Source organism: Podarcis raffonei, chromosome 10 (assembly GCF_027172205.1).
Source record: "Podarcis raffonei isolate rPodRaf1 chromosome 10, rPodRaf1.pri, whole genome shotgun sequence".
NCBI classification, from domain to species: domain Eukaryota; kingdom Metazoa; phylum Chordata; class Lepidosauria; order Squamata; family Lacertidae; genus Podarcis; species Podarcis raffonei.
In genome coordinates this window covers 14,761,026-14,833,114 of record NC_070611.1, presented here as the reverse complement: position 1 = coordinate 14,833,114, position 72,089 = coordinate 14,761,026, and positions in this window count along the sequence as shown.

The following is a 72,089-nucleotide window of genomic DNA, read 5'->3' as shown; positions in this document are numbered from 1 at the left end:
ATTTATTATAGAATGCAAGGGGGGAAAGGTAGAAAGAAATATAAAGAAGTCGAATTGCTGTGGAGGGAAGTAGGGGGTGGGGGGTGGGTTTTATAATTAAGTGTATAATTATGCAGATGTTGTAATTTAGATATTATATTTTATGTGAGGGAATCATTGGGAATTTTGGTAATTATGTATATATGTTAAGTTTCAATAAAGATCTTTGAAAAAAGAAAGAAAGAAATGTAGTAGATACCGTATTTTTCGCTCTATAAGACGCACCAGACCATAAGACGCACCTAGTTTTTGGAGGAAGAAAACAAGAAAAAAAATATTCTGAATCCCAGAAGCCAGAACAGCAAGAGGGATCACTGCGCAGCGAAAGCAGCAATCCCTCTTGCTGTTCTGGCTTCTGGGATAGCTGCGCAGCCTGCATTCGCTCCATAAGACGCACACACATTTCCCCTTACTTTTTAGGAGGGAAAAAGTGAGTATTATAGAGCAAAAATTACAGTAAATACAGTGGTACCTCGGTTTACATACGCTTCAGGTTACATACGCTTCAGGTTACAGACTCCGCTAACCCAGAAATAGTGCTTCAGGTTAAGAACTTTGCTTCAGGATGAGAAATCGTGCTCCGGTGGCGTGGCGGCAGCAGGAGGCCCCATTAGCTAAAGTGGTGCTTCAGGTTAAGAACAGTTTCAGGTTAAGTACGGACCTCCGGAACGAATTAAATACTTAACTCGAGGTACCACTGTAGTTGAGCTACGTGCTCCTTCAGTTATTCACATGTAACATTCAATGAGTGTACAGTCTGTGTACCCATGTGGACAATAGTTGAGCTGTACAAATCAATGGGTGGAGACTCTTTCACGCATACCTATGTAGACACAGCTTGCACCTGTGTTTAGTGTCGTGTGAGAATCAGCCTATTGTGGATTTTCATTCCTAATATACAATAGAAGACAAAGTGCAGACAAGGTGCAGTGTACCAAGGTGTTTGCAAAACTTACTCGGGAGTAAGGGAAATCAGACAAATGCTATAGGGGAAGCAAGATTGATGCAGTGATGAAAGTTTGACAGAAGAAGCACCCTCATCTGTCAAGTCAAGTCATAAAACAGGGGTACAGCCCTTGACAGGCTGCTTAAGGTTCTTGGACATGAAAGAGTGTTCTCCCTCATGGAGAGCGCGTGTTGCGGTGGGGTCCACCAGGCCACCCCTCTGTTGCCAGGTAGGATTACTAAGGAAGCCTGTGGCAACGATTGGATGGCTGGGTTGCTGGGCTAAATCCTATGTTGCAGTTTGGTGGGAGGGATCAGATGTTTTAAATCCTGTGAACGCAGTTTGGAGCTTTCTCTTTCGCTGTGTGCAACGGATCACCCGCCCACCCGTCCTAATTTTGTGGGTTTTGCATTGACTTTGCTATGCCTGTCATGGGGTCGTCTGCCATTGGGGCAGGGGCCTGGTAGGAATTTTGTCCATCCGGCTGATTGGCTGGTGCCATTTGGTTTTTGCCTACTGCGTAGCAAATCGTCACAACTTGTAAGGTTGCGGTTAGGCATTGGTTATCAATTGGTGGGAGGAGGGGCAAGGATTGGCAGTGCCTGCCCCTCCAAGGTTGCTGCAGAAAGGGGCTTGCCATCTTTTCGTCCGAATCCCTGGAATGGGGCTAGGGTCGGCAAGCCTCAGGGAGCATGCGGGGAGAGGTGAGGGTCTGTGACTCAGCTCCATTTCTCCCCAATATTGTTTTCCCTTACTGGCTTTTGGTGGTGCCCGGAAGTCAGTTCTGTCCCCAGGCAGGGGGACAGATAGTCTTAACCAATGCCTAAACAACCACTCACATTTATGTATTTCAATAAAGTTGTGGCCAAAATTATGCCAAAAACCTTAAACAAAATTTATGTGTGTGTTGTGAGTTATTTGAGGGGTGGCTTGGGGACCTCGACACGCAACTACTTCCCCCTTTGATCTAGTGAAGTCCTTGAACGTAGGCCAATTGAGTCAGCTGACTTCAATTGGATTAAAACCACGTACCTCCTTTTACCTTGCAGCTCTTTCCAGAATCAAGTTCTGTCAATGCCGAGCCGCTTAAATTCACATAATTTTCTTTCTCTGGGTTAGGTTGTGGGTAAGATCAGTTTTACCTCCAACCTTGAATAGCCAAAAATGGAAAGCAAAATGGAAGCTCTAGGGCTATGTCATAAAAGAAAATGTGACTTTTTAGCCATCCTAGACTGGTTCTTATGTCCCAGGGATACCAAGCAGTATATTCCAATTTTCAACTCCAGGTAACAATCACCCACCCTTTTCTATTCTGTCTCTTCCCCAAGAGGGATAATCTCAAAAGGCAAGAGGACTTCATTTCATTTTACTACTGACTCAGAGGCATTCTGAATCTCTTTCCGATAGCATAACTGTAATGACATTACTCCCCAAGCTCCATAAGATAATGTCCAACATGAAGACAATTCCAAGGAGATATTTCCCCCCTCTCCGATACAAGCACGGATCGTTGCTAATCCTGTTAACCAGATGATTAAAATGACAAGAACATCTGTAAATCAAATTTGCAAGCAGCCTTGCAGTGCCTGGCAAACTTTTCTTTTTTTATGGATTCAATGGCACAGTGATTATTTGGCAAATTAGTGTTCTTCAATGGATGTGTGCAGATTCTTCAATAATCATTCTTTTGCTACTTTATTATTTTCAGTTCAACTAAGTGCAAGTTACTTCATCATTACCTGATAGGGTAATTCCAAAATGGTACACCTTTGGTACAACTGGGTTAGGCTGATTCCAACTTCCTTGCATTTAGCTCTTGAAATAAGTACAAACTCTTTTTTTTTTTTTAAAGATTTTTATTAAAGTTTCAAAAATTATATAAAAACAAAACAAAACACAAATACAAACAGACAAAAGTAAAAACAAGTATACTTTCAATCCCTTATTTTCTTATAACTTACTTCCCCGACTTCCTCATACCTCCCCTTTCTGTATTCCAATTTCTAATTTATTGATTCAGCAAATCCTTTCCCTTAATTTTCATTTAATTTTTGACCTTTCTTTTCTTTTTGCTTATCCATTACAGCTGTAAACCACGTAAATTCTAAACCAGCGTCATTCTAACATTCATTAATTTTGCAATGTTTCTTAAGATAGTCCTTAAATTTCTTCCAATCTTCTTCCGCTGTCTCTCTCCCCTGGTCTCGGATTCTGCCAGTCATTTCTGCCAGTCCCTATCACCTTCATCTGCCATTCTTCCAGGGTGGGTAGGTCTTGTGTCTTCCAATACTTCGCGATAAGTATTCTTGCTGCTGTTGTAGCGTACATAAAGAATGTTCTATCCTTCTTTGGCACCAATTGGCCGACAATACCCAAGAGAAAGGCCTCTGGTTTCTTCAGAAAGGTATATTTAAATACCTTTTTCAGTTCATTATATATCATTTCCCAGAACGCCTTAATCTTTGGGCACGTCCACCAAAGGTGAAAGAATGTACCTTCATTTTCTTTACATTTCCAACATTTATTATCAGGCAAGTGGTAAATTTTTGCAAGCTTGACTGGGGTCATGTACCACCTATAAATTATTTTCATAATATTCTCTCTTAGGGCATTACATGCCGTAAATTTCATACCGGTGGTCCACAACTTTTCCCAGTCAGCAAACATAATGTTATGACCAATATCTTGTGCCCACTTAATCATGGCTGACTTCACCGTTTCATCCTGCGTATTCCATTTCAACAGCAAGTTATACATTTTTGACAAATTTTTAGTATTGGATTCTAACAGTTCTGTTTCCAATTTTTATTTTTCCACCTGGAAGCCAATTTTCCTGTCCAATTTGTAAACCTCCATTATTTGATAATAATGAAGCCAGTCTCGCACTTTATCTTTTAATTTCTCAAAGCTCTGCAATTTCAGTTTGTCCCCTTCTTGTTCCAAAATTTCCCAATATTTCGGCCATTTGGACTCCATATTGAGCCTTTTCACAGCCTTTGCCTCCATTGGCGACAACCACCTAGGAGTTTTATTTTCCAGCAAATCTTTATATCTAATCCAGAGATTATATAATGCTTTCCTGACAATATGATTTTTAAAGGCTTTGTGAGCTTTAACCTTGTCATACCACAAATATGCATGCCATCCAAAAATATTGTTAAAACCTTCTAAGTCCAAAATGTCTGTGTTCTCAAGAAGCAGCCAGTCCTTCAACCAGCAGAAAGCTGCCGATTCATAGTATAGTTTAAAGTCTGGCAGGGCAAATCCCCCCCTTTCCTTTGCATCAGTTAAAATCTTAAATTTTATTTTGGGTTTCTTGCCCTGCCAGACAAATTTAGAAATATCTTTCTGCCACTTCTTGAAACAGTCCATCTTGTCCACAATTTGCAATGTTTGGAACAAAAACAACATTCTAGGCAATACATTCATCTTTATAACTGCAATTCGACCCAACAAGGAAAGCTTCAAATTTGACCAAATTTCTAAATCTTTTTTCACTTCAGCCCAACATTTCTCATAATTATCTTTAAATAAGTTCACATTTTTAGCTGTCATATTAATCCCCAAGTATTTCACTTTCTTAACCACAGTTAAACCTGTCTCATTCTGAAACCTCTCTTTTTCAATAACTGTTAAGTTTTTCTCTAATACCTTAGTTTTTAACTTATTCAATTTAAATCCTGCTACTTGACCAAACTCTTGGATTAATTCTAAAACCCTTTTAGTACTAGATTCTGGCTCTTGTAATGTAAGTACCAGATCATCTGCAAAAACTCTCAATTTGTATTGTTTAGCTCCGACCTGTACCCCTTTAACCAGCTGATCCCTTCTAATCATATTCAGCAAGACCTCCAGGACTGATATAAAAAGTAATGGAGAGATTGGGCACCCCTGACGTGTCCCTTTTTCTATCTTGAATTCTTCCGTAACCACATTGTTAACAATTAACTTTGCTTTTTGTTCAGAGTATATTGCACCTATACCATTTTCAAACCCTTGGCCTACCCCCATCCCCCGGAGATTCTTTCTCATAAAGCTCCAAGAAATATTGTCAAAGGCTTTCTCCGCATCCACGAATATCAAAACTGCTTTAGTGTTTATATTCACTTCTAATTTTTCCAAAATATCAATTATATTCCTTACATTATCTGACAAATGTCTTCTTGGGAGAAAGCCCGCTTGATCTCTATGAATCTCCTCCATCAAAACTTTTTTCAGTCTCTTAGCCAAAATGTCAGCAAAGATTTTGTAATCCACATTTAGTAAAGAAATAGGGCGGTAGTTCTTGTTAGGATATTTCCGTTCCACCTTAAAAGGGAGCAGGATGTTTGTATAACAGCCTGCGTAATTTCCTGTCTCACAGGATGTTTTCTGTTGTCTGTTCCTTTCGTTTTCTGCTGTTTTTGCCTAAGCAGTCAGAGCAGACGGTCATGTCTTCTTTGTTCTGACCAACGCTGAATAAAACTGTAAATATGCATGTTCTGCTCTCATGCTTGTGCAACTTTCTGCTGTGTGAATTCTGCTGTTAGAGTGTGCACTAAGCCTGAGGCTTAGTGTCGCTAAATTGCTAGATACTGCGTGACTACGGGAGGTCGATGGATCGTCCGGCACCGAGCTTGGGGGCTCAGATGGACTTTATCTCCCTGGCAGTATCCCAACAACAGGTTTCGGGCCCAGATTCACGGCACTTGCAGGAGAGTAAGACAGCGACAGACTGCTGAGAGGTATGTGCTGGGAAAGTGAAAGCAGAGGCTTTTCTGGATGCCGCGGAAAGGCCTTTGATGTCCAGCAAAGCTAATTGGCCTGGGAGCCGAGCCAGAGGCATCGTGATTTATGAGCTGCCGAGATAAGACGTCTTTAAAGGCTCACGGCTGAAGCAAATAGCTGAGATGGATCTTTTACAATCCTCTGAAGCTGCTCCGTGTCCACTAAAGCTAAATGGCCACAACTATCAGACCTGGGCAAGGTACTGTGAGGGCCAGATGAGAAGGCTTGGTGTGTGGAATACTATTTCTGAGGACCCCCCAGCCCCTGTGACAGATGAATGGAAGGCACAGGACTCGAGAGCCATGGGGATAATTTTGCTCTCAGTAGCTCCTGAAGAGTTAATCACCCTGGCTGGCAAGGCCAGTGCCCGTGCGATGTGGGACGGGCTTAGAGCCTGTCATCTCCGACAAGAGGCTGGGTCTGTGTTGCTTTATTTCAGAAAGCTGCACAGGAAGCGTTTGGAGCCAGGGGAAGACCTTAGAGCCCACGTTTTACATTTGCAGCATCTCCGACAGGAATTGACTCAGAGAGGTTTCAATATGCCTGAGTCACTGTTTGCAATTCTCATCCTGGACTCCCTGGATGAAAGCTATCATGCCGTGTCAAGTCAGCTGGCGACCCTCCCTGCGCAAGACCTCACTGCTACAAAGGTCTTGGCGACTTTGCAAAACGAATACGACAGGAGAAATGCAGCTGAATCGGCTTGTGCGCTTCAGGGGGAGCAATGTGGGACAGCATTCCAGCCTCCAGGGGGAGCCAAAGCGTTGGCAGCTGTGAAGTGCTGGAACTGTGGGAACCAAGGTCATACTCAGAAGTTTTGTCGAAAGACTGGAAATAAACAAAGGAAAAAGCCTGCAGATGGCCCGAAGCAGAAGGGGAGTGGAAGGCCAGGGAAAAACAAGGCTATGTTTGCTGGCACAGCTTCACCAAAGGCTAAAGGCACGTCTGATGGCCAGGAGCAGGGGGGCAAGCTGCAAAAGCCCACGCTGGTGGAAAACAAGGTTTTGTTTGCCAGCAAATCTGCTTCGAAGGGGAAGGCCAGGTTTATAGTCGACTCAGGTTGCACGCGCCATCTCACCAAAGACCGCCATCTGTTCATATCCTTCACACCTCAAGATGGAGAGGTCCAGCTGGCTGATGGAAGGACTTTGCAAGCTGCAGGAGTTGGGACTGTGAAACTTGCAAGTCTGCATACCACCATCAGAGATGTACTTTTTGTTCCAGGAGCTGCGGACAATTTGCTTAGTGTACCACAGCTGAATGGGCGTGGTTTTGAGGTTTCCTTCAAGAGGACTGTCTGTGTCATCAGAAAAGGCAAAGAGGACATGTGGCATGCAAAGTTGATGGATGGTTTGTTCTGTCTAACTTATGATGACAATGCTGTTATATCTAATGCTGATACTTGTTGTGTTGCACAAACTAACAAGGTTCTTCATGCAGGATGCATTCATGATGCACATCGCAGATTTTGTCACCTCTCTTGGCAAGCGCTAGCCAAGATGCCTGAGTTGGTTGAAGGTTTGGACATCAAACCTTGTAAATTTCACATGAAATGTGTATCTTGTGCAGAGAACAAGGTGAAGGTTGCTCCAAAAGGCAAGGAGTCTAGCAGGCAGGCTTCCAAACCCTACCAGCTAGTTCACGCAGACCTGGTAGGTCCTCTAGCGCCCTCTTTGGGAGAAGCAAGGTACTTCATGGTTCTAATCGATTCTTTTTCCAGGTACATTCATGTGTTTATGCTCGAGCAGAAATCGCAAGCATTTCCTAAGTTCAAGGCATTCTGTGCTTGGTTGGAGAATGCTCACAGTAAACGTATTGGTTGTCTGTTTACTGATCGAGGCGGGGAATTCACTTCTCAGCAGTTTGAAGCTTTCCTGACTGAGAAGGGAATCCAGCATGACATGTCAACACCTAGATCGCCATGGATGAATGGGCTTGCGGAGAGAGCAAATCAAACGTTGCTGCAAGGGATAAAAACCATGTTGCATGATGCCAACCTCCCTGAGAAGTTTTGGGGGGAGGCTCTCTCGAATTTTGTTTACACTTTTAATCGCAGACTGTCATCACCTATAGGCTGCACTCCCTATGAGAAGATGTTTGGTAAGAAACCTAACACCAAGCACTTGAGAATCTTTGGTTCTGACATGTGGGTACACACCCCACAAAGCAACAAGCTTGGGAAGCGTGGGGCACATGGTTTGTTCATGGGGTACGAAAAAGGTGCATACAGGGTATGGATGACTAACTCTAAATCCATAAAGTTCACAAGGAGTGTTGAGTACAATCCTAAGTGGGGGGAAAATGTGGGAATTTTCCAGAGTTACCCAGAGGAGGATGAAGGTGATGTGAAGAAAGCAGATCATGCTGAGAAAGCTGAGGAAACTGAGGATGATGATGATGATGATGATGATCAGAGTTCGGATTCCAGTTCAATGGGCGGCGCTGCTGCTGCTGTCAATGACAGTGATGACACAGCAGACTACAAGAGCGCAAAGGCCTCAGTCAGACCGTCTGATGAGTCTGACAATGAACTGGAAGAACCACTGTTCACCATTGGTCACTTTTCTCCTAAGAAGGAGGAGATGAGTCCAGAAGACTTGCGTCTGGTTCGCAGGTCTGAAAGGGCGACCAAAGGCAAACCTCCAAAGAGATTTGCTGATGAGTTTGCTAAGACGGCAACTGCTGTTCTTAGTAGCTCAGAGAAGGTGTGGGAACCTTCAAGCTTCAAAGAGGTTCAGGAGTTAACCTCTAAAGATGCTGAGCCTTGGCTTAATGCCATGAAGGCTGAAGTTGATTCCTTGAACAGGAACCAAACTTGGGAACTGGTACCGGTAGTCCCAGGGATGAGACTGGTTGGCAGCAAATGGGTCTTCAAGGCCAAGACAGACCAGAATGGCAAGGTTGTCAGACACAAAGCCAGATTGGTTGCCAGAGGTTTTTCACAGGTACCAGGACAGGATTACCACGAGACCTACTCGCCCACAGTCAAATATGAGAGCATTCGGCTGATGCTCAAGATCGCTGCGGAGGAGAAACTGCATGTTTCCCATCATGACATTAATACAGCTTTTTTGTACGGGATTTTGAACGAGCAGCTGTACATGCTTCCACCTGATGGAATGCAGATACAGAAGGGAATGGTCTGTAAACTGCAGAAATCCTTATATGGTCTCAAGCAGAGTGCCAGGTGTTGGAACACAAAACTCACTGAAACGTTGCTTTCTCTAGGTTTTCACCAGGGCAAAGCTGATCCGTGTGTGTTTGTCAAGGAGGAGGGGCAAAACAAACTGTATTGTTTATGTTTTGTTGATGATCTTCTGATGTTTTGGAAGAATCAGGCTTTTTACCAAAGCACCCTAGCTCAACTGAAGGAGCACTTTGACATGAAGGATCTTGGTGAGGTATCCAACTATCTTTCTCTGCAGGTGGAGAAGGACCAAGCAGGTAATTTTCTGGTACACCAAACACAGAAAATTGCTGATGTATTAACCAGGTTGAATTTGGTTGATGCAAACCCAGCAGACACACCAATGGTGACAGGTTACCAGGTAGACAGTACTGCTGAAGCGTTTTCTGACACAACGCTATACAGATGCATTCTAGGCAAGCTGAATTTCATTGCTAGATGTTCAAGACCTGACATTGCTGTAAGCACTAACCTGCTTAGTAGACATGCAAACAATCCTACTGTTCAGGATTGGAAAGCTCTGAAGCGCATAGCCCGGTATTTGAAAGGGACTATGCACTACAGGTTGAGGGTCACCAGTCAGAAGACTGGAGGTCTTGAAATCTTTGCAGATGCAAGTTTTGGAAGTGACACCACGGATGGTACAAGCACTTCTGGAGTATGCTACATGTACAACCACTGCCTGTTTGACTGGTTGTGCAAAAGGCAGACGACAGTTAGCCTAAGTTCCTGTGAAGCAGAACTCAATGCTCTGTCATTTTCACTCATGGATTGTGAATGGTTGATGCAACTGTTTAAGGACATTGGGGTTTCTGTGAAATGTCCTATACAAGTGTATCAAGACAATAGATCTTGTTTGGCTTTGCTGAACTCAGAGAGTTGCAAGCAAAGGACCAAGTACTTGCAGATTAAGCTACATCGTGCAAGAGAGTGTATTCAGAAAGGACTCATTCAGGTGTCCTACATGCCAGGAAATGAAATTCCTGCTGATCTGTTGTCTAAGGTTGTTAACAGAGAACAACTGAAGGTTTACGCACAAAGGTTGCAATTGGGTTGAACCACAGGTACTACAGGTTACACGGAAAGGGGGAGGATGTTAGGATATTTCCGTTCCACCTTAAAAGGGAGCAGGATGTTTGTATAACAGCCTGCGTAATTTCCTGTCTCACAGGATGTTTTCTGTTGTCTGTTCCTTTCGTTTTCTGCTGTTTTTGCCTAAGCAGTCAGAGCAGACGGTCATGTCTTCTTTGTTCTGACCAACGCTGAATAAAACTGTAAATATGCATGTTCTGCTCTCATGCTTGTGCAACTTTCTGCTGTGTGAATTCTGCTGTTAGAGTGTGCACTAAGCCTGAGGCTTAGTGTCGCTAAATTGCTAGATACTGCGTGACTACGGGAGGTCGATGGATCGTCCGGCACCGAGCTTGGGGGCTCAGATGGACTTTATCTCCCTGGCAGTATCCCAACAGTTCTTAGGTTGAGTCTTTTCAGTCTCTGTCTTCGGTATAAGTGTAATAAAAGCCTCTTTCCACGATTCTGGTGCCCTTTTCCCCTCCAAAATTTCATTGCAGACTTCCTTCAAAGGTTGTAATAACCACTCCTTCAAAGCTTTATAGTATCTGGAAGTCAGCCCATCCGGTCCCGGAGATTTACCCAATTGCATGTTTTGAATGGCACCTTCTATTTCCTGTTCAGTTATTTTCTGGTTCAAAACTATTTTACTTTCATGAGAGATTTTTTTTAATCCATTTTTCTCAAGGAATTGTTCTATGTCCAGTTCTTTCTGTGGCCCTTGTGAATATAGTTGTTTAAAATATCTCTGGAAGCAATTTCTAATCTCAATTGGGTTGTAAAGGTTCTTTCCTTCCACTTCTAAATTTGTCACCGTATTCAGTTTTTGTCTTTTCCTCATTTGCCAAGCCAACAATTTACCACATTTATCTGCTGATTCAAAAGTCTTTTGTCTCATTTGTTTAATTTTCCATTCTATTTCTTGATTCATCAATTCCATGTATTGTATTTGATATAGCTTGATTTCTCTCAGAATCTCCTGAGACTTTGGTTTTGATCTTAATTTCCTTTCCCCTTCTTTTATCTTCTCCAAAATCTTGTCTTTCTTCTCATTTTGGCTTCTCTTCTTTATTGCATTTTGTTGTATCAAGAATCCTCGCATGACGGCTTTACTTGCGTCCCAGATTACTCTTTTTTCAACATTGGTCTTCATATTTATTTCAAAATAGTCTCTCAAAGTTTTTTGGGCCTTTTTGTATACTTCTTCATCTCTAAATAAGGTGTCATTCATCCTCCATCTGAAGGAGCCAGCTGTTATTTGCTTCATCTCCATCTTTACGGCATTATGGTCGGAGCAAGTTTTTGGGCAGATTTCAACTTTTTTTATCTTTGGAACCATTCCTCTAGTAACCCATATTTGGTCAATTCTAGTCCATGTCATTTTGGCTTCAGAAAAGAAGGTTCCCTCTCTCTCAAGAGGGTTTTCTGTTCTCCAAATATCAACCAAGTCCATATTGTCAGTCATTTCAAAGAAAGAATAAGTACAAACTCTTAAGATTGCACCTACTGCTAAGGACAAGCACAGCAAGCTGTGATGGGAAGTTGCATAGCAGAACAAGTTGCCCAGAGAGAAGTCATTGCATGTGTTGCACCTCCTGACTCCCCATCCAGAGAATAACAGCCAAGACACAATATTTGTGGGTCAAATCAGGCCACAATTGTATTGACTACAGTTGTAAAAGGTTTGGCATTGGCACTGGTATTGGGGATAACCATTTAACTTCTGGCCCACCTGCCAGAAGTGATCCATTGTTGGGTCAATCCAGAAGGTGTGGGCTTATGACTTACATCAAATAGTAACACCCTGTTGAAGATGCCTTTCTTTGGGAAATTAAACCAATGTCCTGACTTTAACATTCAAAAACTTTGCTTGCAGAAACTTATAGATGAATTAAAACATAATATTTACAGTCACATGCTTCTCCAAGCATGGGCTTGCGGTTTCTTCTTCTAACTTCAAACAACTCTATTTTCCTCTCTTTCCAGAGCTCAGCACCCAGCCTTCTGTATTTCAACTGGGCCATGCCTTGCAGCTCTTATGAGAGATGTCCACTTTTACCTTCTCCTGCAATTTGTTCTTTCTTTCAAGAAGAAAAGAGCACTCTCTTCAACTTAGCAGTGTTCACAGTGGATTCTAAAATGCAGTCATCTTGCTTCACATAAAATTTAGTCTCTTTTTCACTAGGTACCTCCCATGTGACCAACGTTAGCCCATCACATGAGAAGTACTAGAGAACGCTCTAGAATTCAGCTACCAACCAATCAAATTTAAACACATAGTAATGCATACAAGCATTTACCATTTCAGTGAATCAAATCACTATACGTAACACATACACCCCTGCAGGACTGCCATTTTGAGGAATGCTATGGCTCTAGCCTCCCTCTGGGCATCTGGACAGAAGGATCTCCATCTGGATCTCTTTAACCAGATTGACCTTTTGGTGGTTCCCTCAATGCGAAGGGAGAGGTTACAGGGAACCAGGCAAGGGGCTTCCTTGGTAGTGGTGCCTGACCTGTGAAACACCCTCCCATCAGATGTCAAACAGATAAACAACTATTTGACTTTTAGAAGACATCTGAAGACATCAGGGAAGTTTTAAATATTTTGTTGGGAGCTGCCCAGAGTACCTGGGGAAACCCAATCAGATGGGCGGCTAATAATAATAATAATAATAATAATAATAATAATAATAATAATAATAGTCTAAGAACCAATTTTGGAGGCCAATGGCGTCCGAGGGGTCCGGCACACTTCTGCTGCGCGGCTTCGCTCTTCCCCCCTCCGGGACCTTTGACTCAGCAGAGCTTGTAAACACAGCGGAACAGAAGCAGGAAACGTTCTGTCGTGTGGTAATAACTCAGGCTGGACGCAGCAGTCTCCTTATCTTTAAAGTCTTTATTCCTTAGCAAAACACAACAGCAATAAATCTCCTGCCTGGCGACAGAGCGCTCATCACTCAGAACTCTTAACCCTGTAAGTTCTGAGCCTCTCCTAACACCAATCACACAAACTTTCAAAGACAGGCATCCATAATTGAATTACAAAGTAAAGCAATCTAATCAAAATGTTAAAATATAAATAGCTGTAATTAAAATATGAAATGAGACAATCCAATTAAAACAAATCAGCGCTTGAAACGGAGGTTGAGAGATTGCGGGAATGTCTGTATAAGCAAGTGCTTCCATCTTCAAAAGCAGACACCAGTACTCATGGGTTGGTTCATACTTCAGCAAAGATGAGAGATGTGCCTGTGGTTTTCAGACTTCTCCCATTGAGAGAACGCTCTGCATATCTATCTGTTTCCCGAGGAATCTCTGAGCACCTGCGGCAAAGCCCTGCATGCATGCTCAGTTGACACCGGGCATGGGTTAGATCTCTTGTGTTATGTACTGAAGTTCTCAACCTGAGCCAGCAGGGGGATACTGTAGATAGTTTTCACTCAGGTGCACGTATGCAAATAAGAAATTGAAAGTGACATTCAGTGATTGGATAGTTACTGAAAATTGTTACTGTTGCTTTGTAGTTGAGCTCTACATAAGCAGGTTGGCTGAACCCTTCAGCCCAGTTCTGTTCTGGCCTGTGAATAAACAAGAGCTGTCTGAAGAATCGCTGTGTCATCTGATATGTTCACCCACAACATAACATCTTGGGTTCGTACGATGCAGCCAATGCACTCGGCTACAGCTGTACATTACAGGGGGAGTGGTGGGGAAGCTGTCTGGAACTTCTCTTGAACCCTGGATTTCCCAACGGAGCAATGGCGATCTTCTGAAACAACAGTGGGATATTAGCTCCGCCCAAGGCATGATGGAGAGCAGCAACGGCTGGAAAAGATAGACACAACATTTTGCAAGGACAGGAAGGAACACCATGGACAGAATAATGCTTACACACAGGAGGAATAAGGATATAGCTTGAATGCTTCACCTATAGGTTTATAAATCATTTAATGTGTCAAGACGAATGGATGTCGTTAACATTGCAGTTGTTGTATAAGGGATGTTGTATAAGGCTATTTTGACGGGAATGTAATTGAGATGAATAAGATTTTGGAACACAGAAACAAAGCAAATCATCAAACCATCAATTCTAGCACGCAGGAGGCCACCTAAATTATATAATTTGGCATCTGAATGACTGGGATTAGTAATTGTATTATAATTTGGCATTGTTATAATGAGGCTACCATTGGATTATTGTAATTGAAAACTAATATAAATTATTGTTGAACCCTGGATTACCCATAATACAGTTGGGAAATCACTGAGATGTGCGCAAGTTAGCTAACCCTTGTTTCGTGGTATATTTCTGATGCAGGCCTCATTGATGATCAATGAGGCCTGCATCAATGATCAGGGACAGGGTAATTTTTCCACCACATGGATGATTCTAGAGGGGACACGCCCCACTCTGCTCACCAACAGCCCACCGTCTCAGACTGACTTTGTAATTGTCCACATTTGACTTTACTTTGCCTTTCCAAAACCGTAGCTGATCACAAATATTCTGCCGAGACAAAAGTCATCCCTGATTATGGTGACGCTGCTGTGAATCTGAGATCAGAATATATTATTTCATCTGAAAAAGTGGACCTTTGCCATTTGGTGGAGAAAAATATACTCAGAAATGATAGGAGACATTTTCAGTTGGAAAAATAGTGAGTGGGTATAAACTGTACCACTAATCATGCAAATCCATCCTAGCTGTGTTGAAGCTGGGATTTTAAGGCTCAGTATCTCAGATATATCACAAGCTTTGGTAGGCTGAAAAATATATATGTGCTCTATCGAGCTAGGGATATATTTTTTTTCATCAACATAGTTTTATCTGCATCATAAATGTATATAGGCTTGCTTCCACTTTCCTTCTATGCAACATTTGCCTGAAAATGCTGGGGGTGGAATGCGAAAATACTGTACACCAAGACTCCATTTAAAAAAAGCTTTATTTTAAAAGACAGATTCCTTTGTTTCATATATGCTTATGTTTTGTGCTCTGTAGCCATATCTTACAAATCTCCCATTCTCTGTTGTGAATACAGCCAAGACTCCTTCACAACTGAGGCTGCGCTTGCCCAGGAGTAAACCCCAATTCAACTCAATGAGGCTTTGTTGTTGTTGTTGTTTAGTCGTTTAGTCGTGTCCGACTCTTCGTGACCCCATGGACCAGAGCACGCCAGGCACCTCTGTCCTCCACTACCTCCCGCAGTTTGGTCAAACTCATGCTGGTAACCTCGAAAACACTATCCAACCATCTCGTCCTCTGGGCTTACTTCTAAGTAAAAGGTAAAGGGACCCCTGACCATTAGGTCCAGTCGTGACCGACTCTGGGGTTGTGGCGCTCAAGCTTTATTGGCCAAGGGAGCTGGCGTACAGCTTCCGGGTCATGTGGCCAGCATGACTAAGCCGCTTCTGGTGAACCAGAGCAGTGCACAGAAATGCCGTTTACCTTCCCGCTGGAGCGGTACCTATTTATCTACTTGCACTTTGACGTGCTTTCAAACTGCTAGGTTGGCAGGAGCTGGGACCGAACAACGGGAGCTCACCCCGTTGCGGGGATTCAAACCGCCGACCTTCTGATCAGCAAGTCCTAGGCTCTCTGGTTTAACCCACAGAGCCACCTGTGTCCCTTACTTCTAAGTAGACATGCTTCCATTTGCGTAGCAATGCTACAGTCTTTAATCCATTAAGCTCCATTGGATCCAGAGAAACAAGGGTCCACAAAATCTGTCCGACGGCACTGGGAAAGCAAGTAACATGGACATGGCATAGAAAAAATATATATTTAAAATTAAGTTATATTAAAATAGTCATATAATTATTATTTAAAGCACATGAGTATTTGTTTTGTCTTCTCCTTGTTTCCTTGTTTCTTTTGGGGTTTGGTGAAGGAAGCATGATAGATGCTCGTTGTAGTTCTAAGGAACTGAAAGCAGGTGGCGTCACAGCCAATGATAGGCGAATAAGAATAAGAATAAGAATAATTTATTTATACCCCAACCATTCTGGGTGGCTCCCAACAGAATAATAATAATAATAATAATAATAATAATAATAATAATAATAATAATAACAGGATAAAATATCAAACATTAAAAACTTCCCTAAACAGGGCTGCCTTCAGATGTCTTCTAAAAGCAAGATACAGTGTTACCTCGGGTTACATACGCTTCAGGTTACATACGCTTCAGGTTACACACTCCGCTAACCTAGAAACAGTGCTTCAGGTTAAGAACTTTGCTTCAGGATGAGAACAGAAATTGTGCTCCAGCGATGTGGCGGCAGTGGGAGGCCCCATTAGCTAAAGTGGTGCTTCAGGTTAAGAACAGTTTCAGGTTAAGTATGGACCTCCGGAAAGAATTAAGTACTTAACCCGAGGTACCACTGTAGTTGTTTATTTCCTTGACATCTGATGGGAGGGTGTTCCACAGTGAAGGTGCCACTACCGAGAAGGCCCTCTGCCTGGTTCTCTAACTCTCATTTTCTTCCCATTTTCCTCCCTATGCAGGGGTAACACTCAGGCTAAGGAATAGGAAACTAAGGGACCCCTCTGGGCTGAATGCAAGTAAGCAAGTGAAGGGCTGAAATTGGTGGGGAAGTGTCCCATTTGCCCTAATAGACCAGACAGGCTTCACAACCTCTCACATTTTGCCTTAGCGCTTGACATATAAAGAAAATATCTGGCGACTGAATGGATGCTAAATTACATCTTAGATTTACTCAGCGCAGACCCATTGACAAGAATGGGCATAAGCGTGTTAGGTCTAATTAGGGTCATCATATTTCCAGAGGTAAAAATCCGGACAAAAATGCTTTTGGGGGGCAATTGCCCGCTTGCCCCCTGGTCGTACGCTGCCGCTGCAGCTGAACCCAAGCCATCCACACCAGAGCTTGAGACGAAGGCAGAGCCCAGGTTGCCTGAGCCTGAACCTGAGCCACCCACCCACAAAACATTTTTTGTAATACCCCCCCCCAAACCTAGACTGTTGCTTAGAATTGTTAAAATCACCCTGGATGGGCATGTAGGCCTCCCAAAAGAGGACATCTATTTTTTGTTAACCATCCTGTGACCATTTCTGGTAATAATAATAATAATAATAATAATAATAATAATAATAATAAATTTTATTTATATCCCGCCCTCCCCAGCCGAAGCCGGGCTCAGGGCGGCTAACAACAATCAAATAATCAAACAATCAAATAAACCAACATTCTAAAAATATTTCATTATAAAAATTAATTAAAATCAAGTTAATGGCAACCATTAAGCAAAACTCTGTGCAGGTTGCCAGAGGAGGGAGTCAGGCTGCGCCCTGACCAAAGGCCTGGTGGAACAACTCTGTCTTGCAGGCCCTGCGGAAAGATGTCAAGTCCCGCAGGGCCCTAGTCTCTTCTGACAGAGCGTTCCACCAGATTGGAGCCGCAGCCGAGAAGGCCCTGGCTCTAGTTGAGGCCAGCCTAACCTCTCTGAGGCCTGGGACCTTCAGGATGTTTTTATTTGCAGACCGTAGGTTTCTTTGTGGGGCATACCAGGAGAGGCGGTCCCGTAGGTACGAGGGTCCTAGGCCGTATAGGGCTTTAAAGGTTAAAACCAGCACCTTAAACCTGATCCTGTACTCCACCGGGAGCCAGTGCAGCTGATATAGCACCGGATGAATGTGGTCTCGCAGCGAAGACCCCATAAGGAGTCTCGCCGCGGCATTCTGCACCCGCTGGAGTTTCTGGGTCAGTCTCAAGGGCAGCCCCACGTAGAGCGAGTTACAATAATCCAGTCTGGAGGTGACCGTCGCATGGATCACAGTGGCTAGGTCAGGGCGAGAGAGATAAGGGGCCAACTGCTTAGCTTGGCGGAGATGAAAAAATGCCGCCTTTGTTATAGCTGTAATCTGCGCCTCCATAGAGAGGGAGGTATCGAAGATTACACCCAAACTCTTAACGGACGGTGCTGGCACTAACTGCACCCCCGCAAGAGATGGGAGTTGCCCCCTCAATCCCATATCGTCCCGTCCCAGCCAGAGGACCTCTGTCTTCGAAGGATTTAACTTCAACCGGCTCCCACGTAACCATCCAGCCACAGCCTCCAGGCATCTGGTCAGTGTGTCTGGGGCCGAGTCAGGATGGCCATCCATCAACAGATAGAGTTGGGTGTCATCGGCATACTGATGGCAGCCCAGCCCAAAACTCCGAACAAGCTGGGCGAGGGGGCGCATAAAGATGTTAAAAAGCATCGGGGAGAGAATCGCACCCTGAGGCACTCCACACACCAAGGAGTGGCGCGATGACAATTCCCCCCCAAGCGCAGCATGTGCAGCATGTTGTTGCTTAGTTGTTTAGTCGTGTCCGACTCTTCGTGACCCCCTGGACCAGAGCACGCCAGGCACTCCTGTCTCCCATTGCCTCCCGCAGTTTGGTCAAACACATGCTGGTAGCTTCAAGAACACTGTCCAACCATCTCGTCCTCTGTCTTCCCCTTCTCCTTGTGCCCTCCATCTTTCCCAACATCAGGGTCTTTTCCTTTTTTTTTTATAAATAATTTTTATTAACTGGCCAATCACATCAAATTAAATCACATCACATAAATTCCAAATTACAAAGCCAAATTTTTAAATTTTGTTGGGGGATTCAGATCATCTTCTTATTACTGCGTTAATGTACAAATCAGTCCCAATCAGTCCAGACAAAGTTCATAATTCTATCCAGTCTTATCTTGGTGTTTCCACATCATATCTTGTTCATATAATTTCTCTTTTTCCTTTACTATCTCTTCTGTTAGTCTCCTTAAGCCGATAAGCAAATATAATAATCCTGTGTGAATTTCCCGTTCCTCCAATCTAAGTCCAGATGGTTTCCATATATCTCCTTCGTAGATAGCATCGCTTTTTCCATCCTAAATTCGGCATTTGTCACTCTTAAGTCCCACCGAGGAGTTGATCCACGATATGTAAACAGCTCTATTTCTCTCTTTCTCCTCCCAGACCCAAGAGCTCCAACAATGCCTCCCAAAATGGCGACGGCATTTTTAACTGCGTCATTCCAAAACTCTTAGCTTTCCAGCTTCGTCTTGAAACATTGCTTTGGTTCGAAAGTTTATCTCCACACAGCCTTAAATCCACAGCTTAAGTCCTTTTCTGACTCATTGGGGGAGGGGATTCTTATTGAGTCACATAAAAAAAAGGAAAGGCAGGTTTTTCCCCCCCTCCCCCCTCAGTCATTTGTCATACCGTATCTTGACGTATCTTCTCATATTTTATTCTTGTCTTGTTATCAGAGATCTCTTCTGTCAGCAGTCTTTACTCCCCCTTTTTCCTTGAAGTATGTGCAATTTATCTCGTCCAAATTGTTTCTTTTGAAGATTCTTGCAACTAGTGGCGAGGATCAGGGACGGAGTCCAGGAGTGCCGGAATCCCACAGGAGGGCTTTGTGCCTAGTGCCCTCACCCCCACAAATTCGGGGGTGGTATAGGGCACAGCAGGCAAGGGCCGCCCCCCCCCACAATCCTGGGGGGGGGGGGGTTAAGGAGGCTAATTACCCCCATCATAGCCTCCAAATTACCTCATGTGGGTCGGAGAGATGTTATTGTCAGCCATCTTCCGATGCGCCACCTAGTGGCCCCCCATCAGGGTCTTTTCCAGGGAGTCTTCTCTTCTCCTGAGGTGGCCAAAGTATTGGAGCCTCAGCTTCAGGATCTGTCCTTCCAGTGAGCACTCAGGGCTGATTTCCTTAAGAATGGATGCGTTTGATCTTCTTGCAGTCCATGGGACTCTCAAGAGTCTCCTCCAGCACCATAATTCAAAAGCATCAATTCTTCGGCCATCAGCCTTCTTTATGGTCCAGTTCTCACTTCCATACATCACTACTGGGAAAACCATAGCTTTTACTATATGGACCTTTGTTGGCAAGGTGATGTCTCTGCTTTTTAAGATGCTGTCTAGTGCAGCATAGAAATTGCTTAATTAAATTAAATAAATCACTCATAATCATATCTTCCCTAATTTCCTCAGTTCCTCTTGCCTTACTTTTCTCTCTCCCATATCACCCTCTTTTTAAAAGTCTGCTTTCCAAAGGGGATTTCCTTCCCCATTTGCAGTGTTTGTTTAGTAACTCAACAGGAAAGAAACATAAAAATAAGTCTGTGGAGCTGGCTCCTGTACAGACTAGAGCTATTTCTTGAGGGAGCCTTCTATGATAATTTTGAGTCATGGGGGAGACGGAAGGTGAGACAGACAGGGACAGCCTCCCTTGGAGGAAGGACAGGCACCACATGAGAAACAAAACAAACCAAATAGTGGCATGCTAGAGCTCAGAATATCAGTCAGAGGATGACAAATTTATTATTCACTGCATGCTGGCTTGAGGTCCACTTATTGCTAGGAAAGAGCAGCATAGTGGTCAAAGGATATAGGTTAGCATCTGGAGGATCTTGGGCAAAACCCAACCTCTTGAGGAATAGTCACCAGACTTCCAACCAAGAGCACTGCCAATGTCCCTTTAAAGCTGTCCCAGCTTGCAAACCTATGCAGTAACTGGTTGTCTTCATGTTGATGGAATGTTACAGAAGACTGCTGAAAAGAACCTACTTTTGCTTTTGAACACTCTCTGCTTGGTGGAGCAAAATTCACTTAAATCAACAGACATACTTACTCAGTCCTAGCTGAGCCACCTGTTCAAGATCTGCCTCTGTTGCTGCTGTTGCAATAGCATGAGGCAACTACAAGGTAAACGGCAAGACATCCCTGATTTGGAGATTAAAAATTGTAGTGTTAGCTAGCTTTATACTTTGGGGTCTCTCTTGTTATACATGCAGTGATCCCAGATAAGTAGATTTCCTTTAGTATTTCCTTTAATATTTCCTTTATGTCTGGATTTCCCAGACATATGGCAACCCTAGTTAAGTCTGTAGATTTTGATGCAACTGCTCTGAGTATGACTTAGTGGGGAACAACCCAATATGTCTGTGCTTTGATACCAGCGGGAGGCCACTTAATTGCTTGTATGACAAATCACCCTTCGTCGTTCTTGTGTGGACTTTTTCTGTATCAAATCTGTAAAGTGGCACAAAATAAAGAAGAAGATACGAAATTATGCGAAGAAGAATGAAACGGAAGTCCAACGAAAGAGAGCATTCAATACGCAATCAAGTATTGAAAGGGGGGACATCAACATCATTGGACTGGTCATGTTGTGCAGATGTCTGATTATCGTCTTCCAAAGCAACTATTCTATTCCTAACTTTAAAATGGAAAGCATAATGCTGGTGGTCAACAAAAGAGGTTCAAAGACTCTCGCAAGGCAAATCTAAAAAAATGTGGTATAAACGCTGACAACTGGAAAACACTGGCCTGTGAGCGCTCCATTTGGAGAACAGCCTTTACCAAAGGTGTCATGGCCTTTGAAGACACTTGAACTCAGAACGAAAGGGAGAAATTGTGCTTAGAGGAAAGCACACTTGGCAAACCCTCACCATGATCACCTCCTGCCCGGAAACTTAGGTCCCCACTGTGGAAGGATGTGTGGATCCAGAATTGACCTCCACAGTCATTTAGAGACTCACTGCTAAAACCCTGTTTTGGAAGACAATCTTACTCGGCTATGAGTGATTGCCAAAGAAGAAGACTATGCTTAGGTCAGTAAAACCTCTGGCTATTTGGCTCAGAATGTTTAGTAGCTGATGGAACTCAACAATTAGCAATTTCCATTTCATGAGGGAAGGGAGCATTGTCAGTTTGGAAGGGTCCCAGCATGTAAAGAAGTTCAGGAGGTCTAGAAATAAGACTCTCATTGCACTCACCCACAAACACACACATCATTCCCATGGAAGGCGACCGTGCCCATCAGCTCACCCTGAACAGTTCCACATACGGCAGTCATCCTTTTTTTTCTGTTCAGTGTTTCTGGGATCCATAACCAACCCTTAACAAGGTAAGATAGAAGGGACATGGGTGGCGCTGTGGGTTAAACCACAGAGCCTAGAACTTGCCAATCAGAAGGTTGGCAGTTTGAATCCCTGCGACGGGGTGAGCTCCCGTTGCTTGGTCCCTGCTCCTGCCAACCTAGCAGTTCAAAAGCACGTCAAAGTGCAAGTAGATAAATAGGTACCGCTCGGGCAGGAAGGTAAACGGCATTTCCATGCGCTGCTCTGGTTTGCCAGAAGTGGCTTAGTCATGCTGGCCACATGTACACCAGCTCCCTCGGCCAGTAAAGAGAGATGAGCGCCGCAACCCCAGAGTCGGCGACGACTGGACCTAATGGTCAGGGGTTCCTTTACCTTTAACAAGGTATGATAGCTGCTCACATATATATAAACCAAACAAGCGAGGTGAGGAACAAAATGTGGCAGTGAGCAATGCCCCTGTTCAAATTTGTGACCAGCCACCAGCCATTTTTATCTTCTAGTATACCATTTCCACCCACCATCTCCCCACTTTTCCAGTTTTTCTCCCAAACAGTCAGGCAGCATTCTGTGGCCACTTTGGGATGCTTAAGGATTTTCTCTAAAATGTGCACCTTTGCAAACTTTTAGGCTGCCTCCAAACTGCTCTGTTATGGCTTTGGGGCGCTAGAGCTGATTCAAGATCGATCTACCCAGACCCTTTACATTCAAATGGCAAAACCTTAAACTTGGCCTAGAGACAAGTTCAGAGTTTTGAGCACAGGAGTCGTATGCTGACAGGGTCTTACTCCTTCACTGGGATGCAGGTGGCGCTGTGGTCTAAACCACTGAGCCTCTTGGGCTTGCCGATCAGAAGATTGGCGGTTCGAATCCTTGTGATGAGGTGAGCTCCCGTTGCTCTGTCCCAGCTCCTGCCAACCTAGCAGCTTGAAAGCACGTCAAAGTGCAAGTAGATAAATAGGCACTGATCCGGCAGGAAGGTAAACGGCATTTCCGTATGCTCTGGTTTCTGTCATGGTGTTCCATTGCGCCAGTAGCGGTTTGGTGATGCTGGCCACATGACCCAGAAAGTTGTCTGTGGACAAACGCCAGCTCCCTCAACCTGAAAGCAGGATGAGCTCCGTACCCCATAGTCACCTTCACCGTCCGGGGTCCTTTCCCTTTTTTGCCTTTTACAAGAACAGTACCATGTAGACTGCATTACATGAAGTCAGTCTGGAAGTTACCAGTGTGCAGACTACTGTGGCCAAGCTAACCTGCCCCAGGGATGACCACAGCTTAGCCACCTGGACCTCTAGGGGGAAAGCTGGGTCCCAAATGTGGCTCTTCCCCCAGATTGCATTCGTGCTTCTTCAAAGGTAGCACAACTGCATCCAAAGAAGGTAATGGAACAACTTCTTGAACACAGGAGCCTCTGTCTTGCCAGGATTCGAGTTTTTTTCCTGTCACCCAGCTGCAACCAGGCACCAGTCCAGGACTTGCGCTGAGTCTCCTGACTCAGATGTCATGGAGAAATAAAGCTTTTAATCTTGAGGTGTTTTAGTGCTTTTTGCTCTGCTTTCTTAATATTGTGCTGCTGCTGGTTTTAGCTTAGTTTTTATATTGTGTGGGGTTTTAAAAATAATAATAATAAAACTTTTTATAGCTTTAATCTTATTGCTAACTACCCATAGAGCATTTGTTACTATTCAGCATATATTACAAATATGTTGTTATCCTGCCCTTCCTTGAAGAATCTGAGAATGGCCTTTGCTGCCCAACAACCCTGTGAAGGAGAAATTTGTGGCATGGAGCTAGTTCAGATCACCTTATCAGGTGAGCTTTGAGTAGTCATATGTCAGGGGCTGGACTGAGGAGGAATGGTGAGGACCCCTCCCCTTCTCCTCAACCTTCCTGAGAACAGGAGGACAGTATAGATTTAGAACAGTGGTTTGCAGAAGGGCATAGTTTAGAGGCCGCAGAGGGGAGAAGCAGGGAATTATTGGAAGAGGAACAGCAGGAAGAAGAAGAAGAAGAAGAAGAAGAAGAAGAAGAAGAAGAAGAAGAAGAAGAAGAAGAAGAACAACAACAACAACAACAACAACAACCAGGGGAGAGACAGCTGACAGACTCAGTGTCTTTGGAAAGCATTCCTGACCCGCCCCCCTTCTCCCAGGACCAGACGGGCATTGAGGGTAGTAAAACAGAGAGCTCAGCAGATCAGACCAGTGGCCCATCTATCCTGTTCTCACAGGAACCAACCAGATGGCTGTTGGAAACCTGCAAACACGACACAAACACAAGAGCACTCTCCTTGCCTATGGCATTCAACAGCTGGCTCTTTTTTTGAGTGCTCTTGTGTTTATTCATCAAAATTTATGTACCACTTAATATCTATCTGTCTGTATCTATCATCTATCTATCTATAGCTATCTATCTATCTATCTATCTATCATCTATCTATCTATCTATCATCTATCATCTATCTATCTATCTATCATCTATCTATCTATCCATCTGTTAGTGAAAAATGTATTTGAAAATCATCACCAAAAAGAAAAAAGAAGAAGCGAATTTCAGTGGGATTCTTAGGTGGGATGTGAGTGAGTTTGTGTGTTTGTGTGTAATAGTAATAGTAATTTATTATTTGTACCCCAGCCACTCTGGGTGGCTTACAAAGATTAAAATGTCACACATTAAAAACTTCCCTGAATAGAGCTGCCTTCAGATGTCTTCTAAATGTCAGGTAGTTGTTTATCTCTTTGACATCTGATGGGAGGGCATTCCACAGAGAGGGTGTGTGTCTGTTGCTTTTCTGGTGTCTGAGAAATGTTTGTGAGTATCCTTCCTTTTATCGAACAAATCAGGTCTCTGGCAGTTGGTACTCTGTAGCCTCCCTAGGTGCCTGCACTTATAGGAAAGCCTATCCATGGACATCATGGGGTTTTAAGGAAGTGTCATCTGGGGAGGCTGCCTCCAAGGGATGTTCAATAGAAGAAGATGTTCAGTTTCACACACATACCCTTCAGCCACCTCATAAGTAAGGTAAGTACTTACCTTGTTGTTGTTTAGTCGTTTAGTCGTGTCCGACTCTTCGTGACCCCATGGACCAGAGCACGCCAGGCACTTCTGTCTTCCACTGCCTCCCGCATTTTGGTCAGACTCATGTTTGTAGCTTCGAGAACACCGTCCAACCATCTCGTCCTCTGTCGTCCCCTTCTCCTTGTGCCCTCAATCTTTCTGAACATCAGGGTCTTTTCCAGGGGGTCTTCTCTTCTCATGAGGTGGCCAAAGTATTGGAGTCTCAGCTTCAGGACCTGTCCTTCCAGTGAGCACTCAGGGCTGATTTCCTGGATTCGTATTGAGATCATTCTATCATTTTTGAGATTGCATCCCAGTACAGCTAAGTACTTACCTTACTAACTTGCAACACAGGACACCATTGCTGTTCTGTCTCCGTCATATAGATTCCTGAGCAGATCATAAGCGATGGACCCACTCTTTCACCATGCAATGTGTAACGCTGGCCCAATAAGCATTGGAACTGGGCCTCTTTATTGTTTCAACAACTTGGATGATGGACTCAAGGGCATCCTGATCAAATTTGCAGATGACACCAAACTGGGAGGGGTGGCTAACACCCCAGAGGACAGGATCAGACTTCAAAACGACCTTGACAGATTAGAGAACTGGGCCAAAACAAACAAGATGAATTTTAACAGGGAGAAATGTAAAGTATTGCACTTGGGCAAAAAAAATGAGAGGCACAAATACAAGATGGGTGACACCTGGCTTGAGAGCAGTACATGTGAAAAGGATCTAGGAGTCTTGGTTGACCACAAACTTGACATGAGCCAACAGTGTGACGCGGCAGCTAAAAAAGCCAATGCAATTCTGGGCTGCATCAATAGGAGTATAGCATCTAGATCAAGGGAAGTAATAGTGCCACTGTATTCCGCTCTGGTCAGACCTCACCTGGAGTACTGTGTCCAGTTCTGGGCACCACAGTTCAAGAAGGACACTGAGAAACTGGAACGTGTCCAGAGGAGGGCAACCAAAATGGTCAAAGGCCTGGAAACGATGCCTTATGAGGAACGGCTAAGGGAGCTGGGCATGTTTAGCCTGGAGAAGAGGAGGTTAAGGGGTGATATGATAGCCATGTTCAAATATATAAAAGGATGTCACATAGAGGAGGGAGGAAGGTTGTTTTCTGCTGCTCCAGAGAAGCGGACACGGAGCAATGGATCCAAACTACAAGAAAGAAGATTCCACCTAAACATTAGGAAGAACTTCCTGACAGTAAGAGCTGTTCGACAGTGGAATTTGCTGCCAAGGAGTGTGGTGGAGTCTCCTTCTTTGGAGGTCTTTAAGCAGAGGCTTGACAACCATATGTCAGGAGTGCTCTGATGGTGTTTCCTGCTTGGCAGGGGGTTGGACTCGATGGCCCTTGTGGTCTCTTCCAACTCTATGATTCTATGATTCTATGATTCTTTCTCCTTACAAGGTATCACAATGAATTGGGGGGGGGGTAGAATTCCCTGAGAGATTGCCTGTTGCATCAAATAAAACTTCTCTGCCTTTGCCAAGTGTCTTGGGACAGCAATATATGAGCAGCTATGAAAGCCTAATTACCAGCAGGTAGTCATTCTTATTAATGTCTATACCTTGGTGGGGGCAGGGAAGAAGGGAGAAATGCATTTTAAATCTATCGTAAAATGTAAAGGTGCTTTTGCTAACTTTATATGCATTTGGGGGGTGTTTTTGTTAAGGGGCAGGATATTAGAAAAAAGGAAAGAAAGAAAGAAAGAAAGAAAGAAAGAAAGAAAGAAAGAAAGAAAGAAAGAATTTCTCGAGCTGTTTACTTCTGTATATTTTATTCCCTATTAGTTGTGTATGAATTATGCACAGATAGATAAGTGCGGAGCATGCATGGTGAATTTTTAACATTTCAAAAGGCTTTCCTCATCATTATGGGAGGCAGGTACAGTATATCTGCTCTTCCAAATCCTTGAGAAAGGAGCTCTGTAGCTTGGAATTCAACGAGAATCTTTTAGCTTTTTATTTTTATTTTTTGAGGCAAGATACCTTTATGGTGTGCCAGGTTAAATGTTTTTAATGGATCCCTCTGAGAAATAATATAATTGGCATGGCACAATCATGCTCTCCTTCCACTTCCCATGGGGTGACATTTTAACATTTTATTTCCTCCACAAACAAAGGACTTGGGCTGACGGCTGCCCTCGTCTGTGGCATGTGCTACTCCTAAGTGGTGCTATTCCAGAAAGGAGGAAGAATTATCAGTTCCAGTGTAGCATACCATTCATGGTCATAGAGATCCTGGCAAACCTTCTAGCTCCTGCTATTGCTTCTCCTGTCCTCTGTGTTGTACATCTTCATGGATGATAGTACCAGACCTTCCAAGTGTCCCTATTTTCCAGGGACCTCCCTGATTTAGAGAAGCCATCCCAGTTCTGTCTCCTTGATCCTGGAATGTCCCACTTTTCCTTAGGATGTCCCTATTTTCATTGGAGAAATGTTGGAGGGTATGGAGTTATCCGTCCCCCAAGCCATCTGAAGGCAATTCTGCATAGGGAAGATTTTTTTTAAAAAAATGTTTATTATGTTTTTATATATGTTGGAATCTGTCCAGAGTGGCTGGGGCAACCCAGTCAGATGTGTGGATTATAAATAATAAAATTATCACTATGGAATGGGACATCCCTATTTCCATTGGAGAAATGTTGAAGGGTATGTAGTGGTGCTGTGGGTAAAAGCCTCAGCGCCTAGGGCTTGCCGATCGAAAGGTTGGCGGTTCGAATCCCCGCGGCGGAGTGCGCTCCTGCTGCTCGGTCCCAGCGCCTGCTAACCTAGCAGTTCGAAAGCACCCCCGGGTGCAAGTAGATAAATAGGGACCGCTTATTGGTGGGAAGGTAAACGGCGTTTCCGTGTGCTGCGCTGGCTCGCCAGATGCAGCCTTGTCACACTGGCCATGTGACCCGGAAGTGTCTGCGGACAGCGCTGGCCCCCGGCCTCTTGAGTGAGATGGGCGCACAACCCCAGAGTCTGTCAAGACTGGCCCATACGGGCAGGGGTACCTTTACCTTTACCTATGTAGTACACATGCACAGATGCTGGTATTTATTTTGGCCAGTGCTCAAATTACATACACCCCATGTGTCAGGAGCTGGAGTCAGGTGTAGTTCATCAACCAAACAATAAAGAACCCAATCTCAGTGTGGTTATCTCTTTATTCAAAGAAATCAAAACAGCACAGGTCTAGTGATCACAGCATCCCTTCCCAGTAGGTCTTGCTCCAATGAGGCAGTTGTGAGGACTGGAGGTTCCCGTCTTCCCACTGCTATCTGAGGACCCACCCCTGGTTCCTTCTCCAGCAGCCTAAGGCTTCATGGTCTTGCTTCTTGTTGCTCCACCCTCTACATATTCTGGGAGACCAGGGTGGGAGGGGAGCTGGTCACAGCAGAAAGGGGAGATTCCCTGGCTTCTTCAGCAGCCTGACTCATCCTTGCCTCCTGGTCCCCCTCTTCTCCAGCCTCCACTTCTGCCTCTGATTCTGCACTGCTCTCTGCCACAGCCTCTTCCTGCTCACTCAACCCTGTTACCTCTTCTGCTTCTGACACCTCCTCCTCCCATAGGCGCCGACTCCATGGGGCTTGAGGGGGCCCGAGCCCCCTCAAAAATTCGTTTGGGGGGGCTCCGCCCCCCCAATAATCTCCGGCGCCCCTCCAGCAGAGCGCCATCGCCGCCCCTCCCCCAGCCCAAAATGCACAGGGGGGGCGGGCTGCATGCCTCCTGCCCTCCCTCCCGAGCAAAAGCTCCACCCAATTTCCTTTGGAGCTGATTAATAGGCGCAGCACGCTCTCCCCTATTCGCTCACGAGGAGGCGGCGCCACTTTATTTGCATATTCATGAGCTTATTTATTATTCATGAGCTTTCCCGGGCCCCCCCAATATTTTTTATAAGTCCGCGTCGCTGCCTCCTCCCAGTCTTCTCCCTCTTCTCCATCTGACCATCCATCATTATCCCACCACCAATCCCCTGTCTCTGAGCCTTTTTCCAATGGGTTCCCCAGCTGTTGCCTCCACTCCTTTGCATTCAGCCAGTCCATGCCCCTGTGTTACCAGCTCCCACCCCCTTAGTTACCATTTTTAGAAGGAAGAAGAGTTTGGATTTGATATCCCACTTTATCACTACCCTAAGGAGTCTCAAAGCGGCTAACAATCTCCTTTCCCTTCCTCCCCCACATCAAACACTCTGTGAGGTGAGTGGGGCTGAGAGACTTCAGAGAAGTGTGACTAGCCCAAGGTCACCCAGCAGCTGCATGTGGAGGAGCAGGGAAGCGAACCCAGTTCACCAGATTACAAGTCTACTGCTCTTAACCACTATACCATACTGGCTCTACAGGATGCTAGTGACACTGGTTTGTGTACAAAGGGGGTTCCATACACACACACACACACACACACACACACACACACACACACAGTCCTCTGGAGCAAATTTGTGGACATGGGAAGAATGCAGGGAAAGAAGGGAAACATTTCCATTGCACAAGTCTAAATCCTTGCATCAATGGAACAATCAAATTGGTTGCTGCCCACTGTGTCCCATATGACCTAATGTCCACTCCCAGTGGCTTCATATGGATGTTTGGGGCATTATAGTGTCCATGGCACATAGTCAGTCAATGTTACTCTTTGCAAGTGTCCCCAGAAGTACGAGGGGAACACTCCCAACACATGGAGACAGTCTAGGAGGATGCCGTGGTTAATGGTCAGTGCTTTTTTTCTTTAAAAATGTTTAGGGGTACTCTCATTTTGGCTGGTCCCTCTGCCCCCTTCCTCCCCCCAACCCCTGGACTAGGGACTTGGGGTGGCAGCGGCACTGAGAGGATGGGAAGACCCCCGGTGACAGTTTATTTCTGACTTTACAACTGTACAAAAACATGTCCATTCAGTTCAATCTCCTCCGAACAACTGCAAGAGACTTCCTTCACAAGAACAACAGGAAGGTCTCATATTACACACAGAACAAAGCCCTGTGAATTCACTGGAACTTCCTTTCCCATGGTCAGCTCCACCATGTGATGTAAACACTGAGCTGCTAGTTTGCAGCTGCGTTGTACTCATATCCCAACAGACGGCTGGGTTGGCTTGAACGAGGAGGGGCCTCCACCGCAACTGCCCCAGACTCCCCTCCCCGGGCACTGGTGGGGAGAATGACAGAGCTCCAGTCTGTGCTGCTACTGTGGAGACAGCTGGCATGTCAGTCCATCGGTTGGTCAGGGCAAGACAACATGTTTAGGGGTACGCGCATACCCTTGCATCCTCCCAGAAAGAAACACTGTTAATGGTATCAAAAGCTGCTGAGAGGTTGAGACCCCTGTCCCTGTCACAATGAAGGTCATCGTCCCCTGTGAACAGATCTGGATTTAAGCCAGCATTGTGTGGCATAATGAAATAGGGGGTACAGTGGTTCTCAAATGCCTTGGTTCTCAAATGCCTTGGTTCTCAAACACTTTGGTTCCCAAATGCTGAAAACCCAGAAGTACCTGTTCTGGTTTTCAAACATTTTTCAGAAGCCGAACGTCTTATGTGGCTGTCAGCTATTGTTTCCAGGGCGCCTGGAATGGATTAAGTTTGGCGCTTTTGTTTTTGATATTTATTTTGCATTTTTGTTTTTGAGGCTTTCTCAGTTAATTTGTTTTTGTGACTGTGTGGAACCCAGTTCAGAGACGGATTGATTGATTATGTGACTGCAGAAATGGATAAAAGCCCTCCATCCAAACGACTATCATCAGTGCAGGGAAGAAAAAAAAATAATTTTAGTTTTTATCATCTACAATACTGTCTAATTTATTTTATAGTGGTTTAAACCACAGAGCCTAGGACTTGCTGATCAGAAGGTCAGTGGTTCGAATCCCCGTGATGGGGTGACCTCCCGTTGCTCGGTCCCTGCTCCTGCCAACCTAGCCATTCGAAAGCACGTCAAAGTGCAAGTACATAAATAGGTACTGCTCTGACGGGAAGGTAAACGGCATTTCTGTGTGCTGCTCTGGTTTGCCAGAAGCGGCTTAGTCATGCTGGCCACATGATCCGGAAGCTGTATGCCGGCTCCCTCGGCCAATAAAGCAAGATGAGCGCCGCAACCCCAGAGTCGGTACCTTCTTCACTAGATACCTCCCATGTGACTGATGTTAGCCAATTACATGAGAATGACTTAGCAGTGTTCACAGTGGATTCTAAAACGCAGTTATCTTTCTTCACATAAAATGGAATCCCTCCTTCACTAGAGACCTTCCATGTGTCCAACGTTAGCCAATCGCATGAGAACTACTAGAGAACTCTCTAGAATTCACTTACTAACCAATCAAATTTAAACACATAGTAATGCATACAAGAAAGGACACGGGTGGCGCTGTGGGTTAAACCACAGAGCCTAGGACTTGCTGATCAGAAGGTTGGTGGTTCGAATCCCCATAATGGGGTGAGCTCCCGTTGCTCAGTCCCAGCTCCTGCCAACCTAGCAGTTCGAAAGCACGTCAAAGTGCAAGTAGATAAATAGGTACCTCTCCGGCGGGAAGGTAAACGGCGTTTCCATGTTCTGCTTTGGTTTGCCAGAAGAGGCTTAGTCATGCTGGCCACATGACCCGGAAGCTGTATGCCAGCTCCCTCGGCCAATAAAGCAAGATGAGCACCGCAACCCCAGAGTCGGTCACGACTGGACCTAATGGTCAGGGGTCCCGTTACCTTTACCTTTACATTGATTATTGCTTTCATTTTATGGATCAATGGTCTCATTAAATTGCTGTTTTAAGGGTTGTTTTCAAAAGTCTGGAAAGGATTAATCCATTTTGCATCACTTTCTATGGGAAAGCGCATCTTGGTTTTGGAATGCTTTGGTTTTGGAACGGACGTCCAGAACGGATTTACTTTGAGAACCAAGGTACCACTGTTCATATTTTTCATGTGGCAATTTTAGATGGAAATGGGAGATCAAGTAACCCTTCACCACAATTGCAAGCCATGTTGCCAGGCAGCTTAAGCTGATATTGAAGTGCTCTGCAATAACAAATCCTCAAATAAAGAGTTAATACGTGAGATATTCAAGACTGACAGGAGACTGGTACTTAACGCATCTAATAAGTCAGTGCATAATCTAGTCACATCCTTCATTAACATATGTTGACAAAGAGATTCACTTAGCCGAACAGTTACCATAGTTAACAATCGTGCTATTAAAAATAAACCCTAATATGTTGGTTTAGCGGTGAACTGTAGGCAAAGTAATTAAGTGGAATTAAAACATTTGTGTTCCCTGTCAAGATAACTCTCTTATGATCTGAAACAAGTTTTCCTTTGACACATTTTGAAATTTTGAATGCATCAACGTTGACTACTATTAATCTTGGGGCTCTGCTTCAGTTGAATTATATTCATATGTCAGGTATATATTTAGCTGCAATTTCAAACATTCTAGGGAGCGTTTGCTTTCAAGTCTCAAAGTGAAAGATCGCGAGCAGCTGATTTCTTTATGTGTAGGAGCGTTGCTTTGTGAACCGTCTTCAAAGGAGCAACTGAGCTATATTTTATTTAGGGAGAATCTCAGAAGTCTTATAGCTTTAAAATGGGACATGTGTAGGCCCCGTAGCTCACATACCATGCTTGAAGAAGGCCTCGGGTTTAAGCAATTTCAAATTAAATGGATCTCAGGGATAGCATTGGGAAATGCTTCTGTTGAAGATCCACCAAGAACTTCTGCTGGTATAGACAATACTAGGCTGCTAGATGGACCAATAGTCTGACTCTGCTGAACAGGCAACTGTAGCCCCTTGATGTTTGGCTCCAACTCGCATCAGTTCCATCCAGCATGATCAACCTGCAGGTTCATCTTACATGGACTCCAGCAACATCTGGAGAAGCACAGGCTCTGTGGGGTGGTGAATGCTTCCCTCTGTGAGGGAGCCTTTCCAGGCCCACTGAAAGAGGTGGTCATTAAACAGCTTCTTAAAAAAAAACATCTTTAGACCCAGCCAATATGGCCAACTATCGCCCAGTCTCAAATCTTCCATTCTTGGGCAAGGTGACTGAGTGGGTGGTTACTGAACAACTCCAAGCACGCCTGGAGGATGCGGACCATTTGGATCCCTTCTAATCAGGATTCAGGTCTCACCACGGGACTGAAACTGCCTTGGTCACACTGGTCGATGATCTCCAGTGGGCTAGGGATAAAGGTGAGAGCTGATTCCTAGTTCTGCTGGATCTCTCAGCGGCTTTTGATACCATCGACCATAACATCCTTCTGGACTGTCTTGAGGGGCTGGGAGCTGAGGGCACCGTTATACAGTGGTTCTGCTCCTTTCTCCTGGGCCGTGTCCAGAAAGTGGTGTGGGGGGGTGAATGTTCAGACCCCTGGGCTCTCATGTGGGGTGCCTCAGGGTTCCGTCCTCTCCCCCATGCTTTTTAACATCTACATGCAGCTGCTGGGAGAGATCATCAGGGGGTTTGGGTTGGGTGTTCATCAATATGAAGATGATACCCAGCTCTACCTCTCTTTTAAATCAGAACCAGTGAAAGCAGTGAAGATCCTGTGTGATTGTCTGGAGGTGGTTGGAGGATGGATGGCAGCTAACAGATTGAGGTTGAATCCTGACAAGACAGAAGTACTGTTCTTGGGGTTCATGGGACGGGCTGGTGTGGAGGACTCCCTGATCCTGAAAGGGGTAACTGTGCCCCTGAAGGACCAGGTGTGCAGCCTGGGAGTCATTTTGGACTCACAGCTGTCCATGGAGGCGCAGGTTAATTCTGTGTCCAGGGCATCTGTTTACCAGCTCCATCTGGTATGCAGGCTGAGACCCCACCTGCCCGCAGACTGTCTTGCCAGAGTGGTGCATGCTCTAGCTATCTCCCGCTTGGAGTACTGCAATGCACTCTACGTGGGGCTACCTTTGAAGGTGACTTGGAAACTGCAATTAATCCAGAATGAGGCAGCTAGACCGGTGACTGGGAGTGACCTCTGAGACCATATAACACCGGTCCTGAAAGATCTTCATTGGCTCCCAGTATGTTTCCAAGCACAATTCAAAGTGTTGGTGCTGACCTATAAAGCCCTAAACGGCCTTGGCCCAGTATACCTGAAGGAGCATCTCCATCCTCATCGTTCAGCCTAAATTCAAAGCTTGCTGTAAGTGTGCTATTAAATTCCATTCCAAACATCACCCCACAAGTCTCTCCCATCATTTTGACTAGTGTCTGTGCATAAATTTGTAGCTAAAGAGAAACAGTATTGGGTTACCGTTGTCACACACACACACATACACACAACCTGGAACAGCTCTTGGGAGACCTACCAAAGACTCTAAAAAGCAGCCTGAGGCAAAAATGTTTCATCTGAGCATTTTTATTACATTTTATTCAATGAACTCAAGTAGAGGGAAGCATTCTCAATAATGAAGCAGCAAAATTAAGCATGTACAAACAAATCGTGCTCTAGTTAACACATCCAAAGAGGGGGGCTCTCTTGGTAGTTCCAGCACCCTCAGAAGTGCGAGGAAAAGTGGTCCAAGAGAAGACATTCTCTTTGGTAGCCCCTAAATTGAGGAACTACCTGCCCCCAGAAGTGCATCTAGCATCTTCACTGTACAGCTTTCATCATCTTCTGAGACACACCTGTTTTGTTTTGTGGGACAGACCCTTCCTTCCTTCCTTCCTTCCTTCCTTCCTTCCTTCCTTCCTTCCTTCCTTCCTTTCTCGCTCTCGCTCTTGCTCAGTTTTATTTATGCTTTTAAGGTTTATACATTTCACCAATTTTACTATCATTTTAGCTTTTCATTTTGACTTCCTCCCCCCCTCTTTCTGCAGTTCCTTAAACTTATTTTTTAATTTCTTCTGCATATCCAAATTAACTTAGCTTAATCATTTATTCATCTACTTTAAATATATTCTCATAAAACTGCAGATTATTACAATAATCATGCCAATGTTCTTAAAGGTTTAAAATCTATCTGTAAATATTCAATAAACCATTTCCATTCTTTTATAAATGTTTGTTGTCTTGATTTCTTATTCTTCCGGTAAGTTTCACCATTTCTGTATCCATTCTTCTTTTGCTGGGACTTCTGCTTCTTTCCATTTTGGGGCGAGTAGCATTCTTGCTGCTGTAGGAGCATACATAAATAAATTTCTATGGAATTTAGGTAGTTCTGTCCCTATAATTCCCAAAGGAAAAGCTTCTAGTTGGTTTTTTTTTACAAAGGTTATTTTAAACATCCTTTTCAGTTCATTATATATCAGGAATCTCTTGGCCAACATGGAGCTCCAACTCACAACCCTGAGATTAGAAGTCTCATGTTCTACCAGCTGAAGTATCTCAGGGTCTTTAGGCTCATGGTGTGCCTGTCAGATTGCATGTCAAGGTCCCCAAGCCACCCCTCAAATAACTGACAACACACACATAATTTTTGTTTAAGGTTTTTGGCATAATTTTGGCCACAACTTTATTAACATACATGATTGTTAGTGGTTGCTTAGGCATTGGTTAAGATTATCTGTCCCCGTCCCCCCAGCCTGGGGGACAGAACTGGCTTCCGGATTCCACCGAAAGCCAGTAAGGGAAAACAATATTGGGGAGAAATGGAGCTGAGCGACAGGCCCTCACTTCTCCCCGCATGCTCCCTAGGGCTTGCTGGCCCTAGCCCCATTCCAGGAATTCGGACGAAAGCATGGCAAGCCCCTGGGTTCCTTTAACGGAATTCCCTTTCTGCAGCAGCATTGGAGGGCCAGGCCCAGCCAATCCTTGCCCCTCCTCCAATCAATTGATAACCAATGCCTAATCGCAACTTACAAGTTGTGACGATTTGCTACACAGTAGGCAAAAACCAAATGGCCCAGCCAATCAGCCAGATGGACAAAATTCCTACCAGGCCCCTGCTTCAACAGCAGACGACCCCATGACAGGCATAGCAAGGTGAACACAGAAAACCCTTAAATTCAGGACGGGTGGGCGGGTGATCCGTTGCACACAGCAAAGAGAGAGTTCCCAAGCTGCGTGCACAGAATATAAAGCATTAGATCCCTCCCACCAAATTGCAACACATAAATTGCCCCAGCAACTCAACCAACCAATCATTGCCACAGGCCAACTTTCCAGTCGTGTCTGGCAACCCAGGGGCGGCCTGATAGACCCCACCGCAACCCGCGTTCTCTATTAAGGAGAACACTCTTTCACATACAAGGAGGCAGAATTTCCTTACATTATTTGCTGCACAGCCATGGTTAGTGGCTGTAAACATGCCCCAGGATCAGGGCCTTCCTTATTAAATAACACACTTGCCCAGACTCCTATTGAAGGAATGGGCTTCCCAAATCTAAAATCTGACTTGCAGTCAGTCTGAAACGGGCCCCAAAATCCCCATTTTTCCTTCTCCAAGGGTGCATTAGCTAAAAACCATTAACTTGAGCACTCGAGCAAATGTATAACAGGAACCCAGCTGTATAAACAAAGTCCTCTCCTTTATCAGTACGTGACACTTAATGGATGGCCTTGTCAGTTCCGAAGTGGAGACAGGATGGCAGAGCTGGGGCTTATCTTATCTTGTGGGTTATAAATATCCTGTCACACTGATGCACAGGCCTTGCAAGACACCCCCACACTCGGGGATGGCACCAGGAGTGCTCTTAGAGTTGGTGACCTTCTTACCCCAAGATAAGGAATACAGGAACAGAAACATCCTTTTATGGTCAAGAGTACAGGAACAGGAACATTCTTTTATGATCAAGAATACAGGAACAGGAACATCTGTTTATGGTCATGGATGTCAACTTACATGTATAAGCTGACGTGGCTGGATTCCTGGGGAGGGGGCAAGGGGACCAGAAAGGGTATATAAGCTGTGTGTAAACACTCTTTAAGTGCTCTTGCTGTGAACTGACCACACAAGTGCCTTTCTGCTGCTCCGGAGAGCAGAAACAAAGAACTCTTTCTCTGAATCCACCTCGGTGTCATTTGACTTCCTTCCTCCCGTCTGGGAGCAACGCAGACCCCACCTATAGGTAAAGTCTAAGAAGGCTACACTATGATTTTGGCTAATCTGGTTAATTAGTTTAACAGAAATAGTCATTTTACCATACCCCTTGTGCCTTCTTTATGGGTGTGCTGGCAAATGAGCATTTTCATGAAAAGGAAGCACTTCCGATATGCATAGAAATTTCCATGTTAGAAATACTTTCCCCAAGCATATTATTTTAATTTGTCCCACTTTTGTAGCACACTTAATTATCATTCCTAAACAGGCAGAAGGAATCAAATAGCTAAATTGGGTAATAAAAAAGCAACGGGTTGGAATTTACGAGGCTTATTACTAAACAAGTGCAAATATATTTTTTAAAAATCTGATTTCGCAATAAAACGTGAAATTGTGGTACAGCGCTCTTGTGTGTGAATGATGATGTATTATTTTGTACTTCATTGAATCAGAGGCGTTCGCCCTGAACAACATACGAGGCATGAAGATGCCATCATTCATGTTCTGCAGTATCTTATTGCTTAAACTGTCCTTTTATGTTAGTACACCTTCCTTCATTCTCAGTGCTTTATGGATCAGTGTGAATCTGCAGAATGATTCAGTGCCTATAACCTGAATCTTTCCTTAGAAGTGTATGAATCTTTAAGATTTTAGAGATCTGAGCATATGCGAAATTTTAAATACTATTTTTGAGAGAGTCCAACGAATGTTTCAAACAGCAGAGTCATTTCCTATTTTGATTAAATGTGTAAGGTAAAAACTGCCTGGACAGTTAAGGCAGTGGCAGAGGAAAGGGGGTACAGGCCACCGTGGGTGTCATCACTGAAGGGGATGACAAAATGATAAAAATATGAGTTGTTGTTTTTTTAAAAAAATGGGCTCACAAAACTTTTTAGTTCAGTCAACAAACGTAACAAAACACAGCTGGCTCTGGGGGCCACACCGTGGGGCCCGGCACTTACCGCGGGGCCTGCAGCATGCCCAGGCCACACGTCTCTCCTGTAGCCTCTGTGCTGCCTGAAATGGCAACATCAACGTGAAGAAGAAGAAGAGTTTGGATTTGATATCCCGCTTTATCACTACCCGAAGGAGTCTCAAAGCGGCTAATATTCTCCTTTCCCTTCCTCCCCCACAACAAACACTCTGTGAGGTGAGTGGGGCTGAGAGACTTCAGAGAAGTGTGACTAGCCCACAGCAGCTGCATGTGGAGGAGCGGGGAAGCGAACCCGGTTCACCAGATTACGAGTCGACCGCTCTTAACCACTACACCACACTGGCTCTCTACACCAACGTTGGGCTTGCGCCTGCCCTCTGCCACTCCCTCAGCCGCCCTACAACTGAGGGGCAGGCGGCGGAGAGATTCCACACAGCGCGCCCCACCCCCATGAGAGGCTCGCCCCGCCCCCAGCTGCAGGACATGTGTGCTGCACCGGCACCCGATTGACTAGCTATGCCACTGGTCAAAGGCGACTGTGGGATGCGGCACTCATCTCTCTTTTTAATTTTAATTTTTTTAAAGTTACACATTAAATGTGTAGAAGACAATAGCCCTTTATGGGCCCCTTCAGAATGGTGGCTCTGTCCCTCCCTCCCGCTGCAAGGTATATTCTGCAACAGGACATTGACACAATAATAATATACTTCCAAGGAAGGGGCTGCATTGAGATGTAACTCTTCTGAGTATGGATACTGGCACACACGCACAGCAAAAGTGATGCCGGACCCAATCCTTCTAAATCAGGGGCCAGCAACCTTTTTCAGCTGTGGGCTGGTCCACTGTCCCTCAGACCTTGTGGGGGCCAGATTATATTTTGAAATGAAAAAATGAACGAATATCTATGCTCCACAAATAACCCAGAGATGCATTTTAAATAAAACCACACATTCTGCTCATGTAAAAACACCAGGCAGGCCCCACAAATAACCCAGAGATGCATTTTAAATAAAAGGACACATTCTACTCATGTAAAAACATGCAGATTCCTGGACTGTCCGTGGGCCAGATTGAGAAGGCGATTCGGTCAGATCCAGGCCCTGGTCCCTAGTTTGCCTAGGTAAAGGGACCCCTGACCATTAGGTCCAGTCGTGGCCGACTCTGGGGTTGCGGCGCTCATCTCGCTTTATTAGCCGAGGGAGCCAGCATACAGCTTCCGGGTCATGTGGCCAGCATGACTAAGCTGCTTCTGGTGAACCAGAGCAGCGCACAGAAACACCGTTTACCTTCCCACTGGAGCGGTACCTATTTATCTACTTGCACTTTGACGTGCTTTCAAACTGCTAGGTTGGCAGGAGCAGGGACCGAGAAACGGGAGCTCACCCCGTCATGGGGATTCGAACCGCTGACCTTTTGAGCAGCAAGCCCAAGGCTCAGTGGTTTAGACCACAGTGCCACCCGCGTCCCTTTAGTTTGCCAACCCCTGTTCTAAATCATCCATCAGAGGTTGATGGATTGATCCAACAGAAACAAACCCCAGAACAGTGGTGGCTGGTGCCCACTTGAACTGGTAGGTAAGGAGACAGAGGGGGCAGCCAGAGGTGGCACCAAAGCTGATGACAGGCGGAGCTAGAACCAATGGCAGATGGGACCAATGCATTCTGCTTCCCTCCTGAGTTTTCCAAGGGCAATGCTGAGATGAAGGAGGATGACTGGTTGGAAGTAAGAGGGCAGGCAGCTAGGGGCTGGCAGAGGGCAAACTGAAGTTGGTAGGGCTATTGTCCCATTTCCCCTAATGAACTGGCCTCCATTGCCATGGAACCCTCTGGACAAATTGTCAATGGGCCTTTGTCCAGGAGAACACATGGCTCATAACATCCATTTGCAGAACCAATTACTGAATACTTTATACTCTTCTGTTGATAATACCACTGAGCTCTATGCATGCATAGGGTCAGATGGAATTCTTTAATTAAAAAGAAAACATAAAATGATAGCAATGTGTCTATGCATCTATTTGGCAGCATGCGATTCCGGCTCTTAAAAAGTAAGATAAATGTGCAGTTAATGTTTTGGAAGAGCAGAGAACAAGCCAGAACATCCATTGTGCCACAACCTGCCTTTGTGGTTCAACAGTCTGTTAAAATTTACATTGCTACGGTTCACCCTCGGAATAAATCTGATTCCTTTCAGAAAGGTCTGATTTGTTTGAGTAAATGTTGCGCAGTGCTAATATAGTGCAAAGACATGTAGGCATCTGGGAACCATTTCTCAGCCCTAAAAATAACCGAAAGGCCACTATGATCTCAAAGTTGTAAAAGCAAAATAAATCTAAAAGCTGTGAGCTGACTTTCTAATGCACAGGAGCACACCACACAGCTCCTCCTTGAACTGAAGTTTATTTTCTCATTTTTGTAGGATGAGAAATAACCCCATGAGCAAAGAAAACAAAATTTTGTCCATGTTTTTGTAGCTGTGATAAGGGATTCTTTTTAAGGTGTGCAGGAAAAAAGGACAGCCTTAAGAATTTAAGGAAGTTTTCACCAGGTCTTCTTGAAGAAACTAAACAACTTTGCATCGCTATTTCAGAAGCACCTAAACTTTTAACCAGGCACGTATTATTGCCATTTCAATTTGCAATGGGTCATTAGACAACCTCTGACCACCTCAATTCTAAACACATTTTGGGAAAGTGTGTCCCATTGGCTTCAATGGAACATGATATCAAGTAAGTGCGCTTAGGACTGAAGCCAAATCTGTTTGGGAATGCAGCCAAGATATTCAACAATTCCATATTTAATTTTTTTTTTTAATATTTTTATTAAACAGTTTTTATAGCCACACAAACAAAACATAACAACGACAAATACATAAACAAACAATAACAGAAACAAAACAAAAAACAAGTATCATTTCATATCCTAATTTCTTAAACCTTCCTTCCCCGACTTCCTCATGCCTCCCTTTTCTGTATTCCAAATTCTAATCAATTACTCAGCAAATCTTCCCTTATTTTACTTTAAATTTAAGCTAATCTTCCTTATTCTCCTTGTCTTAACCATTGCTAATAGTAACCATTTACTTTCCAATCCAACATCATTCTAACTTTCATTAATTTTGTAGTATTTCTTTAAATAGTCCTTAAACTTTTTCCATTCTTCTTCCGCTGCTTCTCTTCCCTGGTTTCGGATTCTGCTCGTCATTTCTGCCAAGCCCATGTAGTCCATCACCTTCATCTGCCATTCTTCCAGTGTGGGTAGATCCTGTGTCTTCCAGTACTTTGCAATGAGTATTCTAGCTGCTGTTGTAGCATACATAAAGAAAGTTATATCCGTCTTTAACACCCAACAATTCCATATTTAAGTCAGCAGTGTTGCTCAGGTGAGTATGACACGAATCTGTCCCTTGCTATTGAGATGGAAGCGTGAGACATCCACCAAGGACAATAAACAGGCAAGCAGGGTGGAGAAGGCACACAGTAGTTGAAGAGGAACTTCTATTAGTCCTTCTTAGAATCAAAGAACTGGAAGGGACCATGGACCATCTAGTCCAATGAGGGTCAACTCGTCCAGGCCTCAGCAATGCAGGAATCTTTTTGCCAAGGGACTTCCACACATACACATACACTTTCCATGAAACTAAGGAAGGTTTTGCTGATGGTACCTGAGCGCAACAGGTTGGTTCAGCTGTTACTGCAGCCACCCCTTGTGACAAACCTAGCTTTCTCCCCTTCAATATCTTGCTCTGCTCCCCGATCCCTTGTGTCTGCCACCTGAGGTTACCACCTCACTTTGCCTAAAGATAGGGCTGGCCTTCTTGTCTGTTCAAGAAAACCCTTTGAACTTCTCTTTCATTTTTCCAATCAAATTATTATTGTTGTTATTATTATTATTATTATTATTATTATTATTATTATTATTATTATTACAGTGGTACCTCGGGTTACATATGCTTCAGGTTACATAAGCTTCAGGTTACAGATCCCGCTAACCCAGAAATAGTACCACGGGTTAAGAACTTTGCTTCAGGATGAGAACAGAAATCATGCTCTGGCGGCGTGAGCAGGAGGCCCCATTAGCTAAAGTGGTGCTTCAGGTTAAGAACAGCTTCAGGTTAAGAACGGACCTCTGGAACGAATTAAGTACTTAACCCAAGGTACCACTGTATTATTATTATTATTATTATTATTATTATTATTATTATTAGCCCAATCTTTGTCTCTGATTTTGTAGCTAGGTGTTTGATCCTATGCTCGTAAATCCTTTCAAAGAACTGGAGGGCCTATGTTAGCTTAAATATTCCTGAAATATTCTGAATGCGCATTTTACTAATCAATCTGGCCTATTCAGTTTGTTCCTGTTTTTATTTTTTTGCTGCTCTGGGTGACTACCTTTTAAGCATTTAAATATACATAGATAATTATCTGATGCTGTAAGGATTAATTTGATACAACCCCAAATTGCATGTAATTGGGTAGGTTTATATGCGGGTGCCTCTTATATATTAATCCCATTTTTGTGTGTGTGTAATTGGTCCACCAAATATATGCATCGAGTTACACTTTAATTACCTTCCTCAATATAATCCTATGAGGGCATAATGTACCATTTCCCAATCACTTTGCAATAACCTTCTTAATAGTTCAGTAACATTAGACTGAACTTAATTTCAAATTTTGGTGCGCAGTGTGTCCTTTCAGATCTTCCGTCCACGTCATTCACGTGGATGAGGAATAGAATTCTGCTGAATACCATTAATGGTGCCCACTAACATCTCCTGAAGATGGGGAAGGTCCATGGCTCATGGCACAGCAAATGCTTTGCATGCAGAAGGTCCCAGGTTTCAACCCCCACCTTCTCCAGGTAGTGTTTGGAATGCTTCCTGTTCGAAATCCTGGAGAGCTGTTGGCAGTCAGATGGTTAATCCTGATTTAGATGGAGCAGTGTCTGATTGGTCAGTGCCCGACAAAGCCTTATGATGGAATCGGGTATGTTTAGCCTGGGAAAGAGGAGACTGAGCAGAGATATGATAACCATCTTCAAATATCTCGAGGGCTGTCACATGGAAAATGACGCAAGCTTGCATTCTCCTGCCCCGGACAGTGGGACCCGTATCAATGGATTCAAGTTCCAAGAAAGGTAAAGGTAAAGGGACCCCTGACCATTAGGGCCAGTCGCAGATGACTCTGGGGTTGTGGCACTCTTCTCACTTTACTGGCCGAGGGAGCCGGCGTACAGCTTCCGGGTCATGTGGCCAGCATGACTAAGCCGCTTCTGGCGAACCAGAGCAGTGCACGGAAACGCCTTTTACCTTCCCGCCGGAGCGGTACCTATTTATCTACTTGCACTGCATGTTTTTGAACTGCTAGGTTGGCAGGAGCTGGGACTGAGCAACGGGAGATTCAAATCCATTTATTGTGAGGACCATGCCTGTGCACAAACATCAACACTACAATAGTTAAAAATATTAAAATTCATTACATACTATGCCAACAAAACCTTCTTCCCACAGAATAGAAAAGGAGGGAAAACGAGCAACGAGTTAAACAGACGATGAAGGGGTCTTTACATTGTCGTCCATAAATCTTTCCCTGGCTTTCATGGCCTTCATCACAAAAACCACTACCACATGGGTAATGCGTGGGTTTGCATCAACTAACAAAAATTTTACTTTATCTTCAGGACTGGTTATAGAGTTGGGTATAATTTGCAGCAATGCGTCTCTAAAGCCCGAGTAAATGGGGCAATAGAGGAGGTAATGTGTAAGATCCTCTTTAATTTTCATAAGGCAAGGACATAAACGATGTTCTACTGGGGTTTTTGTGTATCTACCGGTCAAATAAGCAGTTGGCAATGTTTGAAACCGTGCCATAGTAAAAGCTCTCCGAAGGGTGGGAGCAACGGGAGCTCACCCCGTTGCGGGGATTCAAACCGCCGACCTTCTGATTGACAAGCCCTGGGCTCTGTGGTTTAACCCACAGCGTCCCCTTTACTAGAAAGGAGATTCCAACTAAACACCAGGAAGAGCTTTTTGATGGTAAGAGCTGTTCAACAGTGGTACAGAGGCCCTCGGGAGGTGGTGGACTCTCCTTCCTTGAAGATTTCAGAGCAGAGATTGGATGACCATCTGTCATGAATGTTTTAGTTGTGATTCCTGCATTGCAGGCGGTCGGACGACCTGATCCTTGGGGTCCCTTCCAACTCTACAGTTCTATGATTCTATGTTGGAGCTGGCTCAGATGCAGGTTGGCACTCAAGATGCAGAGGCAAGCCCTTCATTCATGAAAACAGAATGCAAGGCAGCAATGCCTACCAACAGGAAAGGATCCTATGCAGCAGTTGCCGCGAAAGAAGGTCTCCGCTCTCTAGTCCCCCTCTCCAAGTCTCCTTCTCAGATGGACTTTTCCAAAGCAGCCTTAAACTACATCAGGAAATCTGTGCTCTTTGTTCTGCTACATGCACAGCCCTCCGTGTCCTTGGTTGGGGCCCTGATCCGGAACCTGGGAAAATGGATTATGGAACCATGGGGATGGGGTGGGGGGCTGCAGGACGCAACTCCTCTTGTGCAGCCAGATTTGACTGCTTCCTAGGCTTTGGGGTGGCTCTTACTGCCCTCTATTGTATTATCTTTGTAGTGGTAGAGCCTATTTTTATTTTTATTATTAAAATTTATATACTGCCCTGTATATACAGCATCTTGAGGAGTAGAGACATCACCTTGCCAACAAAGGTTCGTATAGTTAAAGCTATGGTTTTCCCAGTAGTGATGTATGGAAGTGAGAGCTGGACCATAAAGAAGGCTGATCGCCGAAGAATTGATGCTTTTGAATTATGGTGCTGGAGGAGACTCTTGAGAGTCCCATGGACTGCAAGAAGATCAAACCTCTCCATTCTGAAGGAAATCAGCCCTTAGTGCTCACTGGAAGGACAGATTGTGAAGCTGAGGCTCCAGTACTTTGGCCACCTCATGAGAAGAGAAGACTCCCTGGAGAAGACCCTGATGTTGGGAAAGATGGAGGGCACAAGGAGAAGGGGGCAACAGAGGACGAGATGGTTGGATAGTGTTTTCGAGGTTACCAGCATGAGTTTGACCAAACTGCGGGAGGCAGTGGAAGACAGGAGTGCCTGGCGTCCATGGGGTCACGAAGAGTCGGACACGTCTAAATGACTAAACAACAACAACAACAACTGCCCTGTACCCGCAGTCCTCAGGGTGATTCACAAGATAAAACCACAATATAAAAAACAAAAAATGTGCAATCAAAATAAAAACAAAAACAACCCTATAACCCTCTCCCAACACATTTTAAAAGGTCTCTGTGTGTGGTTTGGGAGCTGCACAGTCAGGGGAAAAACAATGCTATCCAGGATTATAAAGACTGCAGAGAGAATAATTGGGTGCACTCTTCCCACCTTGGATCAAATCTATGCTTCCAGGTGCCATAAGAAAGCTGCAGAGATAGTGCAGGATAGTGCGCACCCCGGAAATGATCTCTTTCAACTTCTGCCTTCTGGAAGAAGGTACAGGGTTATAAAGACCAGGACTAGCCTCCTGAGAATAAAGATTATCGTATCGTAATACACTCAAAAGGACTAAACTCATGTGCCGGAAAGGAAAGCAGCACGCAAACACCCTTTGTGACACCCCTTCTTCTTCCTTTTGCATTCTGAAGAGGGAACACATTGTCGACACAAACTCACACTGCTTACTATTGTAGCACGGGAGAAGATAGCTAGTTAGGAGACCTGAGGACCTGCAGCTAAATGACTGCTTTTCATTAGCTTCTTGTTAAAGGCAAGCCCTAATTAATCAAGTTGGCAAAGCATATTTCTCGGGGAAGATTTGCTGGGCAGGAGCCTGTGGCGTGGCAAAGCTCAGCGCATCCCTCTGGTGCCCTAGACTGTAGCCTACAAAACTGTCAAGTTGGATGGGCCACGGTAGGTCTGCATTGTTAAACCCAAGAACTCCTTTCTCCTCGGGAAGGAGGGCAGCCGCCGCCAAGTTTGCTGCAGTAATATTTCAGCAAGGACTAGTAGCTATCGTTTAATGGGAGAGCACCATCTGCGTGTAGGCTAATTTATATTAGAGAGACTGCCGCAAGTTTAACTATGGCAGTGAGGAAAGCTCTGCTTTAATGAAATATGGAGGAAATGGCTGGAATAAAGGAGCGCCGAGATAGGAGCTTAATGACCTCATTTTTAAAATTTTCAGCAGGGGGAGGGGTTGGGCTGTCTTCTGGTAGAAATAGTAAATGGAAGTCTGGGGTCGTTAGAAGCATCACATTAAAACCACATTATTTTATGGGTACTCTTTATATGATTTTGTGGGCAGAAATGTGACTCCCCCTCCCCCTGTTGACATGAAGCTTCCTCTTCTTTTATGAAACCAGAATCACAGTGAAGAATGTTTCTGCTTGCTAGAAGACTCAGACAGAACTTAGCATTGATATATAGCAGGCTTTCCCCCTTAATGATCAAAATGCATTTTTATGCACACCCTACGCTAGCATATGCATTTTTGTACGTATTACTTGGATAAAGAGCTGCACTGCAAAAGTCACAGAAGTATGAATTTCTTTTTTTAAAAGTTTTTCATTTGATTTTACAAATATAAATTTATAACAAAACCAAATACATATTCATATAAAGCGATTTTTCTGAATCTCGAGACTTGCCCCCAATCCCCTCCATGGGTCCTAATGCCAAAATTTTCAACTGGGTATTATAACTTAGTTTATATTTTATATCTATCCATACTGTCCATAGTATTTCTTGCGTTACAAGTGAGATTAAAATCGTGCTAACATTTTCATCCGTTTACAGTGGTCTCCTAAGTAAATTATATTTCTTCCCCCCCCCCCCATTCTTTAGAAGCATGAATTTCAAAGTATAGCCCTGTTTTGGATTGTATTGCTTTGGAAAGTACAGCTCAGGTAGATTCACCTTTAAAATGTGAACGTTACAGAATTTCCTCCCCATCCTTCTCTGTAATCACAGGCTAACAAGACTGCTTTGCCATGCTCTTGTGGCAAGTTCTGCACAAATCTCTGGAAAGCATGATGTGCTCCCCATTTCCACAGTGTTGGAAACTGGAGGGAGGAACAGTTGTATGGCACTCTAGGGGGGGTGCTTGGAAGAACTACAATGCAAAGCTCAGCTGTAGGGACCATCCTTGACCACTCTCTGGCCCCAGAGAGGGAGGACAGTCCTTGTCATTTTGTCTCTGCTCCACCAAAGCGCTCAGAGTGCACTGTGTTTTTCTTTTAAAATGGCAAAGGGAACCTGATAAAGAACAAACGGTTCTGTTGGAGAATGGTCTGAAGACAAGGACTGGGGAATGCATTCTATGGCAGACCAACTTCTCTCCAATGGAGAGCTGGAGGGGGAAGAGTCGACTCCCCTTGTCCCCAGAGAGACGGAAGTTGAACAGTTTATGGAAGAGTTACCCAGTTACTAGATAATGACAAGAGAACCAGAAGGGAGGGGGCAGCTAGTTGAGACATTACTTGAGAGTGTGGGGGACCCCAGGACTTCCGGGTTAGCGCCATCGGCTAATGGCGGATTCCCTCCGAGCTCCGGAGGGAATCGGCTCCGCAGGATCCGGGTCTTGCCGCTGCGGCGACGCGGGGACCCTCAGAAATCACAGGCGCTGAAGCCTGTGAACCTGGTGACTCGGCGGGCACCATTTGCGCCCCCCCGACCCGCAAAGGAGCCTTTTTAAAGGCTTCGGAACGGGGGACGGGGTGAGTGGCGCGGTGCTGAGAGTCGACTGCTTCCCCTGCGGAGTGAAGCTGCATGCCATGGTCGGAGAGCGCTGACTTCTTCTCGTGAACAATTGGACTCTAAAAGCAACAACCTGTGAGTAATACGGAAATTGGATTTGTAAAGAAAAAAATTTTTTTTTGAATTAGGCACGATCGGGGAAGGCACAAACAGGAAGTCCGTCTCCCCGTCTTATAAATAATCTAAAGCAAGGACTAGCTAACTAAGGTCGAGAGAATTTCTTCTTCTTTATTGGGTAAAAGACATTAATTTCACGATTTGGCAGTATAAGTAATTTCACTGGAGGATAAGAGCTAATTTTGAGAGCTGAAGTGCCACCCCCCCGGACCCGGGAGTGATCCGCGAGAGAGCCTGTTGAGGAGATATAGAAGAGTTTGACAGCTGTCAAATTAGCTGTCAAGAAGGAAAAAGAGAACTTTGTTTCTGCTGTCTCTGCTGGATATATTTGCTACAATTTGGTTATATTTTGTTGAAAACAAGGAAGAACTGATACAAACTAACTTGATTTTTGGATTTGAACTGGAAGGAAGATAAAGTAACCAAAATCCCTCTAGAGGGGATTTTGGGACATTACAAGGATGGCTGAAGGAGGAAAAATTCAAGCTAAATTGGACAGAGTGTTTCTTCTCTTGGGAAAGTTACAAGGCCAAATTGATGTTTTGACTACAAATGTTGCAACTCTGGACTTAACAGTAAACAAATCCATTGAATTTGATAAGGACTTGACTCATGAAGTCCATGCAGCTGGACAAGAAGAGAAACTTGAAAGATTTGAGAGTGTGGAGAAAGAGATATATGTTGTTTCTGAGGAAAAGGAAGGAGGAGATGTAATGTTGCAGATGACAAAGGAGAGCCAGAGGCCTGACATGATGGCTACAAAGGAAAATAAGTACTGGATGATGAAAATCTGTTTTGAATTGAAGATTGAAGAATGGAGAGATCTCCTTATGTGGAGATCTGAAGACCTATGGATTACAAATTTGATTAAGGTGAAAGTTGGAGCTTTTGGGACATTTGGACTTAAAAGGAGTAAGAAACAAGATTCGGGCTCCACTTTTAAGCATGGAGGTCTGGCTGGAAGAAATATGGACCCTATCGGGACAGAGCTTCTCCGAGATCTGGTGTTTAATATTAAGGACTACCAAAAAAAACCGGCAGAGAGGAATTGAGAGAGAATTAAGAGCCTCGGACGTGAGGTCTCCAGGCTGATAGTAGACTAAGACTGATGGACATTTGTTGGGGATTGAAACCGGGAAAGGGTGGGGTGGGGTTTGGGAATCCAAAGGGTGCAGAATTTAATCTGGTTTTTTTTTGTTTTGTTTTGTTATTAGTATGAAAATTGGGGAATTCGTGGAAGGGAATTTGGGTCGACTTTAGAAAAAAGTTTTAAGAATGAGCACTGATGTTTAAATACTGATGTTTATAAGTTAAAATTGTTTTTTTTTAAACGAATTAAATATAAAAAGGTCAAAAATTGGGGACAAGAACTTGTTGAATTAACAATTTGAATTGGAATATAAGAAGGGGAGGTGTGGGGAAGTCAGGGAAATACGTTATTGAAAATAAGGATTGTAAACTTTATGTGTTTTTAACTTTTTTGTTTTTTCTTTTTGATTTTTTAATGTATAAAGGTGGAAAAACCCAATAAATATCTTTTTTTTTTAAAAAAGAGAGTGCGGGGGACCCCTGCTCACCACGGACTTGGAGATCTGAACGTATCAGAGAGCAAAGGAGTCAGTGGGAGGGAAGAACTTAAATGGTGCCTAAAATGCAGCGGAAGTCAGAAGGAGAATTTAGAGTAGCCAACTGCCCTCCTTGCGGAGAGCTGTATATTCGTGCTTGCAACATGATGCTGTAATAAAAGGACTATAAATATATCAGCTGCTCATTAATTCTTATCTGTGAAGTTACCGAAGGAAGAAAAGGATCTCCACAGGTTCAAGTGATCTGTCAGATTGTTTGTACTCTTTAAACTTAGGCAAATTTGGTGGATCGATGGCACCAACTTTATCCCAGAGCCTGGCCAATATGTGGAAGTCACTGGTATGCGTATGTGCACAACAGAACAGTCTATTAGAATACATAAACAGGTCGTCATTCTCTTAAACACTCAAATGTTACCTTAGCACAGACTTGTGTCAGCTTTCTTCACAGTTATCTCATTCCACCCATTGCGAGGATTACACTGTTTTCTGCAAGTCACTTTTAGAGTTTACAAATCACAGACTAGGGCATGAGCTATGATAAAAAGAACACAGGACCCCATTTGTCAAAGAAGACTGTAAAACAATGTTATAGACCTTTGGAATTATTAATTCCATAGTGGTGAAGACATCATTCATAGCTGCTGTATAGATTTTCTTAGAGATAGAAATTTTATGTACCAGCCATGTCCCTTAAGAGCTTATAGATCAGCTCAGGAACCAAATAAAACTAATTACAATATGCATTATTGGTATTATATTAAGCTGTATAAATTATATCTCTAAAGCAAAGCAAGCATATCTCACAGAGTATGGGAATAAACACTTAAATTTTTATAGGGGCCATTGCCATTAGTAGTGGTGGGAAAGGAACTGTGTGACTGATATTTGTGTTTCTTTCTGTGGCTTTTCTTCATTGAGATCAGGATGGAACATATGGTCTTCTCCATTTTATCCTCATGGCAACCTGATAAGGTAGGCTCAGTGGAGAAGTAATTGGTCCAAGACCATCCAGCTAGCTTCATAACTGAGTCTTCCTAGTTCATGTATCATGCACTTTTCAATATACTACTATCAGGCTTCAGGGAATCAGATCCGGTGGTAGCAAAGAAGCAGAGAAAAACAAGGAAGAGTTCTTACCAATTAGTTTATTCAAGAATCACAGCAAGAGACTAAAGAATGCGGTCTCTTTCTCTATAATGGTGTTGCTTTCTGCAGCTGAGCTCTCTGTTCTGCTACCCCCAATGCCCATCTGGTCCTGGGAGAAGGGGAGGGTCAGGAATGCATTCTAAAGACACTGAGTCTGTCAGCTGTCTCTTCCCTGGTGCTTCTTATTCTTCTTCCTGCTCCTCTCCCAACATTTCCCAGCTTCTCCCCTCTGCAACCTCTGTACTGTGACCTTCTGCAAACCACTGTTCTAAATCTATACTGTCCTCCTGTTCTCGGGAAGGTTCAGGAGAAGAGGGGTGGCATCCCCCACCATTCCTCCTCAATCCAGCCCCTGACATCTACATTTTATCTCCAGTGTGAATCCATGTGTTGAAAAGTTCATCCTGCAGTGGTTATTAAAACCTGTAGGAAACTGAGCACATGCCAGGTTTGGGTTCAGCATCCTGCTTAGCCATTAAGCTCTCAGAGTGCCTTCAGAGAAGTCGGTGTATCTCAGCTCTTAACCTATGTTGGAATCCAGTACTCCCTAAGGATGACTTTGATATATAATGTGTGGTGTTTGAATGTTTGCTAGAGAATACTTACATTGTATGTGTCAGTGTTCAACAATAGACTTAGGCTGATTCTAGACATACAATTGTACCTTGGATCTCGAATGACTTGTGAATCGATTATTTTGGCTCCCGAACTCCACAAACCAGGAAGTGAGTGTTCTGGTTTGCAAACGTTCTTTGGAACCCGAACATCTGACGGGGCTTCCAGTTGGCTGCAGGAGCTTCCTGCAGCCAATCAGAAGCCGTGCTTTGGTTTCCAAACATTTTGGAAGTCAAATGGACTTCCAGAATGGATTCCATTCGATTGCTGAGGTGCGACTGTACTTCCAATGGCATTGAAATATGCTTGGGGGCTAATGCCTTGGGTCCAATTAGATATCTTTGCCTGAGGTCTGAAGTAGCTTTTTCTCACTGTGGATGTGGGAGAGACCAGGGGTCCCCCCCACCAGTTGGAACGCACCAGAACTCAATTCTAGCAACTGATTATAGTTGCAAAGACATACAGTTTGAATTAAAGAACAGATCGTCCCTGAGCATATTCTGAGTCTAGGAATTTGTTTCTTGTACCAGAACTGAACTGAGGTCAGTGTCTTTCCACTCCACAGGAGATTTTTAAAAATTATTGTCATTCATTAGCCTTATTTAGGTGGAAAGAGTCATCTTGTTGCAGCTAATGTTAAATGATTAGGAGTCAGAAATTCTTGCAGATTTACTGCAGAACTTTCCGAGATCTACCAGTGAATTCTGATCTGCCTTTGGCACACCTCTGCCGTAAAAGACCGAATTAATTCAAAAGATCAGCAAGAGATAGCACATTTTTGTTTAACTCGATGCAGATTTCACTTTACTAATTTTTTTTTACAAAATAAGAAAAACACCTTGTACAATTTGTTGGTAAAGCAACAGCAGATTTATTTTATTTTATTTTTAGACCAATATTCTATGTACAAATATGCTTGAAAGCTGCTGAAGAGTAATCTATTTTGAGGTCAAGTCCACAAACATATTTATGGCTGCAATCCTATCCTCATTTACCTCATTTCACTAGAATCAGTGAAATTTGTACTAGTTGTACTAGGAAGGCCATCAAACTACACAGGCTCTTCACTTTGTCTACCAGTTAGTTAATTTTTTCTTATTCTGAACTTGTTCCCTGGGACAACATTTATCCAACAAAAGCTGAGGGTATCTAACGTCAGCAAGATGACTCTCTTCAGTCTTTCCCCTATAGTTCTCCCCAGTAAAAAAAAGGACAATATGCTAATCAGTATCACTTGAGAATAAAAACTGAAGCTATCACTTATGAATTTGCCCATAGTTGACAGTTTTATTAATCTCTGTACTGGCTGTCATCTGATAAAGAATAACACATAATAAAACCTCTGCAAATTACCTAATTAGACATTCTGGAACTGCTACTTTGCTACCCTAACAGCAAGAAATCAGGTACATTATTTTGTATGTATAGTGGAAAAGGAAGCTCATTGAGAATGACCCTCATTGGTGATGATCTATCGCAGTGAGATAAGAATAAATGAATAGTTAACTGAAATATTCTCCGTTTGGCACCATTATCACTTAGAGCTTTTTCAAATGTGGCATGATTTGCTCCAGGGGATTCATTCTGGCTCCTCCAAGTTCTTGTATTGATCACAGTTATCGGCTGGTAGCAGAAAATATTAGCCCATTGTTCTCATCCCCAACTAAAATACATCCGACTGGGCAAAAGGAAAGAACTCCAAAAAATGTTTTGCAGTTAGGAAAGTGATGGGGAAAAGCACTGAAATGTATGGGATGAATTTATGATTTCCGGGAAGGCGTGTAAAAAAAACACACCCACATGCAAGCGAATCAGGAGGAATGTTTGATGAACTCTCATTGTTGCACAACCTCCCCATGAGCAAATCAGAACAAATGGACAATAAAGATTGGGCGTTGCTGAATCTCTGTGTGAACTTTGTGCACAAGCAAATCAGGAGGGAGGCTCAAGAAACAGGCAATTTACAAGAGCCCTGTGACTCTCCCATCCAGGGAGTGTCATGCAAGCATCGGCTTAGCCCCAAAGAATAGTTCGGGTCACTGGGAAGGGTTACAAGAAATAAGGAAACATTAAAGGAGCAATTGCATTGAAGGAGATGTGAAAAAACAAACCAAGTCCTCTCCAAAAGCAAAGTAATCGAATATGCTCTCCTCAGTTCTTTTGTCTACAGCCTTCAGCCCTAATTTAAACAGCCTGTCTTTGTGTCTGCCTCTCAAGGAGTCATTAATGAACATATTATCTCCTTGGATTAAGTGTTGCTACTCTTTCTAATCTTAAATCTCACTCGAGCAAACCATATTAGAGTAAATCAAATTGTCTTTTCCTAGGAGACCGTCTCTAGCGATTCCGCGCAACGTGGCAAGGATTTTATGTGACACAGTATATCATCAGCACTTGCAGTCCACAAGGGCATTTATGAAGGAATCATTTGTATTATTTAGTGCGACTTTTCTTTTTTTAGATTACGCACTGAATAACGTCTCCCTGTTTTGGGGGGAGAAAAAATGGCCAAACTAACGAAATTTGAACCGAATGCTGTCATACAATCAAAGGGGAACAATAATTTGCTTTGTCTGGCTGATTTCTTTGCAGGTTTCAAAGCAAAAAAAATTCAGAGAGAGAAGCAATGGGACGTGATGTTTGCATACAAGTTATGAATCTGATCTCCAACTATTTTGATCCTCTGTCCGTCTTTCATGCAGAGTCAGAACTTGCTTCTTATTCTCTTGTCTTTCTGTTAGCCTAGAATTTGCTAAAATACTTGGTCAACATCTCATTTTTTTTGGGGGGGGGAGCAGCGGTCAAATTCAGAATCACAGTTCTCAATAGTTAAATACAAAGAGAACACATACCATATTTTTCGACCCATAGGATGCACCGGCCCATAGGATGCACCTAGTTTTTTGGGGGGGAAATAAAGGGGGGGAATTATTCCCCCCCCCCAGGTGCGGGGCTGGGGCGGGGGAAGCCCAAGCTTCCCCTGACCCCAGCCCCCAGAACAGGCTGCTATCCGCAAGCCGTGGGAGAGCTGCCGACTTCGCGCAGCTCTCCCACGGCTAGCGGAGAGCTGTGTGAAGCCGGAAGCCTGGGGTGTGCTGAGCTCAGTGAGCCCTAGGCTTCGGGGTGCAGGCAGCTCTCTGCAAGCCGTGGGAGAGCTGCGCGAAGTCGCACAGCTCTCCCACGGCTTGCGGATAGCTTCCTGAAGCCTGGAGAGTGAGAGGGGTCGGTGCGCACCGACCCCCCTCGTTCTCCAGGCTTCAGCGAAAGCCTGCATTCGCCCCATAGGACGCACACACATTTCCCCTTCATTTTTGGTGGGGAAAAAGTGCTTCCTATAGGGCGAAAAATATGGTAATTAATAGGAACGAATGGCCACAAGATGTAGCACAAGCCTCTGGGGGAGGCAAAGTAAACATTCAGAAAGATGTGGTACAATATTTCCTGGAGTGTAGGCTGGGAATTCATGAGTGAACACTCCCCCATGTAAAAATCTCCCTGTATGTGGAAATACAGCGTACCAGAGAAACCATTTTTGGCTTCACCTTCTCCCTGATGTTCTAGTGCAGCGGTTTCCAATCTTTTGGGGTCCACGGCTCCCTTGACCAACTGCATTATTTCTGTGGCACCCCTGTGGGGCTCAGGAGCCTAGTTATGGTCTGGCAGATTGTCAACGAGCAGAACGGCAGCAACTGTTGACAGAGTTCGTGAGTTACTGATGAGGGATCAGCATTTGTCCACCCAAAAGGTGGCAGAAAAATTGCATATTCCACATGAAATCGTTACTGAATTGTCCCACCCTCCATATTCTCCTGATATGGCCCACCAAATTTCTTTCTCTTTCCAAATCTGGAGTCTGCACTGAAAGGGCACAGATTTTAAAACATTTCACATGTCCAAGCTGCTGTGACGAGCGACTAAAAGAAATATGAAAAGAGGACTTCTCCAGAGTTTTCAAAGAGTTCTACGAATGTTGTCAATGGTGCATTGTATCAGAGGGGGAGGAATCACAATTTAAACAAAAATCTGACATTATCCAATTAACTCAAAAATTCAACTCTGCAACATTTGGAAGTGCAAAAAAGCACTCAGTGCCTTAAGACACAGAAAAACATTTTTTCAAAAAAATTCCTAACCTGCGGGGATCATAATTTCACCAAATATCTGATGTTATCCAATTCACTCAAAAATAGTGCCAAACAGGTGCAAAATCTCCCCTGCAAAGTTCAGCGGTGGAAACAGAAGGCATTTTATCATAGGACTAAAAATCAGCCTTCAACACCTTAATCCGTGGGAAAAACATTTTTTTCAAACAAAAAACAAAAAACCCTAACCCGTAGATGCAAAATTTCACTAAAAATCTGACGTCATCCAATTCACTCAATAATGCTGCCCAACTGTTGTAAATTTTCCATTGAAGATTTGGCGGTGAAAAAGAAAGTTTTATCGCAGAGCAAAAAAAATCAGCATTAGAGGCCTAAACCTTTGGAAAAAAATTTGCGAAAAATTCGCTTATCCATGGTGTCATGAAACACTTTGGCATCATTTTTGAGCGAATCTCAAATCTGACCCCATGGGTTAGGGACTCCCCCCCCCCAAAAAAAAAGATTTTCCGCAGGTTAAGGCGTCGAGGACTGATTTTTTAGCCTAGGATAAAAAGCCTTCTGTTTCCACTGCCAAACCTTTCAGGGGAGCCTTTGCAACACTTTGGCACCATTTTGGTGTGACTCAGACAACGTCAGATTTTTGGTGAAATTATGACCCCGTGAGTTAGGGATTTTTTCAAGAAAATGATTTCCCACAGGTTAAAGCGTCGAAGCTGGATTTCTTAGCGCAGCATAAAAAGCCTTCTGTTTCCACTACCAAACATTTCAGGGGATGCTTTGCAACAGTTTGGCACCATTTTGGAATGAATCAGAGAACGTCAGATTTTTGGTGAACTTTGGAACTTTTCGGTATTTTTTCAAAAAATAATAATTGACGATATACAAATCACTCAGAAATGGTGCCAAAGTTTTGCAAATTCTCCTTTGAAAGGTTTGGCACTGGAAACAGAAGGGGTTTTTATCAGACCTCACCTGGAGTACTGTGTCCAGTTCTGGGCACCACAGTTCAAGAAGGACACTGACAAACTGGAATGTGTCCAGAGGAGGGCAACCAAAATGGTCAAAGGCCTGGAAACGATGCCTTATGAGGAACGGCTAAGGGAGCTGGGCATGTTTAGCCTGGAGAAGAGGAGGTTAAGGGGTGATATGATAGCCATGTTCAAATATATAAAAGGATGTCACATAGAGGAGGGAGAAAGGTTGTTTTCTGCTGCTCCAGAGAAGCGGACACGGAGCAATGGATCCAAACTACAAGAAAGAAGATTTCACCTAAACATTAGGAAGAACTTCCTGACAGTAAGAGCTGTTCGACAGTGGAATTTGCTGCCAAGGAGTGTGGTGGAGTCTCCTTCTTTGGAGGTCTTTAAGCAAAGGCTTGACAACCATATGTCAGGAGTGCTCCGATGGTGTTTCCTGCTTGGCAGGGGGTTGGACTCGATGGCCCTTGTGGTCTCTTCCAACTCTATGATTCTATGATCATAGGCCAAGAAATCAGCCCTCAACGCCTTTTCCTGTGGAAAAATATTTTTTTGAAGAAATTTCAAAAATTTCACCAAAATTTCACTAAAAATCTCATGTTATCAAATTCACTCAAAAATGGTGCCAAACTGTTGCAAAGTCTCCCCTGCAAGGTTTGGTGGTGCACACAGAAGGCTGTGTATCATAGTGGAAAAAAATCAGCCCTCGGTGCCTTAAGGCGTGGAAAAACATTTTTTTGAAAAAATACCTAACCCACAGGGTCATAATTTCACCAAAAATCTGAGATTATCCAATTCACCCAAAAATGGTGCCAAACAGTTAGAAATTCTCCCCTGCAAGTTTTGGCAGTGCAAACAGTACTTTTTATCATAGACCAAAAACCAACACTTGCGAAGAAAACCTAACCCGCCTACTTTGAAGGCCTGTAAGGTCATATGTTTTAATAGTTCTCATTGTCTAGTTTCTGTGACCATTCAATGAACTTTCCGGTTGCATCTTGTACGTACTTTTAATGGCAGTTCACATTTGTATCCACTCAGAAGATGATACTGCATAGTCTCCAATATGAATGCAATACATTCAATCATAGGCATCATTATATCGGGATCAGGGCTATTGGTTTATATTTTCCTTTGCCATCTGTTAACTGCATATAAGATTGACAAAATCAATTAACACCTATTTTAATTTACTTGTAAGAAATAATACGCCAGACTAGATGAACGCTATTGCTTGCATTTTGCAAAAGTTTGTTTGTTTGTGTGGTTTGTTTTGTTCTGTTTTAGGTAATAGGTGAAAAACTATTCAAACAGTGTAAATCTGAAATCTAACCTCAGGCCAGGATCATCATCATGGATTGATGTTAACAAGGATGATGTGTATCTTGTTGACATTTAGATGCTGGTTCTTTGCAAATGTTTGTAGAACTTACATGTCAATCCAAAGGTTGCGGTTACATTTATGGGAAGCAAAATGTCAGTTCGACAACGGTGCCGTTTCTTGCTGCAAAATGGGCAAGCAGAATGATAGTGCTGGGTGCCAGAATAATATAATCCACTTACTTAATGAAGATACATTTCCCAGTTTTGTTTGTCTGCAATGAAAGGGAGAGGAGGGCGGAGAGAGATTAGATCGTACTTTGACATCTACAGAAAGCTGAGGTCTTCTCTAGATGTACTGTGGGAAGACTGGGAAGTACCATCTTTTAAAAAAATGTTTAATGTTTTATTATGCTTTTTATATATGTTGGAAGCTGCCCAGAGTGGCTGGGGCAACCCGGTCAAATGGGTGAGGTGTAAATATAAATAATAATAATAGTAATAATAAGAATAGGACACACCTTTTTCATCGGATGAATGTTGGAAAATATGGAACTGTGGTCAGCCAGCAGCTTTTGGATAAAGTCACTACCGCTCTGCAGAGGAGGTAAGGTTGCAGGCTTCACGGCCCCACCATACACGTGGTGGCTGGAGCCCAGCCCCTGCGGGATAGGGGGAATCCCCAGCCGCGTCACCCCGTGGCCAGCCAATCGGCTGGCTCTGGGGGCGTGGCCTGCCCTATTTAACGCGGGGACGGCCGGGGATCTCCCTCTTTTCCCACCTACCAGCTGTTCCTGTTTTCCACCCTCCTGCTCTTTAAGGTTTTCGTTCCTTGACCTTGCTAGGGACCTTGGTTGGCCGCTGTTGAGGGTCCTGATAGGAATTTTTCCACTTGGCAAATTGGCACCAGCCACTTGGTTTTCGCCTACCTCATACCAAATCATCACAACTTTCTTGGTATTGGCGGTTAGGGATTGGTATTGGTATTGTTTTGTAGACTGAAGAGGGGAGGAAGTGCCATCACCTGCCCCGCATATTGAAAGGTAGTCTGATAAAGGATTCCAGGGGGCGTGGCCCTGTCCGAAGCCTATGGAGGTGAGGGCCTAAGGCACGCCCCCGAGCAGTGGCTCCAGGGGAGTTCCTAGTTGATGTGCATCAGCAGGACTCCCCTTACTGGTGGTTAACCCTTCCCAGACTTCAAGTGGATGGGCTGAAGTTGGATATAGTCGGTTAGGACCAATGCCTAAGCCAATACTGCTCATCACCTGAACCAATAAAGTTGTGGCCTTATTCAGCCCATTAACCTTAATAATTGTGCCATGTGTCTTTATTTCCACTGGGGGGGGAAGGGTGAGAACTCGCCATGCAAAAACAAAGGTACAGCTTATATTTAAACCTAAATATACACACTTGAAGCGTTGCCTACTCTGATGTTGGTTGTTGGAAGGAAATTGCTCGGTGTTTTGAGTAGACAGTGCTGGCTGCAAATGAAACACACTCATTCTACCGAAGGGTTATTATGGGGCTGAACAAACATGTAAGAGAGACCGAGGATCATGTAGAATCTGAGGGAGAAGGGCAAGCACCTAAATTATCTCACCTCTAGGTCTGCAGGATGCCCACATTTTGGATGTAATATTTGCACAGGCTTGATACCCATAAAGTGAAATGATAATCTCAGTCTAGGGTTTTTGTTGTTGCTTGCATTGGATTCAACATGACTTCAGGGCGGTGTGTTCGAGCCCCACGTTGTGCAAAGAAGATTCCTGCATTGCAGGGGGCTGGACTGGGTGACCCTTGCGGTCCCTTCCAACTCTACAGTTCTATGATTCTATGTAAAAGGTAAAAGTAAAAAGGTAAAGGACCCCTGGGTGGTTAAGTCCAGTCAAAGTCGACTATGGAATTGCGGCGCTCATCTAACTTTCAGGCCGAGGGAGTCGGTGTTTGTCCACAGACAGTTTTCCGGGTCATTTGGCCAGCATGACTAAACCACTTCTGGTGCAATGGGACACCGTGACAGAAACCAGAGTGGATGGAAATGGCATTTGCCTTCCTGCCGGAGTGGGACCTATTTATCTACTTGCACTGGTGAGCTTTCAAACTGCTAGGTTGGCAGGAGCTGGGACAGAGCAACGGGAGCTCACCCAGCTGCAGGAATTTGAACTGCTGACCTTCCGATCTGCAAGCCCAAAAGACTCAGTGGTTTAGACCACAGTGCCACCTGCGTCCTGATTCTATGTAAAGTATGGTTACCAGATTTTTTTCAATGAATCCAGGGACACTTTTCAACTTCAATGGATTTTGCATGGGGACTTATCTGTAAATCCAGGGACTGTCCCCGGGAAACGGGGCATCTGGTAACCTAAATGTAAAGGTCCTATGAAGGTCCCTGCTACACATACGCTCGAAATACTTAGAGCTTATTTGAACAGTCCTTAGTGCTGTCACTCCTGCCAACCTAGCAGTTCGAAAGCACATATAAATAAATAAATAAATAAATAAATAAATAAATAAATAGGTACCACTCTGGTGGGAAGGTAAACGGCATTTCCGTGTGCTGCTCTGGTTCTCCAGAAGAGGCTTAGTCATGCTGGCCACATGAGCTGTACGCCGGCTCCCTCAGCCAATAAAGTGAGATGAGTGCCACAACCCCAGAGTTGTCCACAACTGGACCTAGCGGTCAGGGGTCCCTTTACCTTTTTAGTGCTGTCACAATGAGACAGACCCCCGGGGATTCTCCCTTGCCTGCAATTCTGCACACTTGGGGTGGAGTGGGGGAGAAATCCTGAGTTGTTGGGATACTCCAGATGAAGACAGTGATGATCATGCTCTGTTATCATGCTCTCTGTTGAGAGCCAGTGTGGTGTAGTGGTTAGGAGCAGTAGACTCGTAATCTGGTGAACTGGGTTCACTTCCCCACTCCTCCACATGCAGCTGCCGGGTGACCTTGGGCTAGTCACACTTCTTTGAAGTCTCTCAGCCCCACTCACCTCACAGAGTGTTTGTTGTGGGGGAGGAAGGGAAAGGAGAATGTTAGCCGCTTTGAGACTCCTTAAAGGGAGTGATAAAGTGGGATATCAAATCCAAACTCCTCCTCCTCCTCCTCCTCCTCCTCCCCCTCCTCCTCCTCCTCCTCCTCCTCCTCCTCCTCCTCCTCCTCTTCTTCTTCTTCTTCTTCTTCTTCTTCTTCTTCTTCTTCTTCTTTTTCTTCTTCTTCTATGTTGGAATAGGCACCTTGGGGACTGCAACCTCTGGAGTTGTTTACTGCATATAATCTTGCTAATGAAAATGATCTTTACATTCCAATGCCATTTTGTTGCCGTGACATAATTTACCAGCCGAGTTCTCTGCGACAACAACTACACTTTGCAGAAGTGCATTTATGCGGCCGTTTCTTTCCGGCATGCTCAGTTTGCAATATCTGCAATTTTAACAGACTGAGCAAGTGTGGGCTTTTATGCAAAAGTGATGCTAATATTTTATGAACCAGATTAATATTGGGAGCCATTCTTAATATTTTTTTATTTTATGGAAACAGACATCGAGGGGCTTGTTAACTGCAGAACAATTTGGGAGTTAATAAGGTAACAAAGCACAATACTGTTATTCATAGCTTGATTTTAATTGTATTTTAGGCATAAACCTGTCTGAAGATCTTAGTGCAAGAATGCATCATGTCAAAGAATGGAGCTTGCCTCTGCTAAGCAGCCTCAATCATTATTTGTTATGAGTGGCTGAATTGATGTTCTATATTTCTAAGATGGTTAAAAAGCTGAATAGATTTTAAGTGAAAAATAAAAAAGTAAATTACAGTTGCCAGATGTTTACGAATGCTACTTCACAGTTGATGTTACCCGGGTAAATGATATTAAAGAGAGGCATTGTATGAAAAAAGTTAATATTGCCGAAGTATCAGGGTTGTATGGAAGCTGCGACAAACCAGAGCTCAGATCCTGAATCTGTTTACATTGTTGGGGATTAGTTCTGTATCATATGAAATAATAATAAGGTGCCACTGTGCCTATATGTCAGAGCTTTCCAAACTGTGTGTCTCAACACGTTAGTGTGTTGGTTGCAGTGTGTAGATATGGTGTGAGAACGCTCCCTGTGCTCCTTCCAGGACTGGAAAGAGGTTAGTTTAACCTCCGGTGTGCTAGTAAAACTGAATTACTGTGTCACAAAATGATGCACGTCCAAAAAGTGTGTCACCAGCATGAAAATGTTATAAATTCAGCTCTGGTCCTCCGAGCTGATACGGCTCATCTTGACCTGAGCCCTGCAGAGTATAAACCCAGTGTCCGCAACGGAAGGATGAGCAGATATGGCTACATTGCGAATGCTTTATTCCTAAGCTATGCAGAGAGCATTACAAATATACATCTTGTCTCTGTGAGAAGCAGAGAGCAACTCCAACAAAAAACGACAGAACAAAGGAAACAGGAAACCAGTAAACGTCACATCCCGTCTCCCTTTCCCGTGGGAATCCAACAGTATCTGAACTGTGGAATGAAAACATAGTCCCATGACCTGCAGCTGCGGCTCAGTGAGGGAAACATAAACCAACACAAAAGTCTGGAAAGCTCTGCTGTAGGCAGATACAGCGTGTCTTTCTTTTTTAAAAAACAAAACAATGTTTTAAACCTGCAATTTTTAAACCATGGAAAGGATTTCAATGGTATTCAGTTGGATTTTCTTATGAGTAGACAAATATAGGATTGCTCTGTAAGGCCCACAAAGACAGCTACTTTGTTGTCATCAAAGGTATACATCTAACAACCTTCAGAGTTATGAACCTGATGAAGAATCCTCACCTCACTATGATACGATGAAGTCCGTTGCTTCCCAAGATGGACTTGTAGGTTAGAGTAACACAGGAGGTTTGTCAAGAAGGCAAAGACTTCCATGAAGACTGGAAGACTCAACACACTCAGATGAGTTCTTATTAATCACCCACTATTTGCCCTAATGTCTAGCTGTATGACCAGGTGTGTGTGTGTGTGTGTGTGTGTGTGTGTGCCTGCTATAATCATTTCCGTTGTCATGCCTAGGCAGATTGGCATGGCAGCTAGGTGAAAGGTCAGCCATTCTGGGTGGCTTCCAATCTTGTGTTAAACACAATACAGCATTAAATATTAAAAGCTTCCCTAAACAGGGCTGCTTTCAGATGTCTTTTAAAGATAAGATAGCTGCTTATTTCCTTCACATCTGAAGGGAGGGCATTCCAAAGGGCGGGCGCCACTACCGAGATGGCCCTCTGCCTGGTTCCCTGTAACCTCACTTCTTGCAATGAGGAAACCGCCAGAAGGCCCTCGGTGCTAGATCTCAGTGTCCGGGCTGAACGATGGGGGTGGAGACGCTCCTTCAGGTATACAGGACCGAGGCTGTTTAAGGCTTTAAAAGTCAACACCAACACTTTGAATCGTGCTTGGAAACATACTGGGAGCCAGTGTAGATCTCTCACGACCGTTGTTATGTGGTCCTGGTGGCCACTCCCAGTCACCAGTCTAGCTGTCACATTCTGGATTAATTGCAGTTTCCAGGTCACCTTCAAAGTGCATTGCAGTAGTCCAAGCAGGAGATAACTAGAGCATGCGCCACTCTGGCGAGACAGTCCGCAGGCAGGTAGGGTCTCAGCCTGCGTACCAGGTGGAGCTGATAGACAGCCGTCCTGGACACAGATTTGACCTGCGCCTCCATGGACAGCTGTGCGTCCAAAATGACTCCCAGGCTGCGCACCTGGTCCTTCAGGGGCAGTTACCCCATTCAGGACCAGGGAGTCCCCCACACCTGCCTGCCCCCATCCCCCCAAAACAGTACTTCTGTCTTGTCAGGATTCAACCTCAATCTGTTGGCCACCATCCATCCTCCAGCCTCCTCCAGACACTCACACAGGACCTTCACCGCCTTCACTGGTTCTGATTTAAAGGAGAGGTAGAGCTGGGTGTCATCTGCATACTGAGGAACACCCAGTCCAAACCCCCTGATGATCTCTCCCACCTAGTACAATTCAGCTTCTTTGTAAAAAGAGGCAGGGATGAGGCAGTCCTTTCTACATCCCGTTCCCCTCCAAACAACTGTGAGGTGACATTTTTCATCTCCACATGCGAAACTGCTCCATAAACGTACCCTCCTTTGTACTGAAGCAGTGATGTTGTTTGTAATCCCTACGTTGAGATTGGAGCATGGTATATAACCTGGCTTTCTTATGTATAATCTTTCACACATGGAGGGGGGGTGACTTGAGCAATGGGCCCCTTTGTAGACATGAAATGCGCCCCATCGTCTTGCAGCTTTGTTGCGTGGCAAGCACAGAGCAAATTGAGAAAATGTAACTTATTAAGAAGCGGTTTGCGCCTGCCTTTCAAGTTGCAGATCAATACAAAAATGAATTCTACAACTTCAGCAACTCTTCTCGGGGACAAAGCCTATGACAATGGATGATCTATGGTATAACAATGCCGAAATTCCTGACTCCCTTGCGGAACATTCCACCATGATAAACCCATCAGAACAAAGCCTTCAAGCTAAGAAAACGCAAATCTGCTTAGTGGAAGAAGACATGGCTTTTATGTTAAGATTAGTATTATCTTTAAGAGGCAAGCAGCATTACAGCGGATCTGTGATCCATCATACATTTTAAACTGCCTTTCTTCATTATTTAGGATTTTTATTCTGCTGATGAGAGCTATAATTATTCACAGACGTTCCATAATTTGTAGCAACTGTCTCCTGCCGTTAGGCTCAGTGTAATTGTGAGAGACACATATTTGTTGTAGAAAAGAAGAAGGGTGGTTTAAATACTCTGGGGGGAAAATAGCGCTATGCAAACTTAGAAAACTAAGTGACACCATCAACTTAAAAAAGGCAAAGCACCTTTTAGCTTTCTAAAACAAACAAGCAAAACCCCAAATCCTATGACTTTTCAAATACCGGGGAGAGGTGGGGTAATAGAATCAGGCACTCACAAGTCATACTAGTATAAATTGCTGCTCCTGCTCCGTATAAAATGTGAAAATTAACAGGAAAGGAAACATTGGGAAGATGGAATAACGTGTTCATAGGGAGCCCTGTTTACTCGGAACTGAAAGAGGATTCACACATCACTGAATCTGCATGGTGACCTCTCCACTTTCTTTCAGTGACTGTAAAGGCTCAGAAGCAAGTCTGAAAAGAAAAGATAGGATCCCTATTTGCAGATAATATAGTTTCCCACCCTATGGTGCTGTTAATCTAAAAGCTATGCTGTTAAGAGCAATCAAAGGGAAAGAATGAACACTGTGCATTTTAAACTTCTCTGTGCAACTCATAAACAACATTGAGATGTATTAATGTTCACTTTATGACAGATTTGAAATATCAGTCTGTAATCCAAACGCCCACTGCAGAGAGTTTAAGATTCATTTCCCCTAAACTATTTTTAAATATATATTTTTTAGCTCAGTACGGTGAAAATGACTTGCTGCCCATTAACTTTGGTGGGAGTTGCATTTTCTTCTTCACAGAGCAGACTGAAGATGCATCCCCAGAAGTTAAGGGATTTCAGAAGTTAAGAGGAACTACCAAAAATTCTGGCAATTAACATTGCAGTCCTAGAGATATCTAGGAATTCAATAGGACTTACTTCTGAGTAGACATGAATAGAATAGCAGCCTAAGGCACTGTAGGAGAAGAAGAAGTGGATTCCTATTTCTCAGGCAGTATGAATATTAAAAAGGCAGTTGCTGAAATCAGTTCAGCCAGCATAAAAATACATATAGCAAATGGCGAATTTTTGGTAAGAAATGAATCTGGCATTGTCATGTGAGTAGATACTGCAGTATTATACATGACGAGAAAATTCTGAAATAAATGCACAGCAAAGAAATGAAAAGGGGAATTTTTGTGTCCTGGAAGTGTATGGGCAGTTGGCTTTTCCTTGTGACGGTTAATATATTGCAGGTACTAGATATGTGGCTAAGTACCCACACTGGAACTTAATTTTCTGAACTGATGGTTAATGTGGTCATAGCTGGCCAGTTTTATGAAACGATGAGATCTTTGGGTTGTCAGACTCCCAATTTAATTTCCCAGAACCTTGAGGGGGAATAGTAGGGGTGTCCGTGAAAGAAAATGGCTTTGCTCACAAGCGAAGGAAGTTTAAAGGAGGTTAGATATTTTTCTTGAAACATTTGTCAGCATTTTCCTGTTTGGGCAATAGATGCATTGTGACATTTATGTGAACAGTTTTGTGCAATTCGTAGGTCTGTAGATTATGCTTCAGGTTTAGACCCATCAATATCTGCCAGCCAAAATTGTAGTTACCCCCTCCATCTCCCTCCCGCCGTTCTCTATGTGAGCCTCAGCAAGTGCCACTGAGATTCTTCTCAGTGAATTTTCTCTAGGTTTTCAGCCTTAGACTGAAAAGTAAATAAGGCTGCACAGGCTAAAACGGACTGGAGAGTCGTCACCATTCACAACTTTGTCAGATAGCAGCGAAGGATTAAACTTTACTTCTAACACTGAGATGAGAAGTCATTACAGGAGACACGTTGGCTAAAGGAGAGAATTGAGCCATCATATCGTTCTTAAGCAGATCTCGCTGCAAGACGGCCAAGGATGGAACAGTCAATATTTCTTTAAGCATTCGTTATCTATTTAAAGTAAAGATGCAAGGCTGTGTGGGGATGAGTGCAGCATTGAGATTGCATGGCACAAACATTTGAGGCTTCCCGCTTCAGGTCGCTATCCAACTCATGGAGGGCAACCAAAATTTGTTTGCGTGGTGGAGCTAACACCTTTATCCCTGTAGCAACCATCAGGCGCTCACTTAATTTGGAGAGTGAAGGCTCGAATGGGCATTTCCCCTGGACATTGTCCCTTCAGGGGGTCACTGTGAAACCTCTTGAGACTTTGCTTATGGCTGGCAGGGTCAATGTATGTTTGCTAGGATGCTGTCAGCAGCTCCTGGCTAGTTGCCCAGGAAAGTATAATGACAAGGAAAAGTTCCTTACTGTTAAGTTGTGGGTGAACATATCAGACGACACAGTGATTCTTCAAACAGCTCTTGTTTATTCACAGGCCAGAACAGAACTGAACTGAAGGGTTCAGCCAGCCTGCTTATATAGAGCTCCACTAGAAAGCAACAGTAACCATTTTCTGTAACTATCCAATCACTGAACGTCACTTTCAATCCCTTATTTGCATATGTGGACCTGAGTGAAAACTATGTACAGTATCCCCCTGCTGGCCCAGGGTGAGAACTTCAGTACATAACACTTACAGTTCATTTTTGTTTCAAACTTTACAGGGAGATTCCATAGAACCCAACCTCTAGGATAATGGCATTGTCCCGTGTGAATCTCCACTCCTCCCCGTCTCTCCCACTTCCTCATTCGTCACTTCTATGGGTGCTGCTACATGCCCTCTGTCTTTGAGCTCTTTGCTCTCCTACTTTTAAGGCTTGCCGGGTTCTGGGAGATGGTGGGTCTGGAATGCTTTCTAATGACAACGTGTCAGTCAGCTGCTGTTCTGGCTCTCCAATTATTTCCCAACTTCCTCCCTCCTCTGCCTCTGAGCTGCGACCTCCCGCAAACCACTTTTGTAAATCTATATTGTCTTCTTCTTCCTTCTCCCTGGAAGGGTCAGGATGGGGAGGTGGTCTCCACCATTCCTCCTCTGCCCAGTCCTTGACAGCATGCCATAGCAATCAGAGGTTTTGCAGCATTTGACCTGGCATACAAAATGGAAATCTGGACCTGTTGAAGTGAAGGACTTTGAAAAAGTTTCACCACTTCCAAATTTAATCCAGGACGATATAAAAAAACACCACGAAAGGAAGACAAATGCCTAAAGCAGCCATGTGAATCAATTTGATATGATAGTGCTATGGTTAACAGGAACTATTCGAATTGGGGCCATTTCTCCCAGATTTCCACAGATCCACACACCAACAGCTGCCTTTGTTTCCTTTGTCATAAAACAGGCAGTTCATTTTCTTTGTCATGTGGATTGCACTAAAACTTACACTGAACCTTGCCAAGTTTTATATGGGCATTATAACATTATGCAAAATGGAATCCTTTAAAAAAAAATATGGATTGCATTCCAGAAGTAAGTGGAGGATTATTTCCAAATGTCATGTGAGAGACATAATCCATGCAAAAATGGCTTAAGGAACTCAGTCAGACATGCTAGCAGATATTTCATTGAAACTCAACAATTCAAAACTATTCTTAGCAGTGAGAAATGGGCCACAGACCAGATTATACAGCAAGAAGGAAGCCCACTTTGCCAGTCTGAAAGATGGGGGAAGAAGTTGCTCCATTGGTTTGCTTTTTTTCCATTCGCAGTTGCCTCAATCCTGAGAGACTGGTAGATTTTCCCTTACCAACCAAACATAGACAAGGGATTCCGTAAATAACACACAAGTGTTCTCAAACATCTGTAATATATTTGAGCCTGTCATCAACTGACATATGTTTTAAATACAAAAGAAAAAGAAATCAGGCATCAGTTGTACTCTAATGCTTTAAAAACTTTGTTCCCATTTATTTGTACACACAGAGGCACATAGAGCTTGGTTTCTAACCATACGGCTGGCTTTTCAGATGCTTCCTTATGTTGTGCTATTAAATTCAGCACCATGGTCAGAGACATTAAAGAATACCAGGTACAACTCATAGCTCTGAAGGTTTCTCTTTCCTCTCGCTGTGATATAGAGCAGGTTATCTGCCCCGTCCCACCCCACAACATCTAAAGGGGTGTTTGTGTGAAAAATAGCTCTCTGATCCTCTGCTGATCCATGTAGGAATATGTCAGCTTGCCTTTGTGTGTCTGTTCCTCTTTGTGTGCTGTGATATGTGAACTCTGATGCATATGTGCATGTTCTGGTGTGTGTGTGTATGTTTGTGTGGTGAGTGTGTCTGCATGTGTAAGAGTCTAATGTGGCCATGCCTCTCTTTTGAGCAGACCCACTGTTGGCAAGCAGCCCCAGAGGTTTTCCAAGGAGGAAGTGCACTCCTTGGGCTGATTTTTTTTTAACCCACCTCTGAAACAGATGCATGCCATCTGATTTTACCATAATGGATTGGCAAAGATGAAGTTCACAGCACCAAGTCCAATCGTCACCTTGTGTATTCGGCAGTTAAGATTGCAATCCTGTGTGTGCTTACCTGAGTGCAAATCCCACCAAACATACTGGGACTTAATTCTGCAGAAATGTGTGGTATTGGGCGACATAAAGTAAAGGAAGAAGAAGAAGAGTTTGGATTTGATATCTCACTTTATCACTACCTGAAGGTGTCTCAGAGCGGCTAACATTCTCCTTTCCCTTCCTCCCCCACAACAAACACTCTGTGAGGTGAGTGGGGCTGAGAGACTTCAGAGAAGTGTGACTAGCCCAAGGTCGCCCAGCAGCTGCATGTGGAGGAGCGGAGATGCGAACCTGGTTCACCAGATTACGAGTCTACCGCTCTTAACCACTACACCACACTGGTAGAAATGTAGACAGACATTTGACATGACATATAGATTGCACTGAATATGGAACTGTTTTAACAGGATTAGTCTAAGTCATAGTTTTGGCCTCAAAAACATTCACTCAAATTGTGCAACTTTGATTGTTTGAGGCAAAATGGCAGTGCATTATATGGCACTGTTTTCAGACAGATCTTATTTCATAGAGAACTCTTTTTTTGTATTATCAATATTGGTGTGTTTTTTATATGCTCTAACAACCCAGCAGGTAGCCTTTGTTAATTTTGTGCAATATGGTTGATTGGACCACCAGCAGTTCTTTCATAAGTAACCACCTGGATAATTATTTGCAGTTTCCCATCTTTTCCTTTGTCTCCACTGATACTACATTATTCACCCCCCTCACCCCTCAAATCCCTTTGTACACTATGATTGCCAGACCAAAACCCAGCATTAAAGACATTAAGGAACATTTTGGGGTGGGGACAGTGGTGCTCAGGGTATAAAATATGCTGAGAAATCCTGGAAGGCGGGGGGCGAGAGACATCTATTCTGCGAAGTGTTGGAATACAGGGCGACTCCTTAAGTTAGGGACATCTGGCAAGTTGGCAGGGCTGGCCCTGTTACTAAAACATGAAGCCACCCTGCCTAGCCCAAAGTGAGGCCATATGTTCTGCTTTCCCCAACATAGTAGATGTCAGATACGTGCCAAGCCTTGGCTGCCTCAGTCACCGCTCTTGATGGACATAACTTGTAATGGAATTTGAACATTTAGCGCTTTGGCATCTGTGCTGCGCTGAAGATCAAGCTCGTATTCTGAACTTTCTCTGCTTTGCCTTTTTTCCCCTGATTGATCAATCAGCAGTTGCTGAGAGCATGCCCACACATCTGTGTGAGAAAATAAGCAAACACATATCATCCTTGTTGTAGTGCACCTGACCAAGTTTAGACCAGAAATGGGGTCTCCATCCCCAAGAATGTTTTCATTTTCTGGTCAGTGCAAAGGGCAAAATGTTTCAATAGCCATGATGCCTCGACGGTAGGAGAAATCTGTGCTTGGGAAGACTAAACTTAACAAACCAACAGACAGGCAAACTATTGTGTTTCCCAGAGCTGCTTAGGCAGATACACCTGGCATGTCACCAACTCTCAGCCGTTCACACAGACATGAATCTGTCTTTTTGACTTCGTTTCAAAAGCTTCATGCATTACCTAGGGCCACTGCTAGCTCTCTGCATGTAAGAAAGGGGGATGGGGCACCCCAATTTCCAAAGTCACCCCTATAATTTTTATTAAATTTTCTATTTTACATTTTAGAATATTCATTTAAACAACCTTAAAGTACCAGTGACTTCCCTTCTTCTCCTCTTTCCATGGTTTATTTTGCATAACATAAATCCCTGCATGTTTTACATACACTAAACCATTCAGTATTCCATTATTACATCCATCAAAACTTATTTATACTGTTGAATTTATTTTAATGCTGCCAATGTTTTCAAGTGTACACCATCCCCCCATATAATCAACAAACATTTTCCAATTTTCTTTAAACGTATGTTCTTCTTGTTCTCTTATTCTACAGTATATGTTAGGTCCCCAAGCTGCACATATTACATCAGTTTAAGTCGCCATTCTTCTTTAGTTGGGATCTTGCTCATTTTCCAGCAAATATTCAGAGTTTCTCTATGAGACACATAGACGTATAATATAGTATAATATGGTAGAAGCAGCTATCCTTCCTGAGTCAAACACTGAACAGCTATCCTTGTTGCATCAAAACTGACATAGATTTTAGCCATCTCTCACTTGTCTCCAGTGAGGTGTAGCAGACATTTGAAATTATGTCACCGACCCAAGCTCCCTCACAAGTGTCTACCTCTGTTGATAAGTGTGGGTGCCTTGTGGTGAAAATATTTCTCAACTTTTTCCCGGAGGAATAAAGGACTCACCAGAAGCCACCCAGTGAATGATAGAGGGTTGGGGAACACCAAGGGACATTGAGCCTAAGCAAAGACCTTCTACTGATGGAAAAGCAATGGGCAATCCAACACTGGGGTTTGTTTCTGAATAATGCAGAAGCACCTTTGTATTAGGGATGTGGGTGGTGCTGTGGTCTAAACTACAGAGCCTAGGGCTTGCTGATCAGAAGGTCAGTGGTTCGAATCCCCACGATGGGGTGAGCTCCTGTTGCTCGGTCCCTGCATCTGCCAACCTAGCAGTTCAAAAGCACAAAGTGCAAGTAGATAAATAGGTACCACTCTGGCAGGAAGGTAAATGGCATTTCCATGCACTGTTCTGGTTCTCCAGAAGTGGCTTAGTCATGCTGGCCACATGACCCGGAAGTTGTACGCCGGCTCCCTCGGCCAGTAAAGCGAGATGAGTGCCGCAACCGCAGAGTTGTCTGCGACTGAACCTAATGGTCAGGGGTCCCTTTACCTTTTACTTTGTATTCTTACACCTGCAAAGTATGGGGAGCAGGTTTCGTGTTGGCTTTGCATCTGGCACCCTGGTGTATGCCAAAATCCATGACTGTGAAGGGAAAGAAACCCGGGGAAGTTGTTGTTGTCCTTGCATGCCTCATTTTCAGATTCCAGACAGACATTAGGGGCAACGACAAACTGAGACGGGTATTGTGGAGTCGAAAGCTGAGGCCTGAGAGAACTTGGAAATGTGCTGTGTCAGAGAATGATTTTGCTTATCTTTCCTGAGCCAATTCAGGCACTGCTGCTCATGAGGCAACCTTATCAATAGTAGTTTTCCTTTTCTTGGTGTTGGCTTATTACTTTCCCTGACAGTACAGTACATGCTATCAGACAGAAGCAAGTTTACTAGAGGCCTGACTTTGAGATTAACTCTAATGTGCAGCTCATTGAACACATTTAATCTTCTAAATTCCCCGGTATTGATTTGCAGAATGGAAGCTTATGTCTGCTGATAGAAATGTATTGCTCTTGTTCAAACAGACGATAACTCTCATCCTTGCATATTGTATAGGCTCGCCCTGTTCCAGAAAGGTTACAGCATCTTTAAAAACTTTTGAAATGGCCACTTTTGTGCCTGGTGTGACTCAATAGCCCTTGACACAGATCACCTTTCCCCATTCTGGTGCCTTCCAGATATTTTCAA